The 69,641-nt window shown below is 57.3% G+C and overlaps 2 protein-coding genes across 2 annotated transcripts; both read right to left on the reverse strand.

The window, feature by feature from the left end:
• Positions 1 to 7,503: 7,503 nt before the first annotated feature.
• On the reverse strand, positions 7,504 to 13,735 carry LOC122214573. The gene is made up of 7 exons (XM_042929982.1): positions 13,654 to 13,735; positions 13,185 to 13,328; positions 12,403 to 12,574; positions 10,574 to 10,729; positions 9,983 to 10,095; positions 8,177 to 8,386; positions 7,504 to 7,636 (listed from the first exon to the last, which is right to left on the reverse strand). The coding sequence occupies exons 2-7, from the start codon at positions 13,322 to 13,324 to the stop codon at positions 7,504 to 7,506; spliced, it is 924 nt and encodes a 307-aa protein (XP_042785916.1). The 5' UTR covers positions 13,325 to 13,328; positions 13,654 to 13,735.
• Positions 13,736 to 53,171: 39,436 nt separating this feature from the next.
• ZNRF4 (zinc and ring finger 4) lies at positions 53,172 to 54,623 on the reverse strand. Its single transcript, XM_042928117.1, has one exon. The coding sequence runs from the start codon at positions 54,261 to 54,263 to the stop codon at positions 53,268 to 53,270; it is 996 nt and encodes a 331-aa protein (XP_042784051.1). The 5' UTR covers positions 54,264 to 54,623; the 3' UTR covers positions 53,172 to 53,267.
• Positions 54,624 to 69,641: the final 15,018 nt, after the last annotated feature.

The following is a 69,641-nucleotide window of genomic DNA, read 5'->3' on the forward strand; positions in this document are numbered from 1 at the left end:
GAGTTGTTGGATAGATGGGTGGGTGGGTGGATGGATGGATGGATGGATGAGCGATGGATAGAGAAGTAGTTGGATGGATAGGTGGGTAGTTGGATGGATGGAGGATGGATGGAGGATGGATAGATGATGGGTGGATGAGTAGAGGGCTAGTGGGATGGATGGATGGGTGAGTAGATGGATGGATGGATGGATGAGTGAGTGGTTGGATGGGGATGATGGATGGATGGGTGGGTGGATGGTTGGATGGATGGAGGATGGATAGATGGGTGGATGAGTAGAGGGCTAGTGGGATGGATGAGTAAGTGGGTGGATGGATGGGTGGGTGAGCGGGTGGATGGGTGGATGAGTAGAGGGGTAGTGGGATGGATGGATGGGTGAGTAGATGGATGGATGGGTGGGTGGATGGATGGATGGATGGATGTGTGAGTGGTTGGATGGGGGATGGATGGGTGGGTGAGTGGTTGGATGGGGATGATGGATGGATGGGTGGGTCGGTGGGTGGGTGGATGGATGGGTGGGTGAGTAGAGGGGTAGTGGGATGGATGGATGGGTGAATGGATGGATGGATGGATTGATGGATGGGTGAGTGGTTGGATGGGGATGATGGATGGATGGGTGGGTCGGTGGATGGGCGGATGGATGGGTGGGTGAGTGGGTGGATGTGTGGATGAGTAGAGGGGTAGTGGGATGGATGGATGGGTGGGTAGGTGGGTGAGTGGTTGGATGGGGGATGGATGGGTGGGTGAGTGGTTGGATGGGGATGATGGATGGATGGGTGGGTGGGTCGGTGGGTGGGTGGATGGAAGGATGGATGGATGGATAGATGGGTGGATGAGTAGAGGGCTAGTGGGATGGATGAGTAGGTGGGTGGATGGATGGGTGGGTGAATGGGTGGATGGGTGGATGAGTAGAGGGGTAGTGGGATGGGTGGATGGGTGAGTAGATGGATGGATGGATGGATGGATGAGTCAGTGGTTGGATGGGGGATGGATGGATGTGTGAGTGGTTGGATGGGGGATGGATGGATGGATGGGTGGATGAGTAGAGGGGTAGCGGGATGGGTGGGTGGGTGGATGGATAGATGGATAAGTGATGGATAGAGAAGTTGTTGGATCGATGGGTGGGTTAATGGATGAGCAGATGGACAGAGAGGTAGTTGGATGGATAGGTGGATGGATAGATGGATGAGTGGATGGACAGAGAGGTAGTTGGATGGACGGGTGGGTGGACAGACAGCACTCCTAACTATAACGACAATAGCCAACGGTAGTACGTACCATTACCACATAGTATGTTCTGAGCACATGACCTCACCAAACCTCAGACTGATGCTTTTGCTCCAGAGTTGGGGCATCTGAGGGTCAAGGTTAGAGTCCTTCCTGCTGCTGTCCTGAGTCTGCCCTCGTCAAGGTGATCTCCCAGGGTCCAAACCCAGCAGTCGCTTCTCAGCCCCGTCCCACACTGACTCCCAGCAGCATCTCACCTCGCCAGTCCCTCCTCCTGGGAACTCTGTCCTCACTGGGCCCCTGGAGCCTGCCCCCACCTGGCTTCCTCCTGTCGTCTCTGATGGACCCCATCCATCTCTCTGCCAGCTTCTCACCTTTTCTGCTCAGTTTCTAAACCCAGGACGGCCCTTGGGCATCTCTCTCCCTCCCCGGCCCCCTCGTCCATCCCCATGGGTTCAAATACCTTCTTCCATCATGGAACACCAGATTTACGTCTTCAGAGGGCATCTCTCCTCCCAACTCCAGACTCTAATTTCCAGCTGGCCCATTTATATCCTCCCGTGGGCCCCAACAACACGCGGAAGTCAAATCTCAACTCTGACCGCCCCCACCGGCTCTCCCCTCCCCCAGCCGCCCCATCTCGGCTGATGCCCATTCCACCCCGCCAGGTGCCCGGGGCAGACACCCTGGCATCGTCCTCAGCTCTCCTCGTTTCCCCACAGCCCACAACCAGTTCCTTAGAGAATTCCACGGACACTACCTTCACAGTCTATCCAGAAAGTGCCCCCTCCGCCGCCCTCCTCCACATCGACTGGCCCAGCTCCAGAAACACCAGCCCAGCACCCTAGTCCCAGGCTCCCACGCTCGCCCCTGGCAATGGGCCCTCCCTGCGGGGAACACCAGAGGGCGCCTGTGGGCACCCGAGTCAGGTGCCGCCCTCCTTTGCCCGCAGACCTCCAGGGCTCTCCCCCCGCCCTGAGGTAAAAGCCCAAATCCTCCCCGCAGCCCCCAAGGGCCCGCACAACCTGCCCCGTCTCCCCCTCCCTCCTCCCCCCTCTGATCTCTCTGCTCCAGCCACACGGACCGCTTCACTGTTCCTCCAACATGCCAGGTGCAGTGCTGCCCCAGGACCTTTGCACAGGCGGGTGCCCTCTGCCTTCCTCCCCACCACCTCCTTTGGTCTCTACTCAGACTCCACCTTCTCCCTGGGGCCTCCCCTGACCACCCTATTTAAGATTTACTCTGTTTGAAATCTCAGTGCTGAGCCCTTCCCCACAAATCTCATCCGCCTTTGCTGCTTGATTTCTCTCCCTGAGCCCTCACCGCCTCTGACCCGCCGTCTATTTTACGTGTTGACTTTTGAGCGTACGACGTCAGCTCTTGAAAGCGGAGATTTTCATTCTGTTCTGTTTACCATTTCCTCCCAGCACCTACGACAGCGTGTGACACACAGTTAATATTTGTTGAATAATTAAAAACTTAAGGGAAGTCCCCATGCATTGAATACGCATCTACTGTTGCCGTAGTGGGGAAGATTCGTCCAGGAAAAGAGAAAATGCAAGCAGAGACGGGTGGGGAAGCCCGTGACCAGCGTAGACCAGGCTTTCCTGACCTCAGCCCCAAAACGTGGCAGCAAAAGGGAAGCCCTGTCCGCTCCTCCAGAGGGCTGGGGACTGAGACGCCCCTCCGTCCCAACGGGCCTGGACCCCCCCTCCCCCAACCCCGGCCCTCGGCCTCTGCTCTCCCGCTCACCCCTCCCTCGGGCTTCTGACTTTGAGGAAATTTCTCTTCTGAGAACGTTCGCGGAAGCCTTTTGCACCCTGGGCCGGTGGCACGTGAGCCTGGGAAAAACACGGAAAGGTCAATGTCTATAATTGAATTTTCCCCGAGATAAAAATAGCATCTTTGTAATCGTTTAAATGGTGCTGAGGGAGGGAAGCAGGGAGGGAGCGCGAGAGAGCCAGCCGCACGCGGCTGACAAGTTCCGGGCTCTGGTCTCAGCCCACCTGAGCGCGGGCTGAGTGACCTTGGGCACGTCACCTGCCTGAGTGGCTTGGGCCGGCTTCTCCCCGTGTAAACTGGTGTGTGTGTGTGTGTGTGTGTGTGTGTGATTGTCCTAACAAGTAGCTCAACTGTCCCCGTTAGCGCTGGACACGTTAGCGCTGGAAGGTTCCTCATCACCCGCCCTCGCGTCTCCGCCACATGGACCGGGAGGGAGTGAGGCAGCCTCCCTCCCTCCGCTCCCAGGGGCCTCCCACCTGGAGCCCCTCCCTCCGCTCCCCTGTCCAGACCTCAGGTGCGCTGCTTGGGGGGAAGTCACTTCCCTACACCAAGCCTCGGTCCCCTCATCTGTCCAACTGACATCCTGGGCCCTTTGTCCATCATCAGGGCCACGTGTGGCAGCATTGGGTCCCGGGCTTGGCACGGGGTCATCTCCCGGAGGATGGGGCTCTGACTGGATGCGTGCACCTTCTTCTGGGCCCGCCTTCGAGCCTCTGCGTGAGCTGTGTCCCCTGCCTGGCAGCCCTCTCTTTCTTCCCCCCGCTTTGGGTGGATCCCTTCCCCTCTCTGGGACTCCGTTTTCCTGGGAAACGAACACAGAACAACAGTGCTGAGCTCACAGTGTGACAGTTAAAGAAATAACGTACATGAGGCACAGTGCCTGATACATAGTAGGTGCTCAATAAATGCTCCGCAAACAATATTATTGCTTTTTTAAAAAATTTTTAACATTTATTTATTATTAAGAGACAGAGAGAGACAGAGTGTGAGCATGGGGGTGGGGGGGGGGCAGAGAGAGAGGGAGACACAGAATCCGAAGCAGGCTCCAGGCTCCAAGCTGTCAGCACAGAGCCCGACGCGGGGCTTGAACCCACACACCCTGAGATCATGACCTGAGCCGAAGTCGGACGCTCAGCCGACTGAGCCACCCAGACCCCCCCCCCACACAAACAATATTATTATCCTTGATCCTGGGGGACTGGAGGACCCACCAGCCGCAGAACAGACACAAGCCGAGGACTGATGAGCTACGGAAACCACACGATTGCAAACTGCAAAGTCCCCGTGAAACGTCACCCAGCCAAGTCCGTCCCCTTCGAGGACAAAACGGATTCTTCTCCTTTTGCGGTGCCCCATGAAGCAAGCTATTTACCCCTTCTAGGCCCCTGATTTGCCAGTTGTAACGGAGAGGAGTAGGCCAGGTGGTCCTGGAGGGCTGTTTGGTGAATCTTGACTTTCCACCAAGCTAGATGTGACAGCTGGAGACATTGTTGTTGGGGGGGGGGGGGCAGCCCTTAAACCCGTTTGCATCCAAGGGACACCTGTTCTCAGGCCTGTCCCGATCATCTCACACCCAACTCAGGCATCGGAGAAAAAGGTCTTGCAACGTCAACACGCTGGGTTGGGGGAAAAAAATAATAATAATTTTTTTTTTTTTTAAGTAGGGTTCACACTTAGCACGGAGCCCAACTCGGGGCTCGAACTCACAACACCGAGCTCAAGACCTGGGGTGAGATGGAGAGTCAGACCCTTAACCCAATGAGCCCCCCCCCAGGCGCCCCTGGGTTGAGAAATTCAGCGAGTGTTGATACACTGCTCGTGAACGAGCCCGACGGGTACCTTCTGAGCTCCTACTGTGTGCCAGGCTGCGCTGAGCGCCAGGGACAGCGCGGTGACCAAGATAGAAAAACCCCCGGCCCTCATTTGAGTGATTCGTCCCATTGAATCTGTGGCGAGGACCAGAAGGAAGCCGAGTTCTCTCCCTTCTTTTTAGCTCGCGGGGATCTTCGGAATTTTCTGCAGCGGGCAGATTTCCATCTGTGGTCGAACAACATCAGTAGAGTCGTGTTTTCTGAAAGAAAGAGGAAAGAGGGAAACGGGGGGAACCCCAAGAAAGTTGGGGGCGAGTTGAGGCATGAGCTTAACTCCATCGTTACTAACTGTGGCACTGCTAAGGGGGGACCTTGGTTTTCTCAGCTGTAAAATGGGGAGAAGACTTGTAAGGCCGCATGGGTTGGCGGTGAGGGTCAAGACTAGCCGTCGCGGGAAGCTGTCACCTCTTGTCTAGAGGCCACTCCTCCTCTGGCCTCCTGGCCCCCCGTCTCTGTGCCCGGCAGACCCAGAAGTCACCAATGAAGCCTCTCTCCTCCTTGCTTGGATCTTTTTCCATTCAATGAGGCAGATAGGGTGGCATGGGCTCGCTTGGCAAATGAGGGAACTGAGGCATGGGGCCCCTGTCTGGGCCTTTCTGGGCCTGGGTCCCTGTGTTACCCAGCTACGGAGGAGCAGACCCAGGATTTGAACTCCTGCCGGTCTAGCGCCCGAGGCCTAACCGCTGTACCACCCGGCTTCCCCCCCTGCCAATCGCCGTCCTCTCCCTGCCCTCCCCTCCTCCTCTCTCCCCCTCACTCACTCTCCTCCAGCCACGTGGGCCTCCTCCCTGTTACTCTAACATGCCAGGCACGGTCCTGCCCCAGGACCTTTGCACGGACTCCTCTTTCTGCCCGGAGTGCTTCCCCCTCCAGAGACCCTCCCGGGTCTCTCTCCTGGCTTCACTTTTCCAAACCATTTGCTATTTTCCACAACGATCACTGCCTTGGGTCCCCATCAGATTTGTCAGCAACCGCACCGGGATTTACCCACCGCTGCAAATTGCCAAGCCGACCACAGGACTTTGCGCCCGGCAGGTGCTCAATAAGAGCTGGTTGAATGAATAAGTGACTGAATCCCGGAAGAGGGACGGCCGTTCGCGCCCCATTCACACCCCGCCACAGCCCATCCCCCCCCATCCCTGGGCCTCGCAGGCCTCGCTGGGGCCGGTGCCGCGTGTAGCTGGCAGGGGCCGCATCTACCAACGCCAGGTGGAACCGCGGTGCAGTGACCCCCGTCCTCGATCGCAACCCCAGCGGAGCGGCTACACGGCTGTGCCCACCGGTGTGTCCCAGGATGTGCCTGCGGGGTTGCTGGGGGCACGTGACCCTCAGGGGGGAACACGGGGCATAAAGCAGGGAATGTGCACCTTACGGAAACAGAGGTGGCCGTTAAGTAAGAAGCCCCGGGGGGCCTCTGGGACACGGGTCATTGGGTTCTGACAGTGGGAGGCTGTCCGGCAAGCAGAGCTCAGGAGGACTGACCAGCTGTGGGGCGCTGGGTAAGGCGTGCCGTGCGAATTCTCCCATCAGACTCCCCCATTTGACAGATGGGGACACGGGGGGCACAGAGAGGTTAAGCCACTGGCCCGAGGTCACACAGCCAGCCTACGGCAGAATTGGAATGAAACGCGAGTTCTCTGATGTCCCCGTCGGTGTTCTTACCCTCTCCGCCCCGTCTGTCCCTTTATTCCCTCGACGGGCACGTGCTGACCACCGTGTGCCAACCCTGTTGCAGACGTCAGAGAGCCCGCGGAGCACAGGAAGGGTGATATTCCCGCCCTCCTGGAGCGGCAGGGAGCTGGGGAGACACAGAAATATCCAAGGGGACAAATGCTCAAAATGGTCATTTCCATTTTTTTTTTTTAACGTTTATCTATTTTTGAGAGACCGAGAGAGACGGAGAGTGAGCGGGGGAGGGACTGAGAGAGAGGGAGACACAGAATCGGAAGCAGGCTCCGGGCTCCGAGCTGTCAGCACAGAGCCCGCCTCGGGGCTCGAACCCACCGACCACGACAGCATGACCTGAGCCAGAGTTCGACACTTAACCGACTGAGCCCCCCAGGCGGTTCCAGAATGGTGATTTCAAACAGTGATCAGCGATGGGCAGAAGAGAAGCAGGATGATGGTGGTGGGGGGGGGGGCGGTGGAGGGGATACAACTTTAGCCTGACGGATGGGGAGGGCCTCTCTGACCTGGGGACATCTGAGCTGAGACCTGAACAATGAGAAGGGGACAGCCATGGGAACCTGTGGAGGAAGGGTGTCCCGAGCAGGCGGAATAGTCCGTGCAAAGGTCCTGGGGCGGGACCCCACCTGGTGTGTGGCAGGGACAGCGAGGAGGCCCGCGTGGCTGGAGCAGAGCGAGCGAACGAGGCGGGGAGAGAGGGAGGAGGGGAGGGCAGGGAGGGGACAGGGCGGATCGTGCAGGGCCTTGGGGGCTGCTGGGAGGACGTGGGCTTTTCTCCTGAGGGAGTTGGGAGCCCTGGAGGGCTGTGGGCGGAGGAGGGCAGGACCCGATTTCGAAACAAGTGCTCCGCAAGAGAGCCGCACTTGGCCCGGCTGCTTCCTCTCCGAGGTCCCCGCCGTGTGGGCGACTGGGTGGGAAAAAGCCTGAGGTTTGATCGTTCAGCTTTTGTGCTGACGGCCGTCGGAGAGGGTGGCGGGCTCGTCCGGGTTCGCCCAGACCTTCCCCGGTTTCGGCGCCATCCGGGCTTTCACGGGCCGGGTGGGGGAGGGGAGGCCCCAGGCTGCTTCCAAACTGCACGACAGCAAAAGTGACCTCAGGCATTCCTGCCCAGGACGAAGGAAGGGAGCTCACAGCAAGCCCCGGTGGGAGAGGCAGCTCTTCTGGGGCTCTACAACCTTCTTTGGCTCCCGCTGCCCTCTGGAGCCGATCCTACCCCTTGCCCTGCAGCCCACGATGCCCTGCGTGACTTAGCTCCACCCCTCCTGAATCCCCCTCGGTATCCATCGTTGCTCCCGCTCCCAGACCTTCGAATACAGTTTTCCCTGCCCAGAGCATTCCCACTTAGGGCCCGGTGGCCGCCCTCGATAGACAAGCATCTGTTTGAGTTCGTGCTTTCGGTTATCCGGGGGGATACGGCTCACCGTTCTTTAAACACACGGCCCTGCCCCAGGGCCTTGGCACTGGCCACGGCCGACAGCCCCCAGCTCCACGTCTGCCCCACGGGTTGCAGGGCACGTGCTTAAGGGCAAATCCCCACCTGGGGGGTTATAAGGGCTGGGCTGGGACATCCCACCGGCCTCCTCCGCATTGTTCAGAGTCAGTAACGCTCACCTCGTTAGGTCCTCTCGCCTCGTGCGTCCTCTTCTGATGTTCTCTTCGTCCTCCACGCCGTCCCACGCTCGCCACGCCTGGGCTGGGGGCCTGGCACCTCGCACCCTCCGGGACTCGCGGTGAGCGCCTCCTGGCAGGCCGCCCTGCCGCCGTTTGTCGTGCCAGCGGCCTTGGGTGCCGGCCTTCGTTCCCCCGGCCCCTGTCCACCCGCTGCGGCAGGCGCCACGGACGCCCCCATTTTACGGATGAGAAAAGACGGGGCTCGGAGAGGGTCTTCGGCTCTCGTGTGAGGCCCCGCAGGGAGATCCAAGTCCACGCAGCCGGACTCCGGTCCCCAAGGCCGCACCTCCTGGCTCTGAGCCTGGGACGCACGGTGGCATTTTGCTTTATTATTTCCCGGGCGCCCTGTTAATTGTCCAAAGCACGCGATTAGCACATCCTTTATATACGGCCCGATGTCTAATTGTCCAGACCGCGGAACCGGTGACTCAAAGCCTCCCTAATTGTCTTCTCTGCGCAATTAGTCCCTCGTTATATATGGCTGTGTGGTTGCCGGCCTCGCTTCTAATTGTCGGGACGCTGTAATCCACGCCTGCACTAGGGCGTCCTCCCTGCTCTGTGCGGTCAGAGCCACACGCGTCCCTGGGGTGGGGGCTGGCAGTGCTCAGGGGAGGAAAGCGGAACCCCTGCCCACAGGGGGGTCGCCGTCCAGCTGAGAGGGCAACGGGCGAAAGCGGGGTTCCCGTCACGTTTGTGGGAGCCGCAGAGCCTCGGTGTAGAGCGGGGGGGCACGGAGCAAGGGTGCCCTCTGCTGGAGGAGGGGCCCTAGAGGAAGGGTCTTGCAGGACGCATAGGAGTTTGTGAGGCAGAAGGGAATTCTGAGCAGAAGGAACAGCACGCACGTAGGTGTGGGTGTTGTAAAGAGCTGGGCATCTGCGGGGCGGGGGGGCTGAGAGTTACTGAAGTAGTCTGGCTGGGGTGTGGAATTAGGGCAGGGGGGGAACGTCGGGAGAGATTTAGGACGAGTTCGCCGAGAGGGAGAGAGAGTGAGCAGAGACCCGGAAGCAAGAGGCCCGCGTTGGTTGCTGTATCGGCCACCGAGCCGCGGGGGGACTTGTTACGTGGCATCGTCGCAGCCGCAGCTGACTGCTACAAGGCTCCGTCAACAGGGTCAGGACGCTCCGGGGTCAGGCTCCTGCCGGCCGCCGTGGAAGCTGAGCCCCGTCGCGCCCCACACACCTGTCCCATCCGGAGGAGCTCCGCGCGGCCCCACCGGAAATCTCCAACTAGGCGGCCGCCGGCCTCCTGCAGCGGCTCCCTGAATTAAGAAACTCGAGGGGTTCCAATAGGTTCTGTGCTCAATTAGCCATGAAACTACCAGGGAAAACCTAGCTCGGGGCGGCGGCGGGGGGCGGGGGGCGGGGGGAGGGGGGGGGGGAGAAGATCCGCAGCGATAGATCTCCGGGAGGGGGGAAAGAAAAGAAGATGCGGGAGCTCAGCAGCGGAATGTTCTATAAGAACCTTTTAAAAGCAAACACAGGAGACACGAGCAGTTTTTAAAATGACAGACAATACAATGGAAGATAATATATTTAAAACCCATATCAGTTGTTAACAGACCATAAAAATACAGCTACATTAATCTGAGCTGTCTGTCACGGGCCCTCAGAGCAGCTGTGTGATTTTATAGTTTCGCTCCTGGAGGTTTCCTTGACACTTTCACAAATACGTCTCAATTTATTTGGATAAGGACAATAGAAATATTGCACTTCTCCCCCTCCCCCCTCCCCCCCTCCCTCTTCTCGCTCTGCCACCTCTCCCCCAGACAGCGGGGAGATCCCCTCTGGAGCTGGCCGCGCAGACGTTGGTCTTTCCTGGGAGAAAAGTCTCGGTGGGTCTGGGGCCCCCGAACCTCGAGGCTGCGGGGAAAGGGGGGCCAGGTTGGTGCCTGGTATCGCCGTGTGTCCGCGGGCACATGGCCCGCCCTCTCGGAGGTCTAGTTGAAAAAGACCCCGTACGCGTCTGTCCCCCCCCCCCCCCCCCCCCGAGACCCCACACCCTCTCGGGGTCCCCTGTGCCCGACCGCCAACACCACCGTGGCTGCTGTTCCCTCCTAGTCCTCTGTGGCTCACACGGGTCCAACGGCTGGAGCCGCTCCACTCGTCTGCCGGGCACCCTCCTGCCTCAGGGCCTTTGCACTTGCTGCTCCGCTCTCTGGAATGTCCTCCCCCCACCCATTCTCCCTACAGCTGGCGCTTCTTCCTGCCTGAGCTCTCGATGCCACGCCCTCCGAAAGTTCCGCCCCCCCCCCAAGAAGCTTCCCAGTCCTTCCCTTCACGTTCCCTCACGTTCTGGTGACTTGCCAGCAGTTACCTGCTTAGAAAGTATCTTATTTACCCACGTGTTAATTTGACATGAAGCCTGAGGCCACCGAGGCCCGAGAGTTTTCTGGGTTTTGCTTTCCGGCGGGTTTCTCGGTCTGTTTCGGTCACTGCTATCTTCCGGGGGTGGGGGAGGGTAGTGCTTGGTACACAGTAGGTGCTCAATCCATCCCTGTCGAGGAAAGGAGTAAAAGGAGGCATGAGAAGCCCACCCCGGCAGGGGCAAAGGCTCGGACGTGGGGATCTGTGCTTGGAAACTGCGACCCCAAGCCCCTGGTGTAGGGCCCCCAGCCTGGTGACTCGAGCAGGACGGACACCACGGCCAGCGCCACCCTGGGCCCCCACGCGCCCCGCCCCTGTGGGAGCCCCAGACGGCCTTCCTTCCGGCCAAGAACGAGGGTCCCCGTCTCGGGCCCCGCCCTGCCCCGCCGCCTCCGCTTCCGAGGCGCCCCAGATGTCGCCGCAGCAGACGAGACCCGCCTGGTGCCGGGGGAGGCCCCGCACAGATGGGATGAAACATCTGGGCCGCATGTCGCCGGCAGCTGGTGGCAACCGGGAGGCTGCGAAACGCGCTGACGTCTCCAGGAGGTTGGGTGGCCCTGAGTCCCCTCCGGTCCCATCTGTCCGCGGCCAAAGCTTGCCTCTGGACTCCTCTGGGCCAGGGAGGAGAGGGCCCCAAACCCGCCCGGCACCCCTGGTTCCTCCGTCTCCCTCCCTCCTCACCCCTCCCAGACCCGGGGCTTTATCTCCAAATTATACTCCGAATCCAAGCACTTGGCTCCCCTCCACCGCCGCGGCCGGGCCGGGCCGGGCCTCCAGCATCGCTCGCCTGGACTGGTGTAAGAGGGCTCCTTGGGTTTGGTCCCAGCGGCCTCCCTGCCCCCCACCCCCCTCACTCAGCCTGCCTCTGCCACACCGGCCTCTCTGCTGTTCTCTGAACACACCAGCTACCGTCCTGCCCCAGGGCCTTTGCCCACGCTGTTCCCTCTGCCTGGAATGCTCTTCTCCCCACACCTCCCCAAGGCCAGCTCCTCCTCCAAGTCTCCGTTCAAATGTCACCTCCTCCCAGAAGCCCTCCGGACCTCCCTCGCATCGTTTTAATCTCTGTCTTAGTCTATCAGGGCCGTTGTAACAGAATTCCCCAGACCAAGTGGCTTATAAACACACATTTGCTTCTCGGTTTCGAAGGCTGCAAGTCCGTCTGGTGAGGACCTGCTCCCGGTTTGGAGGGACGGCCGTCTCCTCACTGTGTGCTCACCCAGAGGAAGGGGGGAGGGAGCTCTCCGGAGTCTCCTTCAGAAGGGGACTTGGCTGCATTCATGGGGGGCTCCCAGAGGGGCCCCCCCATACCATCACGCTGGGGAGTCGATTTCAGGCCACTGACGGCACAACACTCAGTCTACAGCAATGTCCACGTCCGCCCTGCCCCATGTCACCCTCTGCCCCAGCCACACGGGTCACCTTGCAAGACACCATCCTGGCGCCCGGACTTTGCTCTACCCGGCAGTTCCCTTTGCCTCCTATTTTGTGCCTGGCAGGCTGCTACTCCTCCTCTTACCCCATTTAACTATTTCTTTTTAATGTTGACTTATTTCTGGAGAAAAAGACAGAGTGTGAGCAGGGGTGGGGCAGAGAGAGAGAGGGAGACACAGAATCTGAAACAGGCTCCGAGCTCTGAGCTGTCAGCACAGAGCCCGACGCGGGGCTCGAACCCACGGACCGCGAGATCGTGACCTGAGCCGAAGTCGGACGCTTAACCGACCGAGCCACCCAGGCGCCCCAATTATCTCCCCACTTAGCCCGGCCTCCTGATTTCCTCTCTGGGTTCCCTCTGACCCCAAGGACCTGAGCAGGTTTCTGTCCGGCTGAGCCTCCGCGTCCCGGGGCCCCTGGGACAGCTCTCCGCACACGAGCGGCTGTCATCAAATGTGCCCGCTCTGCCAGAACTCGTTCCTGCTCCCCAGCCTGCGTTTCCTTCCAGAATCTCCACGCCTCGGAGGCAGCTCGGCCGCAGCGTCTGTTTGGAAGGAACAGAGTGGCTGGGGGTCGGAGGGGACCATCTTGAAGCCGGGCTTGCGCGGTGGGCTCACCTCTTCAGTGTGGCTTGTCAGTTTCTCTGGATGGTTCCACGCTCCCTGACGGACATCGTAGAAGGGTCTGGAACCCCCCGGGGCCACCCCGTGGCAGCGCCCGTCTCTCCCTCTGGCTGCCCAGCGTCCCAGCCCCTCCTGGCAGCTCCCGCTCAGCCCCAGACCCCCGCGCCCATTTCCAATGGCAGATGTCACCTTGGGACACTCAATCACGTGATCAGAAGCACCCGCGGAGCCTAGTGGTGAAAATTGTTGACCCCGGAGCCACGGGGCCCGAGTTCAAGTCCCAGGCTGCCACTCGCAGTCATTCTGTGTGATCTCGGGCAAAGCACTTGACCCCTCTGGGCCTTGGTTTCCCCATCTCTAAAATGGGGCTGTGGTACCTTTAACCTTGTCCTAAGGATGTAAGGACTTAACTCTGCATTTGTGTCGAAAATAGGGCCCACACATGGGAACCGCCCAGCGACTATTAGCCCCTCTGCTTCCTTTTTCAGACCCCCCCCCCCCAACCCAGGCCCGGGGCCAGCCTGGTCTCACCTGCTCCAGAGTACAGGGTCATGGCCTCCAGCCCCTGCTCTGTGGCAGCCATCACTGTCGGGAGAAGGTTCCAGAAGAAGAGGGAGAGGCTGCCTGGTGGTTCCTCTCAGCTCCACGTTTACAGAGCGAGCCCAGGGCATTTAACTTAAAAACAGAGATGGGGGGGGGCATGGTGTGGGGGGGGTTAGGGGTTATTGGCTAAAGGTTCCGGCCCCACCTGGGGGACGTGGACACTGTCAGCTGCCCCAGGAGTTAAAAGCCAAGATTCCACCCGCACGTCCAACTCCACGTGCTTGGGGGCCTGGAAACTGTTTCCATGACACCCAGGAGCCCGAGTCCCTTGAAGGGCCCGGTCCGAGGGTGAGGGTTTTGGGGGGGGTAGGGGGGTGTCGGGGAGGGCTTGCTCGGTGACCGTGGCAACGCCAACAGCGGCGGGAGGCCAGCCCGGCCGGCACGGAGGCGCCCGCACCCCGGATCCCAGCGCCGCCACGGCCCCTGGAGCGCAGACGGTGAGACGCAGGCCCAGAGACGCCGGTCATCTGCCCCGGGTCGCCCACCCGATTTGGAAGCGGCACCGGGCGCTTGCCCACGTGAGGGGGGGGGGGGCGGGGATCACGGGAAGGGGCGGGGCCTCAGGAGGCCGCGCGGAGACCTCCGGGGCTTGGCCGGGGCAATCCGGGAGGGCTTCCCGAAAGAGGTGGGCGTTGCCCAAACTTCAGCCCCACCTGTTCCGCGCTTTGTTTAGTGTTTGCCTTCCAGCTGCCTCACGTCCTCTCAAGTCCGTGTCTTTAAAAACACAGGCTCCGCCTCCCTCCTGGAAATGGAGAGCGGCTCGCACCTGTCGCAAATAGCAGGTGGGCGGCGAAAACACGCGGGATGGAAACAAAACGTGGTCGTTTCATCCAGCGAGGCGTCTGCGCAGCCGCCGCCGCCGCCGGCACTTTGCTTACGAGGGGGAGGGGGCGAGGGGGAGGCCGGGAAGGGTTAAATCAGTCCCCCGGGGGCCTCCCCCCCCCCCCCCCCCCCGTGCATCATCAGAGGGAGTCAAAGAGGGCTGGGAACGGGAATTATGCGGTTTATTAAGTAATCCAGCGTCCCTGTGGGCCCCAGCATCCAGGGGGATCTGACCCAGCAGAGGATTTGGTTAGGTGGAAAGGATAGGCATGCGGGCAGAGGGCACAGTATAAGCAAAGGCTCAGGGCGGGGCAGCAAGAGGAGTGGGGGCAGCCCGGAGAGGCTTTGTCCTCAGGCCAGAAGACACAGGGCCTCCTGGTCTTTCTGGTGTTTTCCAACAGGGGAGGGGAAAAAAGCGCATGAACTTTGCAAGGTCCGAGCGGGAGGGCGTCCGGGGGCTGTGGGTTCCGAAAGACTAAGGGGTGGAGCTTTCTGGGAGCTGAAAGGGTTTATGTGGAAGGTGATTCCAGGAAGCAGGAAAAAGTGGGGGGAGGTGGAGATTGGCAGCGTAAGGAGCCAACAGGGGGGCACTGATGACCAGGTGGCTGTTGTGGGCATCCGGGGCTGACATTTTGGGGACCTCTGGTAGCCTGTGTAGAGCAAGCCTCAGAGCTGGCCCATGCGTATATTAAAGGCTCTGACAAGTTCTGCAGAAGAGATGCCTGCTGAACAATTTCCCAGATGAGCGTGAACATAAACTCTTTATCCACAGCAGTTTCCTGGACACGATTTCGGAGGCCTCTCATCATATCACTGCCCTCTCTTGGTCTCCTCTTGTATCCAGACTGCAACATGAGACAGAGAAAGGCCAAGAAAACTAACAATGAAATAAAAATTAACAGTCACAATTATTATTCCTACAAAAGCACATTTACTGGCTTATGTATCTGGAAAGTCCAAACTGTCTGCTTTCAGGCGTGGCTGGATCCAGGAGCTGGAATGATGCTATTGATGCTGCTTTAAACACACGCGCCTTTACTGTTGACATATAAATTTGCAAAAATGTGTGTAACTCGATAGGTTTTGACACGTGTGTATTTGCGTGAAACCATCACCCAAATCAAGATGAGTACAGCACCCCCCAAACTCTCCTGATGCCCCCTTTATAATACCTTTCCAGCACATGAAGAAACCATAGCAGGACATGTACTTGGAGAGCATGAAGCCGGGTGGCTTGGTCGCGGCTCTGTTTCGTTGTGAGCAAACGGGCTTAAACACGTCTCAGCAAAACCAGCACGTGAACGGGTTCCGGCGACGGCAAAGTCCCCGGTTCCCAATTTCAGGCAAAGCTTGGATCCGCGAGTCGAGATGGTGTTGTCATTGGACGTCGGTCACTTCCTGTGTCTCAGCTTCGCTTTTCCTCTGAGTGGGCTTCATTCACAGGTCAGGCATCCCATTCACGGGGTAAACAGAGACCCCAGGCTCCAAGCTTTTTTCTCTCCTTCCAGTCGACACCCCCGAGCAGAAACGGAAACCCGCCTCTTGGTCCCAGCAAAACCCGTGGCTGATTCTGATTGGCTGGACTCGGGTCACATGGCTGGCCCTGAACCAATCGCTGGGGCCGAGGGATGTGAGGTTTTTTTTTTTTTCCCCCCCCCCCGCTAACCTGCTTAGGGTCGGCCCAGAGTCAGAAGTATGAGGGTGTGGGGTCAGGCTGTGAGCGGGGGGAGCAGGGATGTCCCCAAAGGCAGAGGCAATATTTGTCACCCCCAGGCGCCTGGACTGGCCCGAACAGCTAGGGTTTAAAACTTAGGCTCACCATAATGGGCTGTGTGACACTAGGAAAATGGCTTGCCTTCTCTGGAAGTCTGTTTCTCCATCCACAAAAAGAGATCGGTGGGTGACTGCGATGGGTCCCTCGAAACATGGAGCTGCGCCGTGTGTGGGGCGCCCAGGAGCCTGGGGAGGACGCCGCCTCCCTCCTGCCTCTGTTCCGTGGCCCCACGAACCACGGGCCCGGATCGCTGAGCGTTTATTATGCGCCACACAGATACACAGCGGGGGCCGCCGCAGGGCTGGGAGTCGCGGCCCATTCGGGAGAAAAAATTCATAGGCAGCATAACCCACCTACACAGGCAATTTCAAAAACCCTGACTTGCTCCTTATCATATAAGGGAGAAATAAAAAGAACGCTCTTTGGTATAAAATTCTGTGTATTTCAACCTGTAAATGCGCCAGCACAATGGTGACAAAAGCCACCGCAAGGCCGGCCGAGGTAGCCCCCGCCTGGCTCACCTTCGTGTTTCTTTCCTGGACCAGGGCGGTGGCCCCGACGCTGGTCTCCAGTCCCTCCCTTCCCCCCACGGCTGTCATTCCCGCAGCGGCCACCAGAGGGCGCCCGTGAGCACCCGCGTCAGCTCCCGCCCTCCTCTGCCCACAGCCCTCCAGGGCTCCCCCCCCCCCCCCACACACACCCCGGGGTAGAAGCCCAAGTCCTCCCCGCGGCCCCCTAGGCCCGGCAGGACCTGCTCCTGTCCCCTCTGTGCCTCTCCTCCTCCCTCTCACCCAGTGGCTCACTGTGCTCCAGCCGCATGGGCCTCCTCTCCGTTCTTTCATCACACCCGGCCGGTCCTGCCCCAGGGCCTTTGCACAGCCACACCCTCCACCTGGACAGCGCCCTTCCCAGATGTCCCCAGGCCTGGTTTCTTCTCATCCTTCAGGTCTCAGCTCCAATGTCACGTGTCAGACCTCCTCCCTGTCCCCCCCAGACCCCCGCTAGATGCTCCCCCCTTCATTATCGCATCCCTCCACTTTGCCTTCCCTGCCTGACGCTCTCTGATTTTTCTTTAATTCCCTTATTTCTTTGTTGTCTGACTCTCCCCCATGGTCTAGGAGCCCCGAGGGAGGAACTAGGACAGTGTCCAGAGCGTGACAGACATCCAGTCGACAAGTGTGCATTCCACAGTGCACCTTCTCGTACCCACTTTCTGGGTGAGGACGCTGAGGCACAAAGAGGTCATCTTGCCTGGAGTGAGAGCCAGGCGCGAGGCACTCGGGGACTAACGCTTAACTCTGAGGCTGAACCCCGGCTCCCTGGAGGCCCCAGACGGTGGGACGACCCAGGGAGGAGGGGCGAGCGGCGGAGAAGGAGTTAAACCTCCCCCCCCCGCCCCACCCCCACCACTTGAGTCACCAGGCCTGGGTCACTTTGTGCCGAATTCACACATCCACACACGGTTTCTGGCTCCCTTGGCTCACCCGCCCCCCCAGGGGGAAGCGTATTCGTCTCCATGGCAACCGTGTTGTCTCCAGTGTGAGTGGGGCAGATGAAGTCGCTCGCCACCCACGCAGGAGAGACAGGCGCCGGCCCAGAAGTGCCAGCAGCAGGGAGGGACTCGGGGGTTCGCTTGAGCCACCAACAGGCAGGAGCTGCGGGGCGCGTCCCCCCCCCCCCCCCCCCCCCCGCTGGCTGCCGCCCGCCATCCCAGCTCGGAGCCTTTGCTGTCGGAGCGATTTAGCTGGTTCTGGGGGTTTCCAAGGGAGCTTACATCTCAGATGCGTCAGCCCGTGTTTATAACTGTCACTCCCAGCGCCGGGCCTGGACTCCGGGAGGTGCTCCAGGCGTGTTGGAGGAGGAACGGGGAGAGGGAGGGGGGGACGGAGTCATCGGCCAAAGCACTTTAGTTCTTACCTACCGCTGGGTATCTGCCAACAGTTCCCGTATCAGCCAGGCGCGTCCCTTATCAGTTAACCTTTTCGCCGTCAGCTCTGTGGTTAGCGGCTCACCCCTCGGCCATCACCTTTCTCAGAAAAGGACCTTGCGCCTCAGACAGCGGGGCTCTTGCCCTGAGATCCCCTCCCGCAGGTGAGGGGCGGTTCCGAGACCGCAGGGAGTCGCCAGGGGCAAAAACCGTGGGCTTGGCTCTCCAGGAGGGATTCTCACACCTGTGCACCTGCCCCGAACCTGACTGGTCCGCCTTGGGCTGTAATGAGGTCCCCATCGCGGGAGGTAACCAAGGCGAGCTGTTGAACCGTGCCCAGGAGGCTGTGTGTGTGTGTGTGTGTGAGGGCTGGGGGGGGGGGGACTGGAGTCGGAAAATTCCAAAACTCCCTTCCTTCTGACTCTAAGATGTGGTGCCAATGCTGAGGTGCCAAAGCCTGCACGCTGGAGGTCTCGGCCGTCATTCCAAGATCTTCTGATTAGTCGTGATTCACCGATTGCACAAACGTTTATTCACCAGGTGCTGCTGTGAGCTAGGTCCCGTTCTAGGAGCTGGGGACACAGCAGGGACCAAGACAACAATACCTGCCCCGTGGGACTGACAGTCTGGGGTGGAGGAGGCAAGAAACAGTTAAAGCAGTGGGTGGTGTCCCAGCAGGGAGACTGGCAAGGGGAAATGAGTAGGGAGGAGCGGTCTGGGACTGACTGCCGGGCCGGAGGGAGAGTCTAGCCAATAAGGTCTCACGTGAGCCAAAACCCAAGACGATGAAGGAAGGAACCAGGTGAGCGAAGGAGGTTCCAGGCAGAGGCAACAGCAGGGGCAAAGGCCCTGGGGCAGGAACGAGCCTGGTGTGTTTGAAGCAGAGCGAGGAGATGATAAAGGAGGGTTGGAGGGGAGGGACATTGAAGAAGTTCCCGCTGAGAAACCGCTATCTGAGCTGAGAAGGAGACCCGACCCACAAGAGCCAGGGATTTCTGGGCGGAAGGGACCAGCACATACAAGGGTCCTGGGGCAGGGGTGAGCTTGGAGAGAGGGAGAGCGGCACACACAAAGACTCCTTCACTGGTGGGTGCTATGGGTTGCATGGCGTGTCCCCCAAATTCATACGCTGAAGCCCTGACCCCCGAGACTCTAGAACGTGACCTCCTTTGGAAATAGGGTCATTGCAGATGTAATCAGTGCAGTTCAGGGAGGTCACGCTGGAGGAGGACGGGTCCCCGACCCGATATGACTGCTGTCCCTACAAAAGGGGGAAATCGAGACGCAGCACGTGTATGGGGAGACTGCCCGGTGACCACGGAGACGGCCACCCACGAGCCACGGAACACGGTCGTCACACGAGACCAGCCCTACCAACGCCTCGGTCGTGGACTCACAGCTTCCAGAAAAGCAAGACAGTAACTTTCTGCTGTGTAAGCCATCCGGTTTACGGTCCTTTGTCACGGCAACCGCTGGAAACTAACACAGGGGACGGGCCAACGAGTGAACAAATGGCGGCCCTTGGGAAGTCGGGAACTGTGTTTGCCAAGCTCAACGTCTGCCCGCCTCGCCTCTGACCGGAGCCGCGCGATGCTGGGAACACCCAAGCCAGGGGGCCGAATCCCCAGCTGGTGTCTCCGGGAGGAAAGAGCCCAAGGTGCCCCGTGGTGCCCGGGCCCCTCTTCTGCCCCAAGACATCCTCCGCGGCCACCGCCCCTGGGGAAGTAGGGACTCTCTGTCCTTCTTCCGGGTGAGGAACCTGAGGCTCAGAGAGGGCACGGGGAGGTACATACCCCTACAAAGATGTCCCACGGAGCCCTGTGTCAGCCCCTCCCCTGCCTCTAGGGAGTAGGGGCAGGCACAGCGGGTGGCACCGAACAGGGCTGGTTGGCAGCGGTCCCGCCCCAGTCACCCCTTCTCACCACCGTCCACCTGAGGCTGACACCCTGCCACCAGCCCACCGCACACGACCCTGTTGAGCCACGCCCGGGCTCCCGGCCCGCAGCGCCCGAGAGCACGAACGCACGGTGTCTCGAGCCGCTGAGTTTGGGAGCCACTTTTCCCCGGGAGAAGCTCACCAGTAGGGAGACCCCTTAGCAAGGCCACACGGTAGGAGGGGGTCAACTGGACCGTGAACAGCGGGGCTCCACAGAGACGGGTCCAACCCCTTGCTCTCAATGACGGCCAACCGACCCCTCGCCCAGACTCGCCGTGGGAGTAAGCACTTTGGATCACGACCCTCCGAGGTGCATGGCTGCAGGACGCCCTGGTTTGTTTGTAAGTTTTACTTAAACCCCAGGGTGTCCACGTACGGTGTGGTGTCAGTGATTCAGTATCTCCGTACAACACAACCCAGTGCTCATCACGAGTCCCCGTCACCCGTTTCACCCATCCCCCCACCCCACCCCAGGGACCAGCAGTTTGTTCTCTGTAGTCAAGAGTCTGTTTCTTGGTTTTTCTCTCTCTGTCTCTCTTTTCCCTTTGCTTCTTCAGAACCCACTTGTTTGAAAATTGCCTCACATTCTGTTTGCTTTCTTTCTGTTCCTTGAATTCACCAAGCTTTGTCCAACCTCAGGGCCTTTGCACTTGCTGTGCCCTCTTCCTGGAGCGCCCTCCCCGTGGCTTGCTCCCTCGCTTGCTCGAATGTCACCTCCTCAGAAAGGCCCTCCTGATTCCCCCTTCCCTAACTGAAGTCACCCCCCCCCACCCCAGTACATCATGTCATTTTGTTTTCTTTAGACTCTTTATCATGGACTCCTGGGTGGCTCAGTCGGTTAAGCGTCCCACTTTGGTTCAAGTCACCATCTCACGGTTCGTGGGTTCAAGCCCCGCGTCGGGCTCTGTGCTGACATCTTGCAGCCTGGAGCCTGCTTCAGATCCTGTGTCTCCCTCCCTCTCCGCCCCTCCCCTGCTTGTGCTCTGTCTCTCTCTCTCTCTCTCTCTCTCTGAAAAATAGGTAAACACTTAAAAAAATTAGAATCTTTATCAGAAAGAATTTATTTCAGAAATTTTCTTTAAAAAATTTTTTATCACGTGTGCGCTCCATAAAGGCAGGAACTTTCTGGCTTTTTCTTCAAAGTTTATTTATCTATCTTGAGAGAGAGAGAGAGAGAGGGAAAAAAGCACGAGCCAGGGAGGGGTGGGCAGACAGAGAGGAGAGAGAGAGAATCCCAAGCAGGCTCTGCGCTGAGCCTGACGCGGGGCTCGAACCCACGAACCGTGCGATCGTGACCTGAGCGGAAACCAAGAGTCGGACGCTTAACCGACGGAACTATACCGAGGCGCCCACGGAGGGGCGCTCGTCTGCTTGGGCCACTGCCGCGTCCCCGGCGCTCGGTCAGGCCCCCGGCGGATGTTCACCGGAGCCCCCTGGGGGCGAGCTGGGGCCTCGAATCTGCGCCTTCCCGGCTCTGAGCCTCAGCCCACCCTCCCCTCGAGGGGCAGCTACCCCTCCACACCGGGGCCGCCGCCCGGGTGTGTGCGAACCAACGCCCAGGGCCGGGGCCACCGCCCCCGGGGGTGTCCCGCTCGCCCGGGGATGTGTCGCTGTCTGTGGTGCTGAAGGGCCGCGGCGAGACCACCTCCCGCGCCCGGCTCGTTACAGCTCCTTGGGAGGAAGTCTACACTGGACACAGGCCGGGCGGTGGGATCTGGACCCAGTTCCTTCACAGAACTCCCTCCCGAGACCCAGTCTTGGCGGCGCCCGGTGGGAAGAGCCTCCCTTCCGGGGGACCCCGAGCTCTCCAGCCCGGTCCTGGCGCGAGCCTGGTGGCGTCGACCCGAGGGAGAATCCCACGTGGCGTCAATGATAAGGGTGACGGGTCCATCCGGCCTCTCTGTCTTTGTGTCTCTGTCTCTGTCTTTATCTCTCGTCTCTCCATATCCCTCTCTGTATCTTTTGGTGACTCTGTCTCTCTCTGTGTCTCTCCAAGCAAAAGTGCATAAAGGGTCACCATGTCCTGCCAGGCTCTGCCTCTGTGCTTCCCCCCGTGGCCCCCAAGTCGCAGGCTCCCCGTCTGTACAGTGACATGATTGGTAGACGGGTTTTTAGCACCTCCCTGATTCTCAAGGGCCACTCCCTGCCGCCTGCCTAAAAAAAAAAAAATCTCAGTCCCCAAACACCTGGAAGCCGAACATGAGGTGTGTGAATAATTTATCTTGCGAGTCATTTTAATATTTTATAATAATTGGGATGAGCTGTTTGGTTTTATGGAGCTGTTTGCGTGTCATTAAGATACAGCCAGGGATGGGCCACGGCAGCATCTCGGAATCGGCCAAGGTGACATGTCCCCAGGGAGGTACCCAGCGGCAGCCGAGGGAAGAAGGCAGTCTCAAGCGATGGTGAGGGGACCAGGTACCGCTGGTGGCCCATGGGCTCTAGGTGACCAAGACTGTAGCTGTGAATCAGCTTCACCTTCTTGTTCTCACTCATCCGTTTCATCCAAGCATTTACTCGCTTGCACATGTAAACCGTCTGTTAGGGACGGAATGTTTACGCTCCCACGCCACCTACTAAATTCGTATGTTGAAGCCCCAATCCCCAAGGGGCACTTGGTCGGGGAGGCTTTCGGGGGGGGGGGGGCTAATCAAGAATAGATGAGATCTTGAGAATAAAGCCCAAGTAATAGGATTAGAGCTCTCGTAAGAAGGACACGGCTCTTTCCTCCATGCGAGGACGCGGTTAAGAAGTTGTCACAAGCCAGGAAGAGGGTCCTCACTGGGAACCAAATCTGCTGCCACCTTGACCTTAGACTTCCCAGTCTCCAAAAATGTCTGCTGTCGCCACTCCGTGGTGTTTTGTTAGGGCCGCCAGAGCAGACTGTGAGACTCTCTGAGGGTCCTTCATTGCCCTTAAATGAAGTTCAAACTCCCCATGATGGTCTAAAAGACACCCCCCCCAATCCAGCCCCTCTGTGACTCTCCTGCCCTCACTTTCCCCCCTGCCCTCCACTCTGCTCCAACCACACTGGCCTCCCTGCTGCTCCTCCAACACACAAACACATTCCAACCTCAGGGCCTTTGCACTTGCAGTGCCCTCCTGCCAGCATGCTCCGCCCCAGCTCTTCCTGTGATGAACTCCTTCTCCTCCTTTAAGCCTCAGCTCACAGGCCGCCCCCTAGCCGCAGTCACCGGGCCTGCTCTGATCTGGCTCCTTCCACGTCTCAGAGGGAGCCCCAAAGCAAGGGACAGACAAGCCCGCACTTCGCCCAGCGGCGAGCGGCCAGACTCTTCGGGAGCTCAGACGGCCGCCCTGGAGACGACGGAGCCCTGAGGGTGGAGACTTTCCACTTGCCCATCCCCCTCCCCGGATCCGCACTGAAACCGGTCCCCACCCGGGCCTCTGCCCCGGGAGAGGCTCATCTGCATAGACAAAAGCCCACAGCCTCCCACTGGCCAATTCCTGTTGCGCTCAACCAATGGGAAGCAGCATTCCTGTTGCTTTCAACCAATGGGAAGCAGCATTAGGGGATCCGCTCGCGAGAGAAGAGACGGATGGATTTATTCCCCCGACTCCTCTGGGGCGCGACTGCTGAGCGGCTGAGCCCCTTCCAAGGGTGGGCTCCCACCGCGTTGTGCCGGTCACATTCCCCGTGCGCCCATGCAGACCCCCCTCCACCGTGGCTGCAGCCCCCAGGTGCTGCGCTATGCCATGACCTGCCCGCACCTCTGTTAAAAAAAAAAAGAAAGAAAGAAAGAAAGAAAGAAAGAAAGAAAGAAAGAAAGAAAGAAAGAAAAAGAAAAAAGTTCTTTATTCAATGAGTCCCTAGGGGCCCTGTTTGAGTGGCTGTCCATTTTCTCCAGGACTGTGAATGATTCAGTTACCGTGTCTTGGCCCTTTTCTGTCAGGTTCAAGCATTGCATGACAAGCCATAGAGTTATTAGACATTATTAAACAATGCTCCCCTCCCCTCCCTTCCCTCCGGTACAATTGGAATCTTGGGACCCCAGCCTCGGCAAAGTTCCAGACAGTGGAAGTTCCAGTGGAGTTAGAAGCCTGGAAACCACAGAAGTGCAGGAGGATGGGTCCCTTGTTAGAATTTGGACCGTAACATTCTCAGATAATGGGCCGCATTGCAGAGAGGGTCTAATCCACGCGCGCACACACACACACACACACACACACACACACACACACACACACACAAAACAACCACCCACGCCCCATCTCCCATAGGTTGGAGCTCCCCAGGGAAAAGGCTGCCAAGCCACGGACTACACTTCCCAGACATCTTAGCTGTGGCGTGGTCACGTGACATGTTCTGGCCAATGGGACGTAGAAGTGGTGAACCCTATTCCTGACCCCGTTTCTTCTGCTGCTGTAGCAAATGACCACAAACCTAGTGGCTTACAACGACCCAAATTACTATCTGAGAATTCTGGAGGTTAGAAATATAAAATGCATCCGAAGGAATGCATTCTTTCTGAAGGCCGTAGGGGACAGCCTGTTTCCTTGCCTTTTCCAGCTTCAGAGGCTCCTCACATTCCTGGCTCAGGGTCCTGCATCACTCCCACCTCTACTCCTGACTTTGCCCTCTGACTTTCCAGGTTCTCATAAGGACCCTTGTGATGACATCGAACTTACCCAGATCATCTCCGCATCTCAAGACCCTTAATTTAATCACATCTGCAGAGTCTCTTTGCCATCTAACATAACATATTCACAGGTTCCGGGGCTTAGGACATGGACAGTCTTGAGGGGCCACTACGCAGCCGGCCAGAGTACTTTAAGAAGCGAGTATTTCTTTTCTATGCTGTCATTCCCATCGATGAGCTGCAGGAGGTGACCTCTGAAGCCTGGGAGAAGACAGCCTCACGAGACAGAAAGTCACAAATCCCACCAGCAATGCATAGGACTTCCAACTTCTCCACATCCTTGCCAACACTTGTTACTGTCTGTCTTTTTTTATGCTAGCCATGATGCTGGGCGTAGAGTGATTTCTCATTGTGCTTTTGATTTTTAAGTCTCTGATGACTAATGACAGTGTATCTTTCATGTGTTTATTTGCCATTTGTGTGCCTTCTCTGGGGAAAGGTCTATTCGGATCCCCTGCCTATTTTTAAGTTGGGTTGTCTTATTACTGAGTTACGAGTCCCTGCATATTCTAGATACAAGTCCCTTACCAGATACATAATTTGCAAATATTTTCTTCCATTCTGTACATTGTCTTTTTCACCTTTTTAAAAAAAGTTTATTTGTTGAGAAAGAGAGAGAGAGCGTGTGCACGCACATGCAAGTGGGGGAGGGGCAGAGAGAGAGGAGAGAGAGAGAGAATCCCACGCAGGCTCTGCACTGTCAGCACGGACCCAGAGTTGGCGCTCAATCTCACAAACTGTGAGATCATGACCTGAGCCGAAATCAAGAGTCAGATGCTAAACTGAATGAGCCCCCCCATGCGTCCCCCACTATGTTTTTATAGTTTTAGCTTTCACATTCAGGTCTATGATCTATTTTGAGTTAATTTTTTGTGTGTGGTGTGAGGGAGGGGTCCAGCGTCATTCTTTTTCTGCGCGTGGATGTCCAGGGTCTCAACTCCATTTGCTGAAAAGATTACTCTTTCCTCCGCTGAGTTGCTTGGTCCTTTCTGACAATCAATCGACCACAAATGTGGTCAATATTCCCTGTTTGCTACCCTTGATCTGTATGCCTATCCTTCTGCCGGGAGGAGATCATCTTTATTACTCCAGATTTGCTGGACACACAGACAGTGGGATTTCCATATGATTTTGGGGGATTAGCTTGTCAACCTCTCTCTCTCTCTCTCTCTCTCTCTCTCTCTCTCTCTATATATATATATATATATATATATATATATATAGCTGAGATTTAATAAATATATATGTGTTTGTGTGTGTGTGTGTGTGTTAGCTGAGATTTGATAGGGGCTATGTTGAATCTATAGATCAATTTGAAAGTATTAAGAATAGCAACATCTTAAAAAAAACAATAGTACATCTTGTGGTAGGTACTGAACATGGAATAACTTCATTCTGATCTTTTCTTTCTTTCTTTTTGTAGAGAGAGCTAAAGAGCGAGTGCATACACATACACACACGCGCGCGCGCACGCGAGTGGGGCAGGGGCGGGGCGGGGGGGGGGGGCAGAATCTTAACGAGGCGCCACGCCCAATGCGAGCCCATCACCAGCCTTGCTCTCACAACTGTGAGGTCATGACCTGAGCCAAAAATCAAGAGCTGGATGCTTAACCGAAGGAGCCCTCCAAGCATCCCTGGCCTTTCATTTTTTCTCCACAATATTTTGTAGTTCTCAGAGTATAAGTTTTGCTCTAAGAATTTACTCCTAAGAATTTTACTCTTTGATGCTATCTTACTCTTTGGAAGAAAATCGCTTTCTTAATTTTATTTTCAGAATAGTCACTCCTGACTTACATATAGATCTAATTGATGCTTGGGTACTGACTTTGCAACCTGGGGGTTTGCTGAGTTCACTTATCATCTCTCGGATTTGTGCGTGTGCATGTGTGTCCTTTAGGATTCCCTCTACATAAGACCATGCCATCTGCAAACAGAGATAGTTGTACTTCTTCCTTTCACCCTGAGTAGCTTTCCGTTCTTGCCCTTCCCCAACTGCCCTGGATAGAACCTTCAGTACAAGGTGCAGTGAGAGTGGACATCCTTGTCTGGCTCGTGAGCCTGGTGGGAAAGCATTCATCAAATATGATGTGAGCTGTGAGCTTTTTTTTTTTTTTTAAATAGATGCTCTCTTTCGGGTTTAGGAAGTTCCTTTCTATTCCCTTCTATTTTTTGAGTGTTTGCCTCATGAAAAGGTGGTGGGTTTTGTCAAATGCTCTTTCCGCACCTGTTGAGAGGACAGTGTGCTTTTTGTCTTCTATTCAATGGGTATGCTATATTGAGTTCTATGAAGTTTCACACACACACGTATTCAGTCAGCTGGTTCGGATACAGAGCAAAACTTCTCCTTCCCCCAGCCCCCCGCACGTGGCCCCCTTGCTTGCCCTCATGCCTCCCCCCAACCCTAATTGTTGTTTGCCATCACTGCCGTTGGGTGTTTTTGAAAACGTCGTCGTATTAGTTTCCTACGGCTCCTGTAACAAATGACCGCAAATGTGGTGGCTGCACACAGCCCACGCTTAGTCTCTTAACAGTTCTGGAAGCCGGGAGTCTGAAAGCAGGCTAACCAGGCCCAAATGGGGGTGTCGGGAAGGCTCCACTCCCTTCCAGCTCACCTGGGGAACATGCTGTTCTGTTATGGGCTGAATTATGTCCCCGCCAAGATTCGCATGCTGAAGTCTTTTTTTTTTTCAATTAAAAAAACATGTTAATGTGTATTCATTTTTGAGAGAGACAGAGTACAAATGGGGGAGGGACAGAGAGAGACAATCCGAAGCAGGCTCTAGGCTCTGAGCCGTCAGCACAGAGCCCGACTCGGGGCTTGAACTCCCGAACCGCGAGATCGTGACCTGAGCCGAAGTCGGACGCTCAACTGACTGAGCCACCGGGCACCCCTGCAGAGAGGTCTTAACCCCAGCACCTCAAGATTGGGGTTGGGATTCTAAAGAGGCGATTAAGGCAAAATGAGGTCGTATAGGCGGGCTGGCGTCCTTATGAGAGGAAATTAGGACACTGACAGGCAGGGAAAAGACCACGGGAGGACACGAGCGAACACAGCCACCTACCAGCCAAGGGGAGAGGACTCAGAAGAAACCACGCCTGTCCACACACGCCTTGATCTGAGGCTGCCGGCCTCCAAGCTGTGAGAGGGTGCACGTCTGTGGCTTAAGTCGCCCAGTGTGTGGTTTGTTGCAGCACTGTGAGCAAACCAGTGCACGTTCCTTACCTCTTCCGGCTTCTACGGCTGCCAGCATCCCTTGGCTCGTGGCCCCATCGCTCCGATCGCTGCCTTGATGGTCACACATACAGCCAAATCTCTCTCTGCTTCCCTCTAATACAGGCTCGTGTGAGTGCCTTCGGAGCTACCCGGATTCCAGGATCATCTCCTCAGCTCAAAAGCCTTCACTTAATCCCGTCTGCAAAGACCCCCTTTGTGTGTGTGTGTGTGTGTGTGTGTGTGTGCGCGCGCCATAGGAGGCAACATCTACGGGCTCCAGGGATTGGGACCTGGATATCCTTGGGGACACCATTACTGGGCCTCCCACAGCTGTATCTATGGGGAAAACCAATATGTCGTGTGTTGCGCCCGGCTTCCTGCACTCGGCACAGTGTCTCTGAGAATCACCCGAGTTGTTGCTCGAATCACTGTTCCTTTACATAACTGAGAACCATTCCATCGTGGGCTGGGCCACACCTTGTCTACCCAGTGATCCTCTGAAGAACATTGTGGTTGTTTCTAGTTTGGGGCAGTTGTGAATAAAGATGCTATAAACATCCACGTACAGGTCTTTGTACGGACAAAAGTTCCCATTTCCCCTGGGTAATCCGTTTCGTGCTGAAATGCCACGTCAGGGCCCCACGGTAGATGTATGTTCACCTGTATAAGAGACCGTCAAGTGGTTTTCCAGAGTGGCCGAGCCACTTCCTGTCACGGCCAGCGTCGCGCGAGCTCTGGTGGCTTCCAATCCTTGCCAACACTTAGTACTGTCAATGTTTCTTATCTACCGCTCGAATACACTAATGTGAGTGCAGTGGGATCTCATGAAGGCTTTCGTTCGAATTTCCCTAATGGCTAATGACGTTGAACACTTTTGTCCTGTTTTTATTTGCAATCTATATATCCTTTGGCGAAGAGTTCAAGTCGCTCGCCAACCCCCTCCATTTTTCCTTTTTATTCTGAGAAAATCGTACAACAGGCAGTTTTAAAAAAATAACACAGGAACACAGGGGAGCAAATATTCATGACTTTGGGTGAGGCAGTGATAGGGTCCTCAAAGCACAGCGACCGAAGGGGGGGGAGAGGAGAAGAGAAATGAATTGGATCACATCCCAAATGAAAATTTTTGTGCTGCAAATTCTGCCATCAAGAAAGTACAAGAACAACTTATAGAATGGGAGAAAATAGGTGACTTATACCCAGAATATATAAGGAACTCTTAAAATTCAAAAACAAAACAATAACCCAACTTAAAAAAAATTTTTTTAAATGTTTTTATTTATTTTTCAGACAGAGAGAGACAGAGCATGAACGGGGGAGGGTCAGAGAGAGAGGGAGACACAGAATCTGAAACAGGCTCCCGGCTCTGAGCTGTCAGCACAGAGCCTGACGCGGGGCTCGAACTCACGGAGCGCGAGATCATGACCTGAGCCGAAGTTGGACGCTCAACTGACTGAGCCACCTAGGCGCCCCTCAATAAAACTATTTAAAATTTTTAAAAAACATTTATTTATTTATTTGAGAGAGAGAGAGAGAGAGACACACACACAGAATCTGAAGCAGGCTCCAGGCTCTGAGCTGTCAGCACAGAGCCCGACGCGGGGCCCGAAACTCATGGACTGTGAGATCATGACCTGAGCTGAAGTCGACGCTTAACCGACTGGGCCACGCAGACGCCCCAATAACCCAACTTTTTAAATGAGCAAAGAAAGCATTTGAATAAACATTTCTTCAAGGAAAACGTACAAATGACCAAAGAGTACATGCAGAGATGACAGGGGGTATTAGTCACTAGGGAAATACAAAGCAAAACCTCAGTAAGACCACTTTGTACCTCTAAGATTGCTTTTAAAAAATAAATAAATGAGAGTGGGGCACCTGCGTGGCTCAGTCGGTTCAGCTTCTGACTCCCGATTTTGGGTCAGGTCGTGATCTCACACTTCCTGGGATCGAGCCCCACGTTGGGGTCTGCACTGACAGCTCGCAGCCTGCTTGGGATTCTCTCTCTCCCCCCTCTGTCTGCCCCTCCCCTCTCTCCTCTCTCTCCCTCTCAAAATAAATAAATACACTTAAAAAAAAGATAGACAATAACAAGTGTTAATGAGGATGGGGGGAAATGGGGACCCTCACCCACTACAGACGCTGGTGGCGTTCCGAACTGGGGCCGCCATTTCAGAGAACAGTCTGGCACTTTCTCAAAATGCTAAACCAAGAGTTACCTTAGGATCTAAAAATCCAAGAGAAATAAAAGTGTACACCCATGCGAATTCTCACCCGCAAATGCTCATAGCGGCGTTATTCATAATGCCAAAACATGGAAAGAACCCTAAAGTCCATCAATAGGTAAATGGATAAATAATGTGTGGTACATCGTACAATGGAATTTTATGTGGCCATAAAACGGAACGAAGCACAGATACGTTTTACAGCGTGGACGAACCTCGAAAACACTATATTCAGGGAAAAAGCCAGACCGCGTGGTGTATCATTTCATGCACAGAAATGTCCAGAAGAGGCAAATCCAGAGACAGGGAGTCAGTTACGGCTGCCAGGAGCAGGGGCAAAGGGGAAATGGGGAATGATTGCTAATGGGTTTCTTTTTGGGAGGATGTGACAAAAATGTTCCGCAACTATGTTATGATGGTGGTCATGTAACTGAAAAACCACTCACTTGCACGCTTCAAGTGGGTAAATTGTGTGGCATGTGAATTATCTCAATAAAACTATTTTTAAAAAATTTTATTACGTTTCTTTATTTATGAGAGGCAGAGAGAGACAGAGCACGAGCGGAGGAGGGACAGAGAGAGAGGGAGACACAGAATCTGAGCTGTCAACACAGAGCCCGATGTGGGGCTCGAACCCACGAACCGTGAGATCATGACCTGAGCCGAAGCTGGATGCTCAACTGACTGAGCCACCCAGGCGCCCCTCAATAAAACTATTTAAATTTTTTTTAAACATTTATTTATTTATTTGAGAGAGAGAGAGAGAGAGCGCGCGCACTAGCAGAGGAGGGGCAGAGAGAGAGGGACACCCAGAATCCAAAGCAGACTCCAGGCTCTGAGCTGTCAGCACAGAGCGTGATGCGGGGCTTGAACCTATGAACCATGAGATCATGGCCTGAGCCAAGGTCGAACGCTCAACCGACTGAGCCACTCAGGCACCCCACCAATAAAACTATTTTAAAAAGAAAAAAATGAATACTGTAAGATCTCCTATTTATTTCACTCACTTGCCCCCAGTGGTAGCATCTTACAATGTCAAAAACAGGAAACTAACATTAATACAATCCATCAAGGGCCGCCTGGCTGGCTCAGTGGGTAGACACGCGACTCTTGATCTCTGGGTCGGGTCGTGAGTTTGAGGCCCACTTTTGGGGTAGAGATTACATTAAAAAATAAAGGGGCGCCTGGGTGGCTCAGTCTGTTAAGCGTCTGACTCTTGATTTCGGCTCAGGGCACGATCTCACCATTTGTGAGTTCGAGGCCCGCGTAGGGCTCTTCGCGGACAGCGTGGAGCCTGCTTGGGATTCTCTCTCTCTCCCTCTCTCTCTGCCCTCCCCAGATCGTGTGTGCGAACGCTCTCTCTCTCTCTCAAAATAAATAAACATTAAATGTCATCGCATGTGTAGACTCATATGACCAGCATCATGGTCAAGACAGAACAGATTCAGTTACAAGGTTCTTTCATGCTACGCTTCTGTAGCCAAAGACCCCTCCCTTCCTCCCCGCTGGGGACGATGTGTGCGTTCTCCATGTTATAATTCTGTTATTTCAAGAACGCCGTATAAATGATCTCTACGGGATATAACCTTTTGACCCTGGATCCTTTCATTCAGCATGATTCCCTTGAGATGCACCCAAATCATTGCACTTCTGACTAGGTCCTTCCTTTTCTTCACTGAGTAGTATTTCTGTGGTCCGGATGGACCCCTGTTGGCTTTGCCATTCACCTATTGAAGGACATCCGTTTCTTCCCCCCAGGGTTGGGCTATTTCAAACGAAGCTACACCGAACATTCTTGGACAGATTTTTGTACCAACACAAATGTTCACTTCTCTGGGCTAAAGGTCTAAGAGGGCAATCGTTGGGCCAGACGGCAGGCACACGTTTAGTCTTGTGAAACAAACCAAAACTCTGCCGGTCTCTTCTCCAGAGTAACGTTTTACATTCTTGTCAGTGACGTGGTTTCCCCACATCTTCACCAGCATTCCGCGTTATCGTACTTTTTATTTTACCCATTTTTGACAGGCGTGTGGTGACATGCCAATGGCCGTTTTAATTTCCATTTCCCTAACGGCTAACGGTGTTCAACATCTTTTCATACACTTATTCGCCATCAGCTTATCTCCTGCAGCGGAAATGTCTGTTCCTGGCGCTGTCCATTTCTTAGCTGGGTTGTTGATTTTCTTAGTGTTGAGTTTTGAGGGTCCTTCCCATATTTTAGCTACATATCCTTTGGTGGATATTTGCAGGTGTTTTCTCCCACCCTGCAGCTTGTCTTTGTGTCCTTTTCACGGGCTCTTTCTCAGAGCAAAGGCTATTAATTTTGATGGGGTCTAACATCAATGTTTTCCTTTAGAGGAACATCCTTTGGTGTCATGCCTGTGATCGCTCCCAAAGTCCAGGTGCTGAAGATTTTCTCTTGTTCTCTTCTAAACTTTTAATGGGTTTACATGTTACACGTGGCTCTATGATCCGTTTTGAATTATATTCTGAGTGTGTGTTATGCCAAAGGGAGTGCTTGCGTGAGGGGAGGTATAGAAGGGAAGAGGACAGAAGTGAGTCACGTAGCTCATGGCAGCCTCGCTCTGGGCCTCAGTTTCCCCCTCCAGCCAACAAGCGGACCAGACCAGAGGACAGATAAAGTCAGTTGTAATTAAATGAGGCCTCGTCCCCCGATATTTGACTCCAGGCTCCCCTGGCCTCTGAAGCCAACCCAGGTCAAACTCCAGCACCTCTAGAATGCGTCTGAGCCTGGGACCCAGTGCTCAGGTTTCAACCGTGCCTGGGAGGAAATGTGACTTAGTGGGACAGAGCAGGACTCTGAAATACCATGGCTCCTTTCCTCCCGGATGGCAAAATCAGATCATTTTTCAATTCAGTCATTCTCCTTCATACATAAAATTTGCCAAGAGCCACTTTCCCGAAAATCTAAATTGAAAGTAAATAGCACGGGGACAATTCTCAGTGATAAAACCGCCGATTCTGGAGCTTCTTGGGATAATATTTATTCTCCCCTCTCACTAATGGCTCCAGCCGCCTCCCCAGGTTATTAAAGTAATGCGTTTGCTTAACCTGACTGGGGCCACATCCCACCCGGGGCTGATTGGACCCCGTGTGGAGTCCCCCACTGCCACCCCTCCGCTGGACAATTATATTCACCACTGCTGCTTTGCAATTATTATAAATCAGAGAGAGCTTTGGCCTGGATTTGTTTTTCTTTATTGAAAATGTTTAAACTTCATGAATTGCAAATGTCACCGCCCCGGAGTGGATTTAACTCTTTCTTCGAGATTCCAGACTCAGAGGGTTGGTTCTCAAGGGATTGTTCTGGGGATGGTGCTAGGATCACCCGCGTTTTCCAGATGAGCAAACTGAGGTCCAGGAAGGATGCCACGCAGCTGTTAGGGCTCTGCAACAAAACTGCCCTGAGGAATTTCGTGTGGGCACCAGTGGCGTTACATTCCCGGTGGGGAACGTCTGAAAACACTGACATCGCCAGCCGTCTCCAAGATGACCACCTCCTAAGTTGGGGGTTATGTCCGTCCAGAGCTGTCTCTCTAGGCATATACATTCCCTGACGAGCCAGATGTTTACGGAGTTCTCACTGTGTGCCGGGCCCTGTTTTGGGCACTGCGGATCCAACAAGAAACGAAACAGACTTACACGAGGATCACTCCAGGCCAAGAGCACAGCGTGTGCAAAGGCCCCGAGGCAGGACGGTGCCTGGCACGTTGGAGGAACAGGGAGCCCGGAGCAGAGGACAGGCAGGGGTGTTGGGGTGAGAGATGAAGACGAGGAGGTCAGAAGGGAGCGAGTGGGGCAGAATCAGGAGGGGACGAGTGAAAACGGAGTTCCTAAAGGTGGCCAAGGTTTGCTGGAGATGGTGGGGCAAGCGGGAGGGTGTCTCCAGGATCCTGGCTGAGCAGCTACACGGACGGGGCTGCCTTCGGCTAAGAAGGGGGGTGTCAGAAGAGCGGGTCTGGGGGCCCGGTCGAGCCCAGTGTAGCCGTGTTGAGTACAGGACCCCCGGGACCCCCCCACGCGGAGACACAGCTCCAGACATCGCCTGGACCTCAGGGGAGGCCGGGGCTGGACACAGGACTGTAGGCATTGTTGGGGCGTCGGGGGATTAGAGCCCCGAGAGCGGACCACGCTGGAGGGGAGCGTGGGGTGTGGGAGGGGCTGGCAAGTGCAGGGTAAGGGGTCAAGACTCTGACCGAGGGGGTGAGGACGCAGCCACCACTGACCTCGATGAGAGGGATTTCAGGGGTGGAAGCTGGGAAGGTGTGAGAAGCGGGTGGCGTAGAGGTGAGAGAGAGAAAGAGGTGGGGACGGCGAGTGTGGACGACTCTTTCAAGGAGTTATGCGCAGTAGTGGGAGGGGCCCCGCCCCGCAGCGTCAGAGGAGTCAGAGGCACTGATGGACCCAGCGCTGTTTCTGGAATCCCATCCTTGAGTGGCGCCTGGTGACCCCAATGCCGCGTGCATCCCGCCTCTGCAGTCCTGTCTGCAAAATGGGCAGGAGAGTAGCGCCTCCGCCCGGGCGCCGGTCCCGGCACTGGGCGGCCCGGCCACGTGCCCCTGTCCCCAGAGTGCAACCGGGAGGGGAGGGCCCCTGCTTTGGCTGGGGGGGAGGCGGGTACAGCTCCCCCACCCCCACCCCTGGGGGAAGCAGCAGCCTGTCGCGAGGAAAAGGAAAAACGCGGTGAGATACCCGGTGAGAAAGGGTCCCACAAGTCAAAGTGCTTTTTCAAAAATAAATCGCCTGATTAGCATAAGGTATGCAAATGTATGCTAATGTGACAACTATTAAAAGATTCCAAATGTCATCGAGGGAAAAACACACCGGTCTGGGGCGGGGAGGGCGGGGGACGGAGGAGGGGACGCAGCCGGGACTCAGGAGAAAGGTCGAGGCTCGGGGCCCTAGTTATCAGATGGGTTATTCCAAGTCCCATCCCGGCCAGACCCCTCCCCCTCCCCAGCTCTCTAAGTGCGTCCCCAGGTACGCGGTGCCCAGCAGGTAGACACTTTGTCCAGGGCGCGAAGCCATCCTACCGTCGGGAGCAGAAAACCAGCACAGGTGACAAGCCACACCAGCTTTCCCGAGAAGACTTTAAAAACAGAGTATCCCCCACAACCAAAGACACCCCCAAGTCTCCCAAGGGCCTGGACGTGTATGTGAGACTCTTCGGCTATCCACCCATACCCTCTTTCACTTAGGAGAAAATGTCCTTCCCCCGCTTTTATTCTGAGGCGGGCAGACAACACTATCCCCTGACGTGAGGACTGAAAGCATTTTCAGGTGAGAAAACAGCATCAGAGAGGTGCAGCGATTTTCTCCAGGCCACACAGTGACATGTGAGACTATCCAAGCCTCAGATCACCCCACCTTTCTGCCACCTCTGCTAATGTTTCCCCAATATTTTCTTTCAAATGGACCCGCTTCTCCAGATCTGGAATCTTAGGTAAAAAGAAACGGCTTATCATGACTGTAAATGAAAAACCAGCATCGATGGCCGTAAGTAGAAGCTAACTCAATAAAAACAAAATCGTATTATTAGTTTCTGACGGAGAGATGGTTGTCTCTCTGAGGTTCCGAGCGGGGTTTTGCGCTCTCTTTGTCCAAAAAGGGAGAGAACCAGGTGTCAGAGAGGTGTTGAAGACTGAGCAGCACCCAACGAGGGCATTCTTCTTCCCCGTGGGAGGCAGGGCATTTGAAGTGGTTTTACTGTCATCTGAAACCATCTCATGGTCACCAGGCTGGTGTCCACCTGATACCTGAGAATTCTAGAATCATGGCCAGGATCCTATTTGGAGGTTCACAATATCAGCATCCACAGCTGTATCACTGCAGCCCAAAGACGGAGAAGGGGTGGTTTCACTCCTAAGCAGATCCACCCCTCTACCGCCCACCCATCCGCCCACCCATCCACCCGCCATCCATTTTTCTTTTTCTTTCTTTAAGTTTTTTTAATGCTTATTTGTTCTTGAGGGAGGGAGCAGGGGAGAGGCAGAGAACGAGGGAAACACAGAATCGCAAGCAGGCTCCAGGCTCCCAGCTGTCAGCACAGAGCCCGACGCGGGGGCTCAAACCCACAAACCGTGAAAATCATGACCTGGGCTGACGTCCAACGCTCAGCCGCCGGAGCCACCCAGGAGCCCCCACTCATCCATTTTTCCATCCATCCACCCATCCCCCACCCAACCACCCACCCATCCACCTTCCACCCGCCCATTCGGTACCCATTCGCCCTCTACCCACCCATTTACCTACCCATCCTCCCGCTCGGCCCCTCGGGAAGTATTTATCCAGCACCTACTGCATACCAGGCACTGTTCTAGGCTATGGAGCCACAATCGTGACCAAGACAAACCGCATTCTTACCCAACAGGCGCTTCTCAGCTCGTGACGACGTTTTCTACCCCTTGAGTAACTCCAGGAGGTGGGTTAGGGCATTTCGCCAGACAGTCCCGTGGCCAGGGTCATCCCGGTGGCCACACGTGGCCTTTCCCCACCTGCCGCCTTCTCCCCACGTTCAGGGAGGCAGCAGCGCCTCGGTTTTGCTGCCGCCTGGGGGCGCCACCCCGTGTTACGGGCCGCGAGGGCCTCTGCCGAACCCGCGGGCAGCCAAGAGCGCCTTCCTGGCACCCCTTGCAGTTGGGGCAGACACGTGACTGAACTGAGCCAATGGGACGCGACGGGGGGGGCGGGGAGTGAGGAGTCAGCCACTTCCGGTCCCGGGGTGGGGGTGGGGGGGCAGCTTGCTAAGCAGGAACACCTGTTTGCGCCTCACGTGCGCAGCACACTTCTGCGGGGTCACGTGGCTGGGGTCTGCCGCCTTGTCCTAGTGTCACAGCCCAGAGTCTTACGGCAGCCAAGCGGCGTCTTTCCCGCTCTCCAAGCCTGGGGTCTCGTGGGCCCCGCCCCCAGCTAGAGGTGGGGCTTCCGTGACTTCGGCCAATCACCGACTCCTGTTCCTACTGGCCTCGTGATTGGGTGAGCCGTGGTCACGTGCCCGAAGGCGAGCTTGGATGGTTTCCAGGGAGCCCCACGTTGGGGATCGCGGGCTGCTGGGGCCAGTGCGCGAAGCCAGAGAACGGGGGGCCTCCGATCTTTGCTACTGGGAAAGAAAAAAAGGACTTCATTTATTATTATTATTATTATTATTATTAATGATGGGTTACTATTGTTTAGTGCTCTGGCCTTCTTTCTGACTGGTCCAAATTGAGAAACTTGTTTCTGCAGCTCTAACCGCCCCGACGATGCCCTGCCCTCCGTCTCCGGCCAGATATGGCCATAGATCCAGCCTTCTCTTGGGTGGGCCGGACACCTTCTCTTGGCTGTCCACCAGGTACAACCTACCCGATCCCCAATGCATCCACCCCTCTTCCTGCCCCTTCCCCTCTTCTCCTCCACAGCTCTCCATGGCTCCCCTGTGTCCTCAAGAACAAATCTGGTTCATTTTGTAAAATGCCTCCTAGCCTAGCTACTCCGCTCTTGCTTGCCCCGCCCCTCCTTCTTATTCATCTTTAAAAGTCATCCCTCCAGAAAGCGTCCCCTGACCCCCTACCAATGCTGGGGGGCCTGCCGCAGCAGCATGAGCTTTTCCCATCCCGGGCCCGCCACTGCCTGGGCGTATGTGTCCTTGAGTTCCAGGAGACAAGGGCTGTCCCGTTCACCACTGTCGCCGGTCCCCAGCACAGCCCCTGGCACCCAGTAGAGGCTTGATAAATCTTCCGGAAGGAGTGACTGGTGATTGGAAAGAGAGAATGCCACCGAGCGCAGGGACTCACACTGGGGTCCCTGCCGACGGCATCTTCCTGCGGCCACCTGCCATTGAGGCTTTCTCAACCAGGGTGCCTGGCAGGCAGGGAGCATCCGCCTCAAGAGGCAGCCCCAGGCCAGTGACGGACAGGTGCGGGGGGGATAAACACCCCCCGGGGGTAGGGGTGGGGGGACAGCTCGAGCACAGGCTTCCCTGTCTCCCAGGGGTTCCCAGGGGCACTGAGTCCCAGTTGAGCCCCGGTTATCTCCTTCCCTGCCTTCTCTGCCTGCTCGAGGCCCCTCCTGGCGCCTCCTGGGACCACCTCCCGCGTGTCCTCTCTGCCCCCAGACCCTCCTCGCGGGACCTGCTTTCAGGCAGCCCAGCCTCGTGGTGCAGAGAAAATCTCTCAGCTCCAACTCACTTGCCAGCACTTGCCGGGAGAACTTTGACGTGCTTTGCGGGGGGAGGGGGGGGGGCGGCACAGAACAACAAAAACACTGTTCCTTGCTCCCTGTCAGCCGTGGACTTTGCTGTCTGCGCACACAGACTGCGACATTTGTAGTTGTGTATTAATTGCGGGTTGTTTTTTTTCCCCCGAGAACGAGATGCTCTCCTGCAACGTGTGTGTGTGTGTGTGTGTGTGTGTGTGTGTGTGCGCGCGCGCGCGCGTGTGTGCTTAATGACTTTCTCATTTTGAGATCGGGCCAGATAGCTTTTTGAAGAAAATCTGCCCAGAGCCTGGAACATATAGAAAATTCTCGCAGCTTAATAGCACTCCCACCCATCCCGCCCATCCATCACAGACGCACCGCGGAATGAAAAACAAGCACATTGATTGGATCTATTTCTAATCGACAGCCTAAGATACTGTTTGAAATCTGCCGTTAGTTGGAAGAAGTTGGAAGGGGCTGTGTCTCATTTCTCAAGGGCGTGGGGGCTGCGGGAGAAGAGGAGGAATCGTGGCAACATTCAGCGAGCATGACCTGGCACCTACTGGGTGTTGCATCCCCGGCTGGGTGCTGGGGACACAGTGCTGACCACCCCACCCTCCTAATGGGGGAGGCAGACAGGTCACCTGTGACCCGCGATCAGGGCCATGATGGAGAGTACTGCTCAGGCAGCTCTGGCTGGCACAGAGTGGGTGCCTGATCCAGCCTGGGAGATCAGGTAGGGCTTCCTAGAGTCCAAAAGAGAGAGAGAGAGAGAGAGAGTGAAGGCAGAGGAGGAGTTAGATGTCAAACCAAAATATGACAAGGGAAGAGGACTTCGGGGAGGCCCAACAGCGTGTGCAAAGGCCCTGGGGCAAGTGAGGGTCATTTGGTGTGGCTGGAGGGTGGGGCAAGTAGTGAGAAATGAGGAGATATTGGCAGCCCCTTGAAGGCCATGGGAGGGCGTCTGGATTTCCCCCAGAAACAGTAGGGAGCCGTGGAAGAATCTAGAACAGGGGAGTGAGTGACATTTGTTAAACATCATCTTGGCATAGAATTATCCTAGGACTTAGCAATTCTGCTCTTAGGCATATCCCCAAAAGAATTGAAAACAAGGACTCGAATAAGCAGAGTGTCTGTTTGGGGTGATAAATTTTTTTTGGAACTAGTGGGGATGGTTATACAACATTGTAAATGTACTTAATGCCACCGAATTGTACACTTAGAGATGGTGAAGACGCTTGAATTTTATGTTATGTATATATTACCACATTTTTTTTTTTAAAAAGAGCTACAATTAAAAAAGAAGAAGAAGAAGGGGGGGATAAAAAGGCATTTTGGCTGCCGCGGGAGATCCAGGATGGATCTGCAGGGGTTACGAGCCAGAGCAGAGTGGAGACCCGGGAGAGGGTGAGAAGGGGGCGTCTGGGGGCGTGTTCTGGCAGTTGGGGCTGACAGGAGGCCAGGAGGCGGTGCGATGCCAGCTTCCTTGGGGCCCCACCTCCAAAGGTGGCCTTTGCAGGCAGTGGGGCTCCCGGTTCCCATTCTCTGGGGGCCCAGGCACCCACCTTCCCTGCAAGTGCCCTGGCCTCTCCCCTCCAAAGTCCACCCTCTATGGCCCAGCCCGCGGAGCCCCCATGCAAGGAACCCCAGACGAGGTTGAACGCCACTGCTTGGGTGCCCAAACCAGAGATGCCGGGTAGAAACTCAATCTCTCTCCACCCACCTTCACTTACAAGGTACAGATGTAATACCTGCTTTTAAATTCAATTAAGTCAGATTCAGTTCTGCTCTTGGAATACATTACCCAGCTGGAGACAGCAGGGGGAAAAAAAAAGACAGGAAAACACACACACACACAAAACACAACACAGACCTATTTAGAGATTTCCCTCTAAATGGATTTTAATTCTCTCGATTTATCAGAGGCCAGAGTTGCTGCTGACAGCCTGCGTTCATTGTCTGCGAACCCAGTTTCAGCGGCAAGGAGGGGTGGGGAGAAGTTGGGTTAGACTCTGACGTTCGCTTCCGGTGGGGGCGCGGTGGGGCGCGGGACCTGGGGTCACCCAGACCAGGGTCCCAGTCCCAGCTTTGCCACACGCTGGTGATGTGACCTCGAGCCAAGAGTATCACACGCTCTCTGTGCCTCAGTGTCCGCGTCTGTGAAATGGGGACAGTCGTCGTGCTGGCCTCCGAGGGCAGCGGGTGAATAATGGACCATCACAGAAGATTCAGGTCAGGCCCTCTGCGCAATGCCTGGCACATTCTGAATGTTCAGTTCGTGCAAGGACGATGATGATGACGATGCGGCAGAAGACGGTTGTCAGTGACTGACATTACTTTCCAACTAGAGGCGCAGGCCTGTGCGAGGACTGTCAGGCTTGAGCCCTGATTTCAAAGGCTGGGAGGCTTTGGGTGGGGGCGGGGAAGGAAAGGGAGGATGGGAGGGCGGGGGTGGGGTGGCCTGGCTTAAGCAAAGGCGTGGAAGTTCAACCAAAATCGGAAGGTACTGGGGACGGGACGCTGAACAGGTTTGGGGCCAGACAGGTCGGGGAGAAGGGTGGATACAGACAGGATGGGACAGCATTAGATTCCTTTCCAGAAGCCCCACCCCCGTCTCTATCAAGAGTCACCATCCTGTGTTCTGTGGCCAAGCACAGACACGGCCATGATGCCAGCGCGCCAATGGGAGGCAGTGCCATAACCTGTCCTCTGTCCTGGGACGCCCACCTCTGGCCTTGGGCCTCACGAGCGGGAAGAAAGCTCCTTCTGCCGCTCCCATAGTATTAGGCACCTGAGTGGGGGGCAGGGCCTTGACATCCACAGCCTGCAGGCCAGCCTGGCTAGCTCAGCCCTCAGCCTCCCATTTCACAGATGCGCAAACAGAAATCGGGGAAAAGAAAGGGCCATCCTGAGGCCTCAGAACTGACAGCTTCCCCAGGAGACCTGGGTCGTAGATAGGCTGCACTTTCTGACCTAGAGGAGGCTTCCAGGCTGGGCCTCGGGTTTTGCCATTTGTCCAGCAGGAGGAATAAGCGAAGGCCTCTCAAGGGTCCTTCAAGGTGCCCTGTGCTGAGAGGCGCATCTGGAGGTCTGGTCCGGGGGCCTGTGTCTTCATAAGAGCCTGGTGAGCAAGAATGGGGGATGGTTGGACCAGAATCGGAGAATTTTAGGACAAAAGGTGTCCTGACTACATAGGGACCTCCGCTCTCCTGGGTCCACGGCCCTCAAGGGTTTCGGCGGGCCATACGTGGCTTCTCGGAAGGGTTACTTCATCCACAGGGGGCCTCTTCGGATCCCGGGCCCATAGCCCCTTGCCTGGCCCTGCGTGGGACGGCCACCTGGGGAGGGGAGGGGGCATGCAAAGCTACTCGGTAACCAGGATCGGGGTAGGAAAAGCAAAAGGAAAAGACAAAATACAATTACCCTCAAGGGCGCCGCCTGGGAGGGGCACTTGATCTAGTGGTGTCTACGCCAAGTCTCTACCTGAGGAATGATGCCTCAGGCCGCACACTTAAGACTCCGGGTATGTTGGGCGCGGATAAAAAGGAGGGAAAAGGACCCGGAGAGATCGGCTAAGACAGACAGCGAAAGAAAGCAAACGGCTGAGAGACCCAGAGACAGACACAGCGAGACAGGTGAAGACGGTAAGAGATGGAAACAAATCGAGAGAGACAGAAAGTCTGAGGGAATTGAGAAACAGAGACAGACGGGAGAGAGACAGAACCAGGAAGGGAGAGAGACCTACACGAAGGAAAAGAGGACTTCTATTAGTCCTTAATTGTTGCAAATAGATGTAGCAGAAATGAAAACGCACCTAGCCCATTAATCTAATGGCTGTTAGTCAATCACGCTTCAAAAGGGGCTCCGAGGTGGCTGGGGGGGGGGGGGGGGGCGGGTGGCAGAACGGAGGAGAGGGTTTTAAACGAACGAGGCCCTCAGGGAGAGCCTGAGGGGCAAGTCGGGGGAGAACCAGTTTCTTGGCTGGGGAGATTCAGAGCCTTGCAGGGAGCTCCCAGCCTGGAGGTCTGGTCGGCCTGGGCGATCAGGAAGTCTCATCCGCGAGGCTGGGTTGGGGGAGATCCAGTGTACCCCCCACCGGAGGGATCGAATTAAGTCTTTAACTTCCCCGCCCCACCCCCCCCCCCCACCCCCCCGGGAGTGGGGGAAGGCTTCCTGGAGCAGGGCTGCCTAAACTGTGCTAAAATGAGGCAGGCAAGGGAAAAAGGAAGGGAGAAGGGCCTTCCAAGTAGAGCGAACAGCTTGTGTAAAGGTTGAGAAGGAAACACACAGACCACATTAAGCGTGAGCTGCAGAAGCCACACCACACAGGGCCTTTTCTGGCATCCCGAAAAGACCTTGTTGTTCCCACGGTGATGGGGTCAAGTGCAGATCGATATTTTTAGATGTCTCTGCGGATGGAGGCAGATTCGGGGGGGTGGGTCCTAAGATCTTTGACTTACTCAAAGAGAGCGAGCTCGGGGCGCCTGAGTGGCTCAGTCGGTTAAGCGTCCGACTCTTGATCTTGGCTCGGGTCCCGATCTCCCGGTTTGTTTGTGAGATTGAGCCCCGCATCGGGCTCTGCGCCGACGGCCTACGTGGGATTCTCTCTCTCTCTCTCTCTCTCTCTCTGTCTCTCTCTCTCTGCCCCTCCCCCATTCTCTCTCTCGCTGTCTCTCAAAATAAATTAATAAACTTAAAAAAAAAAAAAAAAGAGTGAGCTTCTCAGTCCCAAAGGTGTGCGAGAAAAAGCCAGGTAACCCCCCAGGGGTACATGGTGGGGATCTGGGTGTCATGGGGAGGCTGGAATTTGCAGCATTCGGATTCTCAGCCAGGAAGGTGGGAGGACCCTGCAGGCAGGGGTGCAATGTGCTACTCGTCTCACTTGGGGGGGGCACACCAGTGAGGAGTGGGGGGTGTGAATGAGTCAAAGACACCTGGGCGGGAGGCTTGAGTAAGTGCCCAGGGTATACCTCTCCCCACCACTCTCCAGGGTGACTCACTCATTCATTTGGTCTGGGCTGTGGAGGCCTAGGGGGAGTGGGGGGTGGGGAGGCCACCCCATCATCCAGCCACTACTCACTGCTCCTGCTCACTGAGTACCTACTGTGGGCCGAGTCGTGTGCAGGAACCAAATTTCTGCCTCCCTGCAACCCAACACCTCTGGAATGAAATCTCCTGGGTTCGCTTATCCCTGGGACAGACGCAGTCCCCTCCACCCTGGTTCCAACCTGGCCCCCCTCCCAGGATGCCCTCCCCGCAGCGGCCACCAGAGGGCCGCTGTGAACACCTGGGTCAGGTCCCGCCCTCCTCTGTCCACAGCCCTCCAGGGCTCCCACCTCCCACAAGAGAAAGCCCAAGTGCTGCCTGTGGCTCCCAAGGCCCTGAATGACCTGCGACGGTCCCCTCCCCGCCATCCCCTCCTCCCCCACTCCCCTCCACTCGCTCTGCTCCAGCCACAGGGGCCCCTTCGCTGTTCTGGCAACATGCCAGGCTCCGTCCTGCCTCAGGGCCTTTGCACATGCTGGTTCTCCTCTGCCTGCAACGCTATTCCTCCAGATCTTCTCGCAGCTTCTTTTTATTCAGCCTGAGCATCACCTCTTCAGGTGAGCCCTTCTTGACTGTTGGGCTAACGTAGCATCCCAGTCTCTCCTTCCATTTCTCCCTTGCTTTTATGTCCCTCGCGGCGCTACAGTTCTCGGAAATGAAGGCGTACCTGTTGACCTTTGCTTCCGTCACTTAAGGTCCAGGGAACTGAACTGAGGACCGCTGTGGTCTCGGCACACAGTAAATAGCCAATACGTGTTTGGTGGCCGACTGGATGAATCTCTACAGCACCTCCCTAGGTTGTGGGGACTGTTGTCAACCTCACTTCACACAGTGGGGACCTGAGGTTCCGAGAGGGGCAGCCTGCGACCTGTGGGTGCTCCCAGGCTGCCCGGGGCTGGAGGCTACGGCGGGAATTCTTGGGAGCAGGGGTGGTGTCTCCGGCACAGATGAGCAAACCGAGGTTCTGTTTGACCGGGGGCGGGGGCGCAGCGCACGCCGCCATGGGGACAATGTGGGTGCGTACGGAGGAGGGGGCTCCTAATTTAGTGGAGAGGACCCTGTCGTCCCCCCTTCCTGCTTTCTCCCTAAAAGCCGGCCTTGGGATGGCCAGGCGAGGGGCGACACCGAGTAAATGGCAACGCGCTTGTCATAACGACGCACTCACAGCCCGGCGGATACGGCAAATGCCTCACCCCCGCGCTCCCGCCCCTCTCCCCCCCCTCGCCTCTCCCCTCCTCGGTCCCTCCCCGAAGGCCCTAGCAACCTCCCGCAGGTCGCTGCGAGCTGAGCCCGGAGCCCGCCCCCCGGGAGCCCGCAGCCAATGGCCGTGCTGCCTGATGAAGTAATGCGCCCCCTCCGCCTTCCCATTGGCTGGGCTGGAGGCCGAGCTCCCCGCGCCGCGTGCGGGGCGCGGGAAGGGGTCCCTGCAGCCACGCGCACCTCCCGGGGGTACCCGGGCACCTGCGCCCTCTCCTGTGGGACACCTGTCTGCCCCTGCCCTTCTCAAGGCTCATGCTGGGCCTAGAGACCCCTGCGCGCCAGCTCCTGGCCACAGGGGCGCCCCAGTCCTCCCGTCTGAGCGGGAAGCCTGGGCGCACGGAAGGACCCCACCCCAGCCTCCGGCGATCAAAGGACCCCAGAAGTTTTGACCGACCTTTCTGGATAATTGCACATGAGTTCAGTGTCCACCGTATGCCAGCCCGGGGCCCCCTGGGGGATAGAGTGCTGACGAGGTCGCACCCGGGTCCCCGTCCTCCGGGGCTTCACAGAACCCTGGGGAAGAGGGACACAACACCACAGTCGCCGGTGCGGCTGCGGACCGAGGGTGGGAAGGGTAGGCAGCGGCCGCGATGTCCCCACAGCTGGGCCGCGCGGTCCGCGGCGGCCGAGGCAGGGAGGGCGGAGGCGGGCGGAGGGGGAGGCAGGAGGGGCTCTCCTCTTAATTATCTCGTTCACGCGTTTATTCACTGGGAGCTCCGGCGCGTTGGGGGGGGGGGGGGGGCTGCGCCTTTTTGTTCGCTGCAAACATTCCACAAACATTTTTTATCTGGCTCCCCACCCCCCACAGCACACACACACGCACACACATACACACGCGCGCGCCACACACACCCCACTGGTTCTTTTGTATACTTTTCTTCCTCCTTTCTCCCCCTGCCTTCTGAACCAGGCTAATGGCTTTTTTTTTTTTTTTTAATTGTAGGCGTGTAGATTTTTATTTTTTAACGTTTATTTATTTTTTGAGAGACAGAGAGAGAGAGTGTGCGCAGGGGAGGGGCAGAGGGAGAGAGAGGGAGTCACAGAATCCGAAGCAGGCTCCGAGCTGTCAGCCCAGAGCCCAACTGGGGCTGGAACGCACGAACTGCGAGATCTTGACCTGACCCGAAGTCGGAGGCTTAGCCCACTGAGCCACCAGGCGCCCCATAGGCGGGTAGATTTTCAAGTGTAGATTTCAGCTGCCTTTTTTCTTAACTTTCTTACTGAGGTGTAACCCCTCCATGCCACAAACACACACATCGTAAGTGTACAGACGCATGCCTTTTTACCTAAGCAGGGGACCCGAGGCCAGCGCCCGGGTGGGGGAGGCGAGTTTTGCAAGTGCAAGGTCGACCCCTGTTACTATTTGGAATTATGACATTTTGTTCATCCTGGATTTTTTTTTGCATTAATTTTTATTTTCAAAAATATCTGCAGTCTTAAAAAAAAAAAAAAAAAAAAAGGAGGGGACGCCTGGGTAGTTCAGTGAAGCGTCTGACTTTGGCTCAGGTCATGATGTCGCGGTTTGTGAGTTCGAGCCCCCCGCGTCGGGCTCTGTGCTGACAGCCTGGGGCCTGGAGCCTGCTTCGGATTCTGTGTCTCCTTCTCTCTCTGCCCTTCCCCTGCTCACACGCTGTCTCTCTCTCTCTCTCCTCTAAAAGTAAATAACATTAAAAAATTTTTAAAAAGATATTTGCAGTCAAATATTACTTACCTTGACTGCTGAGTTCTATGGTGCTTCCTTGAATTTGGTCACCGAGAACCGTGCCTCCCCCCACCATACCCTAGTTCTGACCCTGTATAGAACATTCCAGAAGACTTGGCGTGGGAGGTGGGGGCTACCCCACCCCACCCCCCTGCCCTGCCCCCCCCCCCACTCCCGCCAGGTAGCTCTGGCTTCGTCATCACAGATTATTCGTCATCACAGATTATTCTGGAAATGCACCTAAACAGAATCACACAGGGCACAGTCTTCGGAACCCGGTTCCTTTCACTCCATGTCATGCTCTGGAGGTGCCTGCAAAGTCGCCACACGTCTGAGTAGCTCATTCCCTTCCGGGGCTGTCACTGCAGTGTGTGGACAGAGCTGGTGTGTTGATCTAGCCACCGGCTCCTGGGCATTTGGGTTGTTTCCTGTGTTTGGCTGTTCCGAATAAAGCTGCTACGAACATTGTCACACACGTCTCCGTGGGGACATATGTTTTCATTTCTCTTGGGCAAACACGCAGGAGTAGGATGGCTGGGTCATATGGTAGGTGTGTGTTTAACTTTGGAAGAAACTGCCACCCGGTCTTTCTGAGCGGCTGTAGCATTTCGCCTTCCAGCGGCCGGAGGGGGGGCGGGCACCTGCAAGCCTGAGTTTGGGGGCATTTGTTGTTTTTTTTTTTTACTTTTTCTTAACGTTTATTTATTTATTTGGAGAGAGAGAGCGGGCGAGCGGGGGAAGAGCAGACAGAAGGGAGAGAATCCCAAGCCAGCCCCCTGCTGTTGGCACAGAGCCGGATGCAGGGCTCGAACTCACGAACCGCGAGATCGTGACCTGAGCGGGAATCAGGAGTCGGACGCTTAGCCGACTGAGCCACCCTGGCTCCCCCGGGGGGGGGCTTCGTGCTTTTGAGCCTTTCCTGAGGTGTAATCTGACAGCCCCGTGAGTTTCGACAAATCTACACGCTGTGCAACCACTCCCTCTGTGGATGGACAGCGTCTGCAGCGCCCCAGAAAGCTCCCTGAGACTTGTGTTTGTAATTTGCAAAGCGAGGGCCAGAGAAGAATAGAGACCTGGCTTCCTCTCTTGTTTTCCCGCGCTGCGTGCTGCGTGCTTCGTTTTGAAGTTCCCTCCGCGTGTCTCCAAATGAACCTCTTTGCCTGGCTTTCTCAGAGAGTGGGGGGCGGGGGGGGCCCTAATGTGAATTCTCGTGAGTGGTCTCCAGTCTATTTAATGCTTACTTTTAAGATTTGACAAATAGTGAGTGAGTACTTCCTGTGGCCAGGTGATAGGCCGAGCACTTCACACACATTAAATATCAACGAAGTTATGCTTTATCATCCCCATTTCACAGATGGGAAGACTGAGGCACTCAAAGGCCACGTCTCCGGCCCTCGGCCAAAGTCCCAAAGCGGGCAGGGCTGGGATGTGAACCAGGCCCCGTGCTCCCCGTGCTCTGGGCCTCCGCAGGCATCTCCTCCTGGCTCCCGGGCCCGTGACAGCACTGCATAGACATTGGCCACAGGCCCACAATCCCTCACCCACCATCCCAACATCGAAAAAGCTCCAGAAATAGGACTGCCGGGGTGGCTCAGTTGGTTGAGCGTCGGACTCCATCTCAGATCCCGTCTTGATCTCAGAGTCGCGAGTTCAAGCCCTGCCCTGAGCTCCGTGCTGGGCGTGGGGCCTACTTGAAAAAATAATAGAATGAAATAAAATATAAGATAAAATAAAATACAATAATAAAAAGCTCTAACAATAGAGGTTTTTCATCAGCATGGCTTTAAAACTCATTGAACATCAAGAGTTAATAGTCTTGGGGCGCCTGGGTGGCTCAGTCGGCTGAGCGTCCGACTTCGGCTCAGGTCATGGTCTCGCGGTCCGTGAGTTCGAGCCCCGCGTCGGGCTCCGGCTGACAGCTCACAGCTTGGAGCCTGCTTCCGATTCTGTCTCCCTCTCTCTCTGCCCCTCCCCTGCTCACGCTCTGTCTCTCTCTCTCTCTCAAATAAACATTTTTAAAAAAGTTAATAGCCTTAGCTATTAATCAGCTTTCCTTATCTCATTTATTGTGAATATTCCCATTATGTTGCCACATTTCACGGGGAGGGCGAGTGGACCGCCCAGGCCCAACCGGGGTCTTAGGGTCTCACACAAGATGTCTTACGTGTCTGGTGTCAATGTCCTAAAATCTAGGACATTAAATTCCAAAACATATCTGGTCTCAAGGGTTTCCGATAAGCTCTATGATTAGTTACTATTAAATAATCTATATTGCGCCTACTTGCATGCTGACCGTCCCAGGCAGTGGGGACACCGCAGGGACCAAAGCGGACCCCGCCCCCGCTGGGTTCACAGGCCAGTGGGGGAAGAAGGCAGACACCATAGCAGGCAGTTACGACATGGGTCACTAGGTCCGCAGTGGAGGCAACACAGGCCTGGTGAGGGCTCCGGGCACTCGGGCCGAGGTATCGGGGAGGCTTCCTGGAGGAGGTGTTACCCGAGCAAAGACCTGAAGGTTAAGAAAGGGGTAGTGAACGGGCGGGAGGGGGCACCTGGGTGGTTAAGCATCCTACTTTTGAATTCGGCTCAGGTCGTGATCTCACGTCCGGCGGACAGCACGGAGCCTGCTTGGGCTTCTCTCTCTCTGCCCCTCCCCTGCTCACTCTGGCTCTGGAAATATGGCAACTCTGTGGATCATCTATTCATTTCTTCTGCTTCCTGGGCTGGAGACCTGAATCCCCCTTTTTTTCCTTTTCTCTTACCCTCCCCCTCCTCCACACGTCAGCCAATCCTGTTGCCTCTGCCTGCAAAATTTATCCTAAATCTGCCTTCTTATCCGCCCCCCTGCCTCAGTCCCCACCTGGTCCAGCCTCCATCGTGACTAGTCCTGCCTCAGGGCCTTTGCACTGGTCCTTCCCGCTCCCTGCGTATCCTTCCCCCTGCTCTCATATCTCCATTTATTTCCTTTGCTTTAAAAAATGTATGTCAAGGACGTCAGCTTCAAGACAGCAGTGACTTGGGTTTATCTCTGTGACCGTTGGGTCCCCAGCTACTAGCACAGTGCCTGGCACACAGCAAGGGCTCAGTAAAAATTCCTTCCGCAACGGAAGGCATGAATTCACGGAAGCTCAGAACACAGCCTGGTTGGGGCGCCTGGGTGGCGCAGTCGGTTAAGCGTCCGACTTCAGCCAGGTCACGATCTCGCGGTCCGTGAGTTCGAGCCCCGCGTCAGGCTCTGGACTGATGGCTCGGAGCCTGGAGCCTGTTTCCGATTCTGTGTCTCCCTCTCTCTGCCCCTCCCCCGTTCATGCTCTGTCTCTCTCTGTCCCCAAAAATAAATAAAAAATGTTGGAAAAAAAAAAAAATTTAAAAAAAAAATAAAAAAAAAAAGAACACAGCCTGGTTGTGTTCCCAAGTCCTGGATGGGAGCATTTAGCCGTGGACACAGATAGAGATATTAGGGGGAAAAAAAGGCTCCAAATTTTGGTTGCCTCCCTCTGCCTTTAATTATTTTGTCGACAAGGCTCACAATTCAGCAAGTCAAGGTGGCATTTGAGAGGGACGGTTCCCTTTAGCGTAGCTGACAGCTAATTTGTGGGAAGTTTAATTACAGGCGGCGTTAATTAACTGACAGAATGCTGGGCGAGGAAGGCAGCCATCTGTTCCTAAAAACGTCCTCCCCTCCTGGGCCCGGCTGGGAGGCTGGGAGGGGTGGGCAGGGAAGAGGACAGGGCGTGGAGAAGAGGCGGGGACAGAGGAAGAGGAAGGAAGGAGGGCCAGGTGATGAATCACAGGCTTCTCACCCCTCTTCCAGATGCCACTGGGCTGAGGTCTTGGCACTCCGCCTCCTCGCGGCCTCCACCATTTCGCAGTTGCCTCCGGGAGCCGCGGGGAGGGGGCACTAAGTTCCTTGGAATCTGCTGCTTGCTGGTTGCATCACGAGGAGCAGAGGGTGTGGAGTAGTGGAGGTGAAAGCACGCGGTCCTCAGCTCACACTGGAGCGGATGGGCACCCGCCAACGGAGGTCGGGAGGAGACGCTGGGCCAGAGGCCCAGGGTGCAGGATGCCCTGAGAAACCTGGCCTGGGAGAAATGGGTCAGTCTGCCCCTCCTGCCACCGTTCACTCCTTCATTTCACCCGCTCTCCACGAGGATGGCAGAGAGGCGACGCACACGGCCTCCAAAGACGGCCTTCCGCGGTTCAAAACCAAACCCAGCTTTGTCCCTTCTGAGCCGTTTGCCCCGCGGCAAGTCACTTAAGCCTCTCTGAGCCTCAGTTTCCCCATTTGGCCACACTCCACCCCCCCCCTCCCCGTCGCCCCGGACAACACAGATGGAACACTGTCCACGCGAGCAGGAGGAGGCCTCTCCTGGTGCCTACTTAGAGCAGCGGCCAAGGCGGGGCCGATGGGGCTGGCACAGGCTGGCCTCGCTAAGCTGGCGGTCCTTGGCAGTTCTCGGCCCCCCTGAAGGCGGCTGGAGAAGGGCCCAGGCCTGGCTGTCGGGGGAAGTGAAGAGGCTCGGACGAAGCCGAGGCCGCTTCTCAGAGGAGGCAGGTTCCGATTTGGGGCAGGGACTCTATGCACCTGCTGGATGCCAGACCAGGCCTTTGCCCCCGCTGTTCTGGCTGCTGGGGTCACTTGCCCTCCGCACGGCGCCGAGTCCTGCTTTCTGCTCTTGGTCTAGAAGACGCCACCGCCAGGAAGCCTCCCGCGTTCTCTGGGTTGGGCCGAGCACCTCCCTTTGGGCTAACACAGCGCCCGAGTTTCCCCAGCACATGGCTGCTCACCCAGTATTACGGCTGGGCTGCGGGCAGGTCGCTTGGCCGACTGCCACACACAGATGGAGCGCGCAGGGCCGGGGACCGTGCTTAGCATCGTCCACACCCGGGGAGCCCCGCGGGGCCGTTGCTACCGCTGTCCCCACTTTACGGATGGGGAGACTGAGGCTCAGAGAGAGTTCACAGTGGAACCCAGTAGTGTAGCCTCTGCTTGTGGCCTTAGGGCCGGGAGCAAGGCGGGTGTGAGGTCCTGGTCACAGAGCTGTGGCCACCCAGGGACCCCGTGCAAGGGCCTCAGCCCACCTCTGTGCACGCACGCGCACGCCACGGCCAACACCCTGTTTTTTGCCCTCCTCGATCCAGGAAGGGAGACCCTTTCCCTCAAACCGCCTCGGAGGCCCCCGGCTTCGTCGTGCAGGGCGGACAGCAAAGGACGAGTGGAAAACACTTAAGTGCCCGTCGCGCGGGAAACCTCTGACTCCACTCACACACATTCGCCTGTGGGGGCCAGACCGCCACCATCACTCCTACACCGCATGCCCCCAAGCAAGCCACTTGGCCTCTCCGGGCCACGGCTGCCTCGTCTGGAAGATGGGGACCTAGCAGTGGCACCCAGGATTTTCTCGGAGCTACTTAAAACCCATCCAGCGGTCTTACTCAGCGCCTCAGAGTCAAGACCGAATTCTCTCCCCAAATTTACAAGATCCTGCGCAAGCCGCCCCCTCCCTCCCTCCCCTCCTCCCTCGCCCCCCCCCCCACTCCCCCTGCTCCAGCCACATGGGCCTCCTTGCTACAGCTCCTCCAACATGCCAGGTCTGGCCCTGCCCCAGGGCCTTTGCATGGGCCGTGCCCTCTGCCTGGACTACTCTTCCTGCACACGCACCTCCTCCCCACCATTCGTGTCAGCAGCATCAGATCGACTGGTCCCTCCCTGACCTTCCTGATCATGCTTGGCACGGGGCCATACAACTGTCCCGCACTCATTGCCCCGAAGGCCCCTTAATATGGCCCAGCCCTTCTCAAGGGGTGTGGGAGCCCCTTATCTGCTTGCCAGAAAATTAAACCACATCTGAGCTGATCTCTGAATCCAGCTGCAAAGTCCCGGGAGACAGGGGACAGAGAAACCTGCTAAATGGCACCCCAGGGACAGGCTTGGCGAAACCCCGGCTGGAGACGTCACCACATATGACCCATAGGGCTTCAACGAATACACTGCAAAGCAAAAGTAAGCGGGGGGGGGGGGGGGGGGGGGAGAATGGGAGGAGCTGTCCGTTAAGACTTAGAACACCACCGGGGCTCTGTTGGTGGAGCCGGGGACTCGATCTCGGGATTGTGAGTTCGAGCCCCACGTGGGGGGTAGAGACCGCTTAAAAATAAAATCTTCAAAAAAAAAAAAAAAAAAGACCTAGGAGACCACCGACGACTCTAGATTTTACGTAGATCCTGAGCCAGACAGCCCAAAGAAACACACATCACGGGGTCCGCATTTCCGTGTGTCTCCTGGATGGATGTCTGAGGCTGTTAGGGAACCATTATTTTGAACACGATACTGAAGTCCGTGGGGTTTATTATTATTATTATTATTATTAGTTTAGAGGGAGAGTGTGCGTGAGCAGGAGAGAGGGGCAGAGGGAGAAAGAGAGAGAACCTTAAGCCCAGAGCTGGACACAGGGCTCGAGCCCATGACCCTGGGATCAATCCAATCCCCACCCCCTCTAAGAGCCGCTGCTTTCGAAACACCCCATGCTTCCAGATGAAACCCATCTGGCATTGGCATCGAGATGACAAGGGAGGGGGTGAGCGGAAGGGCGCAGGAGTTGAGAGCGGCCCTAGACAGACACTGGCTGAATCTGAGTAATGGGTTTGTGGCAGGACGGTGGCGGGGGGGGGGGGGGGGGTGTCATTATTCCATCTCTCTACTTGGGTGCGTTCGACATTCTCCACCATGAAATTTTGCAAGGGGGGGGGAAATTCGGATAAAAGCTGGACGTGAGTTCAGCATAACGTGCCCACGGTGCTTTCTCGGGCCACGTGAGAGGTGTGAGGGGTACGTGGGAACCCTCTGGAGTCTCTCTGCCACTCTTCCAGAAACCTGAAACCAGTGCAAAGTAAAACATTTTGGAAAAAAAAAAAAACAAAAAACCCACCCACACACAGGACGTTGAAATGCGTAACGAATAAGCCAACCGGGGGTCAGCAGCCCGCGTGCCCGGGATTGGACCGCAGGCGCGGGGCGTCCCAGGGCCACCGTCGGTGACCACACGGCGACTCCCCCCACCCCGCCCCCAGGACCCAGCCTCAGGCTCGGCTGGGATCGGCCACACGGGCGGCAGGAGGGGCCGGAAGCCGGTGGTCTCACAGCAGCCAGGGCGAGAATCCGCTTTCAGACCCACTTTATTCTCTCTAGACTAGAAACACTCCGCATTTCCACCCTCCCTGCCGCGATCTGGGTCGGCCAGGGGCCGCGGGGCCTCACCGCGGCTCTGGGGGCCTCTCCGGGGGCGCAGTGGCCTCGGCGCGGCCGTGCGAGCTGGCTCGGGCCAGCAGCCGCAGCCTCCGCGAGCGCAGCCGGGCCTGGACGGCCCAGAGCGGGGGCCGGTGGCCGGGCAGCGAGGCGTCCTCGTCGCCCAAGCTCTCGACGGTGGAGTCGGAGCCGTCCTCCGTGCCGGCCAGCGAGCGCTGGCACACGGGGCAGGAGCGGCGGGCGGCCTGGGCGAACCAGGGGTCGATGCACTTGCAGTGATAGGTGTGGGAGCAGGGCAGGATCTTGAGCCGGTCGCCCTCCTCGTACTCGTCCAGGCAGATGGCACACAGGTCGTTCCTCCGCGTGAAGGTGCGGACCCGGGCCTTGCGGCGGGCCTGCGTCTGGGCCGCCGGCTCCCGGGGCCCCCGGGCCCCCAGCCAGGCCCACAGCCGTCGCAGGACGAAGACGGCGGACGTGAGCAGGGCCAGGGCGCGGCCCAGCACCCAGGACGCGGCCGGCACGGGGTGGCGGTCCGGGCTGGGGCACGGCGGGTAGTCGGGCAGCCGGAGGACGTGGGCCGACCTGTCGCGGCGCACGATGAGCCGCAGGTCCCGCGAGGCGGCCTCGCCCACGAACACCGAGGGGACGGCGATCTGGCGTCGCGGCCCCTCGAACGCGGGCGCCGTGCGCACCAGCTCGTCGGAGCGCGCGTTGCGCACGACGGCCGCCTCGAAGCCGGCCCGCTGCGCGCGCAGCGCCTTGAGGTCGAACGCGCAGTCGTATGGGCGGATCAGCGCGGTGGCGCCCAGCGAGCCGTTGCCGGGCCGCGGGCCCTCGAGGGGGCGGCACGCGTCGGCCGGCTCGGCCTCCGTCAGGTAGCCCCGCACGCCCTCGGGGGCCAGGGGCACCCCACACAGGGCCGGCGGGTCCGCGAAGTCCAGGCTGCTGGCGTTGCCGGCCCGCACGGCCCGCACCACCGCCCCCGAGGGCGCCAGCAGGGCCATTAGGATCAGGGCGACCGCCACCCCACGGCCGCCCCCCTTCCGCCTCCTCCGGCCGCTGTGCGCAGCTAGGTCCCGCCGGGGACCGCAGACGGGAGGCCTGCGGGCATCTCCAGGGCCTCCCAGGGCGCCCGTGGCCCGGGTGGAAGGGAGGCGAGCTCGGAGGGGGTGCTCAGAGGCGGGTGAGCGGGGCAGCCGGCCCCGGGCGGCCCCAGGCAGAAACTGCTCCTGGTGGCACCCAGCGTGAATCGGGCGTGTCTGCGAAGGCCGGTCTCAGGAGCGGTCGACCCGCCCGGAGGCCTTGCTGGAGGATGACACCGAGGCCAGGGGCCCCCGGGGTTCCAGGTGCCGCTGGCCTCTGTGACATCGTCCTGTTACATCCTGTCCCCAGGAGCCCCCGGTTGCCTAGGGCTGTGGCCGGGACAGAACTCCTGGGTCTCAGAGCCGGCGGCCCGAGCAGCCTCGGAGGAAACCTGTGGGAGGTTCAGAGCATGCTCAGTTCCTGGAGCCCGTAAGGCTCAGGGGTGCCACAGAGCGGCCCCCGGTGGCCCGGACCCGGCACTCACCACTCGTCCTCTACGGCATCATCTCCCCAGCCTCCCAGAGACCCACCCAGGAAGGTGCCCCCTTTTCAGATACCCAGAAGGACCCAGACTTGTTCACGACACCCTCCCCCCAACGAGGTCTGTTCTTAAAACCCAAATTCCCAACTTCCTCCCTCTCTCCCCCTCTATTCCCTCTGCTCCAGCCACAGGCGCCCCCTCACTGTCGCCACAACACGCCAGGCCTGGTCCTGCCCCAGGGCCTTTGCACAGGCTGTGCTCGCTGCCTAGAGGGCCCTTTCTCCGGGGCTGGCTCTTTCTCAGGACTTAGGTCTGAGTTCATAGGTCCTTAGAGTTTAACTAGATTTGATTGAGGGGGTGGGGGAGAAGGGTGCCAGGGGCGGGGGGGGGGCTGCCAGGAAGGGGGGGGGTCCCTGACCCACTGCCTGGTATGCCTTCAGTCCTGCACCAGCTTTATTCTCCCACCTCGGTGCCTCTTCCCCAGCCTGGTCCCCAGCTGTGTCCCCATCCTCCGCCAGAGCCCTGGGTGACAGTCTCCCGGCCCCCCCACCCCTTCTCCCCCAAACCCCCCACCCCGAGTCTGCCTCCTCCTGGGCTAGGCTAGCCTGCTCAGGTCTGGATTGCCGGTTCTGCCGTTCACAAGCTGTGTGACGCCAGGTAAATCACTCGACCTCTCTGGGCCCCGGTTCCAGGTCTGGAAACTGAGCACAACGATGAGGAACCCATCCCGTAAGACGGACGGTGTGAGCGGTGAAGGAGACGAAGCACGATCAGCACTCGGCTCTGGGTCTCACGTCCTCCCTCTCCCGGACCTGACCTGCCTCTGCTTTGAAATCCTTCTAGTCAGGGATCTGTCTGAAATCCCAGGCCTCTGGTCTCCCCGTGGCCCCCCAGTGCCCTCCAGATGAAGTCCAGGCTCCTCTGTGTGGCCCACAAGTCCCCCCACCCTCCCCGCCGCCCCCCGGCCACTCACGGCGGTCAGGACCCTGCCAATCTCTTAAGCCCGATGCTTTTCAACGCTCCGAATGCATCGCGATTCCTTGACCTCTGGGGCCTTGCAAATGCTGCTTGTGGTGCCCGAAAGGGCATTCTGTCCCCTCGTGGCACTTTGCCAGCCTGACTACTTGCTCTGTGGGACTTCTCGGCGGCCCCATGCCTCCCAGGACGGCCCTCAGCCGGCAATGGAGGAGACAGGGACACACGGGCAGAAGGCCATGTGGCAACAGAAGCAGACACAGGAGTGACGTGGTGGCCACGGCAGAAGCCGGGTGGGTGGGGGGGGGGGAGGACAGGGGACAGAGTCTCCCTGTGAGCCCTGGGAAGGAGCTCGTCCTGCCGACACCGACGTGGGTTGAGGACGGGTTTCTGCTGTTGGAGGACCTTCCCCCAGCCCCGCCCCAGGGGGTGGCACAGGTTACAGCGGCCCTAGGACAGGAATAGCCCCTGGAATCCTTGTCCCCGACAAGGTGAGGTGTTACCACGTGGAGAATGGAGGGTGAGTAAGCATGAACTTGGTGTCAGAGGGCAGGGAACAGCATGCTGGGAATGCGAAGAGAGTAAGAAGGTCTTGAGAGGAGGGAGAGAGTGGGGGAGAGGGAGGGAGGGAAGGAGAGGGAGGGAGGGACCGGGGGCGGGGGGAGGGAAGGGGAGTTGCGTGTCTGGAAACAGGGTCTGACCCAAGGACAGGAGAGGGTGGGCAAGGCCACGGAGGACGATGGGAGCCACAGAAAGGCTGAGAGGGAGGGCAGGACCACATTGCCTTTTCCATTTCCACTCTCTAGATTTCTGCACTGCTTGGCTCTTGTGCGATGGGAAGGAATTCACTGATTGCTCCTGAAATAAAAAGCAATTTGTGTTTCTGCAAGAGGCCTCTGGCTGCTGGCTGGAGAGGGACGGGGAGGCCGGGAAGCCACGGAGGGGACGGACACTCAGGGAAGGGACTCAGAGGGGACAGGAGCCCTGAGTGAGGAAGAGGACAGCAGGTGCTTGGGGCTCAGTGACGTTACCCCTGCCGAAGCCCTTCCCCCTGGGATTCCTCCCCGAAGTCCCTTGGTGCCCCCGCCTTTCACGTCACTCGAGCAACTGATTTCCCTAAGGGACAGGTCCTTGTCCCCGCTGGGATTTTCAAACCTCATCTGGTTTTCTGAGTCTTTGTATTTTGCAAACCCCATCTCCCCGTGGCAAGATATTTGCGCTGTCTGTGACTCTCACGAAGTTTTGAGAGAAAGACGACAGGAGAGCCGATATTTAGGGAACATTTTGGTCCATAAAGGAACGGACGGACGAGGATGGGGGGGGGGGGAGACGGAGAAAGCGGTTCGCCAAAGACCGCGGTGGGTGACGACGGGGCGTCTCGGCTCCCTCGGGCCTGCCGTGACAAAGAACCGCAAACCGGGCGGCCGAGGACATCGGGGATTCATGTTTTCGAAGTTCTGGAGACCCGAAGTCCAAGATCAAAGGCTCGGCCGCGTGGCCCTCCTTCTGGAGGCTCCTCTGGCTTCTGGAACCTTCTTGGCTCACGTGCAGGTGGCCTGGAACGTGCCAGCAAATGAACACCCCTGGGCGCGGCCGGGGACCCGGGACCGAACACCCCGTCTCTCTCCCTTCTCAGATGCCAGGGCTCTGGGGTGCGCATCCCACATCACCTCCTGGAGGACCCAGTTGGGCTGAACTCCCAGCTGCCCCCCGCCCCCCGCCCCCCGCCAACGTGCTTGCCAAGGTGCTTCCTTTATCAGATGCCCTCCCTCTCCGTCTTTCCGTTTCTGCACCAGCCGGGGGGCGGCTCTTTTTGTCTTACCCCTCTTCCTCCTCCTTTGTCTCTGTGTCGGTACCTCCGCTGTCCGACCCTGCCCTCTGTCTCCGTCTCTGCCCTCTGTCTCTGTGTGGGTCTCCCTTCGTGCCACTGCGTCCCTGGCTCCTTTCGACGCGCTGGGTGCCGGATACACAGCCGTGACGAAGACAAAACCCCCGACCTTACGGAGAGTCTGTTCCAGCCGAGAAGAGGGAAGTCAGCCAGACGACGAATTAACTCAATGAATAAACCAGCCGTCAGGTGAAGCAATTTCAGGGTGTGAAACGCAGCGAAGGAAACGAAAGCGGGGGCAGCATGAGGTGGGGCGGTTCGAGGAAGGTCTCCCCAAGGCGGGCGCATTCGAATGGGAGCCCGAAGAGAGGAACGACCTTTGCTTCTAGAACATTCTTGGGGTGCCACCAAATCACACTCCCCCAATCGACCTGGGACGTGCTGGCTGGTGTCATTTCGTTCGGTGCATTTGTTCATCAGATATGTGCTGGGCACCGACCGTGTGCGAGACCCTGGGCTGGGCGCTGGGGACACGGAAGTGACTGGCACCAACCCAGTCCCCACCGCCCAGGGGCTCTGTCCAGTGGAGGAGGAAAACGACCCACGAGGGAACGGGCATATCTCACGTGGCGATCAGTCCCGTGACGGGAGCCAGACAACAACGAGACAAGCCCAAGTGTCTGAGGAGTCAAGGTCAACCCCGACGAGCTGGGCGGAATTCGTGGGCCAGACCCGGGCCACACTGCCCAGCCCAGGCTCGTCCTGAGCCGATATCAGACAGACCTGAAGGGAGGGGCGGTCCCCCAAACTCTTCCAAAGGTCAAGGTCGTGGAAGATGAGAGACCCATGTGACAACGAAATACAGTGAGTGGCTCTGGCCGGGGTCCTGGGCCGGTCAAACCCCGGATAAGGCAAGTTTGTTGGCAACGTTGTACCCGCGTTAATTTCCGGGTTTTGCCCATCCTACCGGGTTCACGTAAAATGTCATCACTCGGGAGAGCTGGGTGGAGGGTGTCCAGGAACGTGTACTCTCTGTAGCGTGTGGTGACCCCGTTCTTCTGTGAGTCTATGATTATTTCAAAGCAAGACATTCAAAAAACCCAAACAGCCTTAAGGAAAAGAAGAAGAAGGAAGGAGGGGCGCCTGGGGGGCTCAGTCGCTTAAGCATCTGACTTCGGCTCAGGTCATCTCGCGGTTTGTGAGTTCGAGCCCCGCGTCGGGCTCTGTGCTGACGGCTCGGAGCCTGGAGCCTGCTTCCGATTCTGTGTCTCCCTCTCTCTCTGCCCGTACCCCACTCATGCTCTGTCTCTCTCACTCTCAAAAATAAATAAACATTAAAAAAATAATTTTTTAAGGAAGAAGGGAGGAGGAAGAGGCGGGCGGAGGAGAGGAGGAGAAAGTCTCAGAAGGAGATGGTGGCTGGCCTAGAAGGTGGTCAGGGAAGTCCTCTCTGAGTGGGTTGTCATGTAAACCAAGACCTGAAGGGGGAGGAGGAGTTGACAGAAGGAGACGGGGTGGGGAAGACCAGCGTTCCAAGCAGCAGGAACAGCACACGGGCAAAGGTCCTGTGGGCAGGAGGGGTCAGTGTGTCTGAAGAAAGGTGAAGAACAGTGTCGCTGGCGTGGGTAACTGCCTTGATCCCGGAGGGCCTTGCGGATAGAAATGGGCATTTTGTCTTTTACTATAAGCGCAACGCAAAGCCTGTGTATCTGGGTTCCCCTGAGACGAGGATTCGGGTACAAGTACTTGACGGGGTAAGTGATTCCAGAAAGCCCAGGAGGGCCGTGGGATAGTGAGAGAGGGAGGGGAAGGAGCCAGAAATGGGGGCGGGGGAGGGCGGCACTCATGAGCAGGTGACCGTGGTAGGCAGAGGGGGCTCAGTCCCATCCGGGACTTCTGGGAGACAGCGCAGAGGGAGGAGGGAGCTGGGGTATTTATGTTTCAGCCACCGGCCGGAGGCTACGAGAGGGAGTGACAGGATTCTGCAACACTTCTAGCCTGCACGGGCGTGAGCAAAGCAGGTTCAGGCGGAGGGCCAGAGCTGGGATGCCAGCCAGCAGCACGGGGAGCTGGTGGGGGACCAGGGGACCCGGGAAGGCCATCGACGGCATCAGCCACAGGGCCTTTACCCTTGCACTGACCGGTACGGCAGCTGCGCTCCACAGGGAGCACACGGGGGCGGTGACGGTAGTGGGTGGCACAGGTCTAGAACATTCCATCCTCAACGAAACATTCTACTGGGCAGTCCTGCGCTGAAGCATTTTAAGCGAGGGAGGGACACAACCCGATAGAGGGTCGAGGAAAACCCTGCTGGCTGCTGAGGAAAAGCAGCCGGTTGGGGTTAAAAACGGAAACCGGGAGCCTAGGGAGGAAGCAATCCGGGTGGATGTAACAGAGGCTCAGACCAGTGCAGTAGCAGGCAGGGGTGGGGCAAAGCTTGTCGGAAGCAGCATCACCGGTGGGGGGGGGGGGGGGCGGGGGGGGGAGCCGCGTGACCATCTGAAGGTAAGAGGAGGAAGGGGAGGTGAGTCTGGCCCCCGCTGTGAGCCCCAGGTGGACACAGGATGGCCGTCCCCAGGATGGGGACCCGGGAGAGGAAGCCACTTCAGAGACGGACACGGAGTTCCGTCTGGGCCCTGCTGGGCCTGAAGGTCAGGGGAAAACCCAGGGGGCAACCGGACTCCAATGGCAGAGGCCGGGGTAGACACAGGAATCTGGGCCCGCGGGGCCCGCTGGCCACAGGCCCAGCTGGCAACCACTGGGCCGTGATGTAACTTGTCAGGCAGAAGCAAAGCCTCGTCCCCAGGCTCGAAGGCACAGCTTGCCTAAATGCTAACAAGTTTTGCCTCCAAATGGTGGCGGGGTGTGTGCGTGTGTATGTGTGTATTTAATTCTGGAATGAATTTAATTCTAATTCCGCCGACTTTGGGGATGGGAAACAGCTGTCTTAATGAGTTAAACAGTGGGTTTAAAATAGCGAGCATCTGTTCGCCGTCTGAGCCAGCACCCGCCGAGGCCACTCGGAGGCTCCGAGCTTCCAGTTCGGGGGCCCTGGCTGCGGCTCTGGGGACGGGAGGGAACACGGCCCAGGATGTGGATTCAAATCCAGCCCCGCCACTGGGGAGGTCGCCGCCCCCGACCCCGGGGGGTTTCTGCTGCCGTATCTGTACCAAGGGGGCTGTGTGCCCACCACCCTGTGCTGGGACCACAGCCCTCAGACGGGTCCCACGGGGCGGCAGACCGTGAGCACAGACCCCTGGCTGTGCGGCCCGAATCCCTCTGTGCCTCAGTGTCCTCGTCTGGAAGTGGAGATAACGACAGTCCCTAACTAACGCGGGGAGTTGTGGGGGGAAAAAAAAGTTGAAAGGAGCTACCACAGGTTAAACGCATGTCTGGAACAGTGCCTGACAGACAGTAAATAAATATATAACAGAATTTCAAGGAGCAAAGAGGCCTAGGGAGAGGAAATAATGCCACAGAGAGGCCTGGGCGGGGCTGACTTGGATGGGGAAGTCAGGGAGGTGAGCGGTCCAAGCAGCGGGCACAGCAGGTGCGAAGGCCCTGAGGCAGGCCCATGTTTGGAGACTGCGTGAATAAGGAGGAGGCCAGGGTGGCTGGAACGGAAGGAGCAGGGCCAGAATTCAGACCCGGCTTTGGTTGCATTAAAGGGGTTTCAGTTTTCTCCCAAAGGCACTAGGGAGCCACTGAGGGTTTCAGGCAGAGGGGGCGTGAATCTGATTTGCAGCCAGACTTCTGGCTCTCGTCGTCCGGGCTTCTGTGTACATTTATTGAGCACCTACCAGAAACCAGGGCCTCAGGGGACAACACCCGGCGGAATGAGACTTGCTCGTGGCCAAGTTGAGAGAAAGGGAGATACTGGGTACGCCCACGAGCTTCCATTCACAGCTTGGCGTGGGGGTTTGAGTCCCAGCTCTGCCACCGTCCTGAGGCCCCCCTTCTTGTCACGGAGTTGCCTCACGGATGGAACCAGACCTACGCCTAGACTTTCACATGCACGGCCATCACATTTCAAACGCATAGCCCTAATCTTAAAAAAGTGGACCACGCCCCAACCATACGACCCAGGAATCCCACTGCGGAAGCGGGTGAGAGGCAGAGAGTGAGGGAGACAGAGAATCCAAAGCAGGCTGTGGGTGCAAAGCCTGATTGATGCAGGGCTCGAACCTACAAACTGCGAGATCATGGCCCGAGCGGAAGCCCGGCGCTCAACCCACTGAGCCCCCCACCCCCACCCAGGCGCCCCACGCGCGGCAGTATCCCCAACAGCCCAACCCGGAAGCCACCCAAACGTCCACCGACAGGTGAGTGAATAAGGAAGCAGCGATTCATGCCAACCATGGAACATTCCTCAGCCAGAAAAAGAAACAGAGCCCGGAGACACACAACAACCCAGAGGAACCTCAAAGCCATGAAGCTGGGCCACAGGAGCCGCGCTCAAAAGGTGCACTCTATAGCACAGCTAGAAAATGCAAACTAATTTATAAGGACTTCAAGCAGATCGGTGGTTACCTAGGAAGGGGTGGGGGCGGGGGGTGGGACAGCACGGAGGATATTGGGGGGGACGCAGGGATGGAGGACCTTTGGGGTGAAGGCGTGAAGGACGCGCGCGCTCTGGTTTTACGCGCGGCAGGGAGCCCTGCACACGCGCGCATGCGCGCGCCCGCGAGTGCTCACGTGCGAGAGAATACGTCCAACTGCGCCCGTCCAATATTTGCAGGTTTTTGCCTGCCAGCTCCCCCCCCCCCCCCCCCCCCCCGCAAGCTGTAAAAACAAAGTGAGACAACTACGAAACATTCACTTAGCTCAGCACCCAGGGTGCAGGGGGTTCCGGCTGGGTTGCAGACTCCGTGGCCCTAATGGTGAAGGGGCCTGGGGGTGGGGGCGGGGCATCCCGGGGGACGCTCGTCCAGGGTCACGAGCTTGCCCGCAGTCCTCCCCCCTCTGCACGCCCTCCGCCCGGAGAAGGAGCCTGGGCCTCGCCAGCCTGCGCTTCCCCCGCCCGGGGCCGCCGCCGAAAGTAATTTCTTAACGCGCTGCTCTCTGCCAACGAGACGCAAGATTAATTACAGTCACAAACACACTGGGCACCACCTAAATATTTCATAGATCTGCGTGTGCGCGCACACACGCACACGCTCACACGCAGCCGGCGGGCTGGCTCTTGGTTTTTTTCTCTTGTTTCTGTTTTTCTTTTGCTTTTCTTTTTTTTTTTTTTTTTTTTTTTTTTTTCAACGTTTATTTTTATTTTTGGGACAGAGAGAGACAGAGCATGAACGGGGGAGGGACAGAGAGAGAGGGAGACACAGAATCGGAAACAGGCTCCAGGCTCCGAGCCATCAGCCCAGAGCCTGACGCGGGGCTCGAACTCACGGACCGTGAGATCGTGACCTGGCTGAAGTCGGACGCTTAACCGACTGCGCCACCCAGGCGCCCCGTCTTTTGCTTTTCTTTAAAGGGGGCTGCAGGTAGACACGTGGGGAGACTCCCCTCCCCTCCCCTCTTCTCTCCTGTGTCTTTCCTCCCTTCCTCCCTCCAGAGGGGTCTCCGGGGGGTGGGAGCCTTCTTAGGGCTCAAGGAAGGGATCAGTTCCCCTGGCTGTCTCTGTGCAAGGCGCCAGCTGTGCTGGTAGACTGGAAGAGGTGGCAGGGCCTCTTGGCCATGACCTTGCTCTTGGGGAAAACCGGAGGCCCCTGGGGCATTAGGGGAAATGGCCAAGAGTCCCCTCCCCCTTCCCGAAGAGCCAGTCAACGTGCATTTCTTCGCGTGGCAGGCGATCACTGGGGCACCAAGTGCGGACAGCATCAGAGAGACCCCTCAGCTCCTCGGCTGTGTAACCTTGAGTCAGTGCCTTCCCCTCTCTGAGGCTTGGTTTCCCCATCTGCAAAATGGGGGGATGATAGTTCCCTACGTCGCAGGGCTGCTGTGAGGCCCAAAGTAGGTCTAAAATCCTTATAAAGTCCTCAGCCTGCCACAAAATATACACATCCGAGGTTCGATCGATGTGGCTCTCACGAGGGAGGCACGATTACTGTTTGTTGAGCTCCGGGCCCTGTCCCGGGGGTGGAAATGGAACAGCAAAGGAGACGGCCCCAGCTCTCACACCCCTCCCCATGCCCAGACTTCACCTCTTTTTCTTTCACCCTTGCACTTTATATATGGAGGCTCGCGGGGACTCCGTGCGGGACGTGGACAAAGGAACTCAAAGATGCCTCAGCAGTCTCAAGGCCTCTTCTTTTTGCTGATGGGGAGACTGAGGCCCAGGGAGGGGGCAGGGAGGGCTCCCAGGCCTCCACCCCCGAGCCCAGCCCTCAGTCTCAAGTGGGGCTCCGCATAGGCCCGGTCGAGTCCTCGCCCGTCCCCAGCCCTGCAGCCGCAGGAGCTGCCTGCCTGCAATTTACCAAATGTGACAGGGTCTTGGCCCCGATGGTACAGCCTGAGCCAGTGGCACCTGCAGGGCCGTCACCTCCCCGCTCCCGGGTCTGAGCGATGGACCGAGGGAGCGAGAGTCGGGCAGGTACTGTTTGTCAGGGGACAGCTGGGGACTCTCTCCAACCCCAAGGATGGGCAGATCGGGACCTCGCCAGACAGCTATGGAAACTGAGGCTCCGAGGACAGAAAGTAAGTCATCCTGGATCATACGGGTATTCGTCGGAGTCCCCCTGGTTGCTGGGCTGGGGGGCTGCAGAAGAGCCTTCCTGGGGCTCATGCCCAGGGGGGAGGATGCACAACAAACAATAAACACTACAAATAATCGTGTGGTGTGTTGGTGCTACGGGGAGAGGGAGCAGGGAAAGGGGGATGGGATGGGGACTGGGCCTCACTGAAGGGATGACATCGGAGCAGACAGCCCAGGGAGGTCGGAAAAGTAGCCAGGTAGCTGGAGGAAGGGCATTGCAGGCAGAAGGTCCGCCCATGCAAAGGTCCTGGGGCAGGAGTGGGTCTGGTGTTCTCCAGAAACAGCAAGGAGACCAGTGTGGCTGAAGCAGCGTGAGTAAAGGGGAGAGGGGAGGGGAGGACAGGAAGGGGACAGGAGGCGGTCCTGTAGGGCCTCAGGGACCGCAGGGAAAACTCGGGCTTTCCCCCCAGGAAGGTGGGAGCCCTGAAGGGCTGCTGGCAGAGGAGGGGGGGACCTGACTCGAGTGCTCATGGACACCCTCTGGTGGCCGCTATGGGGCGGGAGGGGGCAAATTTAGCACAGGTGGTCTGGGAAGAAATCTCTAGAGAGGTGCGCTTTGAACTCGAGGTGAGTGAGAAGCCACCCTGGAAAGATCTAGGGTGAGAAAGGGCACACCAGGCAGACGTCACGGCCAGAGCAAAGGCACTGAGGCAGGAACAAGCTTGAACTGTGTGGAGTAGCACCAAGATGGAATGAGATGGGAGGGGACAAGATCGGGACCACGCAGAGCCCTGTGGGCCCCAGGGAGGAGTTTTGGTTTTAGTGGAAGGCCACGGGGAGCCATGGGAGGGCTTTGAGCAAGGGGGGGGGACACAATATGACAGATGATGTGGTAGACAAAATAATATCCCCGAAAGGATGTCTCCACCCTAATCCTTCGAACCCATGAGTACGGCACCTTACGTGGTGCAGTGGGGTAAACAGTTTCCCCCCAAAATTCAGACCCACCCAGAAGCCCAGAATATCACCTTATTTGCAAATAGCGGCTGCAGACGTAATCAGTTGTGGATCTCGGCATGGAATCATCTGGGCCCAGGGTGAGCCTTAAATCCAATGACCGGTGGGTGTCCAGGCAAGAAGAGGAGAGGACACAGAGACCAGGAAGGAGAGAAGCTGGAGGCAGAGATGGCGGGCGGCAGCCACAAGCCCAGGAACACCTGGGGCCACCAGGAGCCGGAAGAGGCAGGAAGGACCCTCCCCGAGAGCCTTGGGAGCGAGCGCGGCCCTGCCCACACCTGGACCTCCGACTTCCGGCCTCCAGAACCTCCAGAGAATAAATCTTTGTTGTTTTAAGCCGTCCGTTTGTGGTACTTTGTTACCGCAGCCCCCAGGAGAAAGGAAATTTGCGAGTGTGACTACAGGAAGCATGTCGACACGAGGAAGTTCTTTTCGATCAGCCATTGGGCCCAATGCGATCACCTCCGGCAGAGACGTGGGCAGACCCAGTGCTGCTGGCCCTGGAGCAGGGGCCACCGGCCAGGGATGCGGCGCCTAAAGCGGGGGGACGGGCTCCCTCCCTGGATCTCCCGGGAGGAACCAGCCCTGCCCACGCCTGGGTTTCTAGCCCACGGAATCCCTCGTGGACTTCTGGCCTCCGGGAGCGTAAGATAATAGATGTGTATTGGTTAAGCCCCTAAATCTGTGGTCATGTTACAGCAGCCACAGGGAGCTCGCACGGGTGGTTTCAGTGGCCTCCATTTGGAAGGAGCGCCATCGGGGGCCCCTGGGTGGCCCAGTCGGTGGAGCGTCTGACTTCGGCTCAGGTCACCATCTCGTGGTTCGTGGGTTCGAGCCCCACGTCGGGCTCTGTGCTGACGGCTCGGAGCCTGGAGCCTGCTTCAGATTCTGTGTCTCCCTCTCTCTCTCTCTCTCTGCCCCTTCCCTGCTCATGCTCTGTCTCTCTCTCTCTCTCTCTCTCTCTCTCTCTCAAAAAAAAAAAAAAAAAGATGAAATCTGGCCACACTGGGCTTACGTTTTCTTGTGGCAACAGGCTGATGCCAAGAGGTACCACCCCTTTAATTGAGGCAGGGGCCTCGGTCCCCCAGCGAGGCCACTCATCTGGGTGACAGTCATCACCGCCACCCGCTGACCCGGGAACCTTCCTCTGGTTTAAAAGTGTTAATAATAGTTTGGTGGCTCCTTGATAAGTTACCCAGAAAACGACCATATGACCCAGCAATTCCGCTCCTGGGGATACACCCAACCTCGCACGGAGGTGCTCACGGCAGCATTATTTGTAACAGCCGACAGATGGAAACAACCTGAACGTCCATCTACTGACGAGCACACGCAGAAAACATGGCCCATCACACACTGGAATGTTCTTTAGCCGCGAGCAGGAGCGAGGCGCCCACCCCCACCGCCCCGCGGCCGGACCCTGAACACACGACGCTCAGGGAGGGAACCAGACATGAGAGGCCACACCTGTGTGAGTCCACGTGTGTGAAACGTCGGGAACAGGCTCATCTGCGGACAGGAAGGAGGCTCGTGGGGGGCGGGGCCTGGGGGAAGGATGGGAGGTGACTGCTGATGGGGCCAGGGTTTACCTTGGGGTGATGGAGCCTTCTAGAACTAGATAAAGGTGGCAGTTGCCCAACGTGTGAATGTGCTCAATGCCATTAACGGTACATTTCACGGCATGTGTATTTCACAATAAAAACTTATTTGAAAGTGTGAAAAGGGGGGCGCCTGGGTGGTTCAGTGGGTTGAGCGTCCAACTCTTGGTTTCGGCTCAGGTCACGATCTCGTGGTTCGTGGGTTCGAGCCCCGCGTTGGGCCCTGTGCTGACAGCACTCTGCTTAGGATTCTCTCTCTGCCCCCATTTCGCTCACGTGTGCTCTCTCTAAACAAACAAACAAACAAACAAACTTGTAAAAATAAAAATAAAAAATGTAAAAAAGTGGGGCACCTGGGTGGCTCGGTTGGTTAGGCATCGAAGTCGTGGTCTCAGGGTTGTGAGTTCAAACCCCGTATTGGGTTCCACACTGGCGTGGAGCCTACTTAAGAAATAAAAAATAAAAACATGCAAAGAAGTAATATTTTGGGGTGCTGAGTCTTCTTTTGGGGTGATGGATGTGTTTTGGAAGGAGAGAGAAGCAGGGCTGCGTTGGGAGGGACTCCACTGGACTGGTGAATTTCGCCGCACGTTTGTGAATTTCACTTGGATTAAAACAAAGTAACAGTAAAACAAAACAAAATAAAACCCTGGGCAAAAACGCCCTTGCCTTGGGCGAACCCCGTTGGTAGTCTGGTGCAAATGCTTCCAGAACTTTCTCCTCCTCCGTCATTGTTCTGCAGCTTCCTCTTGCCCCGCCCACGTCAGTCCACATGGGCTCACAGAGCCGACCCCAACCTTTACCCTGTATCCTGCTTGCGTCGTGTTCCCTCATATACGGGCGGCCCCTGGTGGTGAGCTTCTTTCTGGTGGTTTCCACATATTTGCACTTCGATGCTGAAGCAAAGGTGAACAGGTCTGTAGAAGTTGGGTAGAGACGGAGTTTGGTTTATTGTGTCACTGAATGCCACCGACATCTCCCTTTGTCCCCATATACGTGAGGGTGCTCCTTCCATGTGCCCCTCCCCTGCTCCAAATCCTCCCAGGGCTCCCTAGTGCCCCTGGAGTAAAACCTGAAATCCTCCCTGCGGCCCCAAAGGCCCTGCACGACCTGCCCCGTCTCCTCCCTCTCCCCTGCTGCCTCACTCTGCTCCAGCCACATGGGCCTCGCGGTTTCTCCTTCACGCCGGGCACGGTCCTGCCCCAGGGCATTTGCACAAGCTGTACTCGCTGCCTGGATTTCTCTTGCCGCTCACCCCCCTCTCCAGGCAAACTCCTCATTCTGCAAACCACAGCTCCAATGACATTTGCTCATTCCACACGCATCGAGGGGAGAGAGAAAGGGGAGGGTGTCGGGGTGAGAATGTGGGACTGTCCAAGGGGAGAGGCCAGGTAGAGACTGGCGCGGAGGGGGGTGAGGAGCCGGGCCTGGGCCCTGGTGAAGGGAGGGAGGGGGCTGGAGGCCGAAAAGTCTGCTGGGCCGGGTGGGGCCCCCCGCCGGCCCCCCACCAACGTGCTAGCTCTCGCACGTCAACACTCGCCAGAGATGCGGGAAGTATTTTCTCTCCGGCTGACACTTTTGGCAAAATACAATTGCTCCAGCTTTTTTCCTGTGCAAAAAACATGTCCATCAAAGCCGTCCCCGCGGTGCCTGCAGGAAAAGGAGGCCGCTGAATCTGGTCCGGGGATTGCAAGAGGGGCTCTGGGGAGGGGGAGACGCAGCTGCCTCGTCTCTCGCTGCGGTTGGAGGGCGACAGAAAAACAGTGAGAACGATAGTAAAAATGATGGCTGCTCGCTGAGCGCTCGGTCAGAGCCAGATGCGCCCCCGTCTGCCCGCACAGCTCCACGGTTATCGTGAGCCCCGTTTTTCAGATGAGGAAGCTGAGCCCAGAGAGGGGAAGACACATCCCCACGGCCACACGGCAGAGCCAAGATTTGAGGCCAGACCGTACTTCACTTCCCCAAAGATGCCTGGAACAGCTCCTGCCCAGACGAGAAGGGGGAGGAAAGACACGGGAGGTTGAGGGATCAGCATACGCAAGGGCTTCAGGTGTGTCCAGCAGCCCTCAATTAAATCAGTCTGTGGCCATGTGGCGCCTAGGAGATCGAATGCTCTTGGCGTCCCCTCGCTGGCCAGTCATACCTTCTTCGACTGCCTCCATCGTCCCCGTCACATCCGAGTCCCCACAGACCCCTAAGCCAGGGGTGCGTGTGAGCTGTGCAACCTGAGGCAAGTTGCCTAACCTCTCTGGGCCGCAGTTTCCCTGTTGGTTAAAATAGAAAACAAATCCGTGCCTCCCCATTAAAACAGCTAACGTTCCAAAACCACTTTGGACGCGGCCTGGCACGCCGTAGGTGCTTAGCGATGTGGAATATAATTAGATAAGTGACTGCTGACCAAGGACTGGGCCGCCCCAGGGGCATCTTCCTTTCTGCCCGCCCACCCACCCAACCCGGGGAAAGTTCCGACCTCTAGAAAGGCAACAGGAAGATGGCTCTGCTCCTGGAGTCCCAGCTGCTGCCTGTTCTCATGGCAAGGGACTGACTTTTCTAGAACGGTGCCCCTCCTCCCAGTTTCCATCCGGAGCCAGCACCGCCGCATAAATCCCGCTTTACGGCTGTTATTGACGGGGAGCGGGGAGAGCAGCCCTAGCGAGGCCCAATTAATTTTCCCGTCTGGCATCTGTGTGCCGGGTGAATTTCTGAGCTCCTGGAGGGAGGGGACAGAGCGAGCTGGGGACAGGCCAGGCTGAGGACAAGGTC

Source organism: Panthera leo, chromosome A2 (genome assembly GCF_018350215.1).
Source record: "Panthera leo isolate Ple1 chromosome A2, P.leo_Ple1_pat1.1, whole genome shotgun sequence".
NCBI classification, from domain to species: domain Eukaryota; kingdom Metazoa; phylum Chordata; class Mammalia; order Carnivora; family Felidae; genus Panthera; species Panthera leo.

Coding starts and splice junctions, on each gene's coding strand:
- LOC122214573 (XM_042929982.1), bottom strand. CDS start 13,324: ATGCCCTGGGCTCGCTCTGTAAACGTGGAGCTGAGAGGAACCACCAGG. Junction 12,575..13,184: donor GACCCTGTACTCTGGAGCAG/GTGAGACCAGGC, acceptor CCTTCCAAACAG/ACGCTGCGGCCGAGCTGCCT. Junction 8,387..9,982: donor TCTGGGGGAGAGGTGGCAGA/GCGAGAAGAGGG, acceptor CGCCTGCCGCAG/CGGGTGGACAGGGGCCGGGG.
- ZNRF4 (XM_042928117.1), bottom strand. CDS start 54,263: ATGGCCCTGCTGGCGCCCTCGGGGGCGGTGGTGCGGGCCGTGCGGGCC.